Genomic DNA, 71,034 nt, shown 5'->3' on the forward strand with positions numbered 1-71,034 from the left:
CATACCGGAGCATTCATATACTTAAATAAACATTATTTTATTATAAATTACTGTCTTTTTATTTTCCTTTTATATTTTAGCTAGGACACGATATGCATTTTTGAAAATAAAATTTGTGGCTGGGCGCAGTGGCTCACGCTTGTAATCCCAGCACTCTGGGAGGCCGAGGCAGGTGGATCACTTGAGGTCAGGAGTTCCAGACCAGCGTGGCCAACATGGCAAAACCCTGTTTCTACTAAAAATACAAAAATTAGCCAGGTGTGGTGGCATGCATCTGTAATTCCAGCTACTTGGGAGGCTGAGGCAGGATAACTGCTTGAACTCAGGAGGTGGAGGTTGCAGTGAGCTGAGATAGCACCACTGCACTCCAGCCTGGGCGACAGAGCAAGACTCCGTCTCAGGAAAAGAAAATAATAAAATAAAGTAAAATTTGTATGTTGGTGGGCTATATTACCTATGAGTTTAATGTTCAAAGTCCTAAAGGGGCATTTCAAAATGTTATCTATGTTGTTGGGGGTCCTTTCTTGGCCCCATCCATTGTCCCAAATTCCCATGCCTGTAACCCCAGCACTTTGGGAGGCTGAGGCAGGAGGGTCACTTGAGCCCAGAAGGTTGAAACCAGCCTGGGCAGCTTAGTAAGACCTAGTCTCTACAAAAAGTACAAAAAAGTTAACTGGTGATGCGTGCCTGCAGTCCCAGCTACTCAGGAGGCTGAGGCAGGAGGATTGCTTGAAACTAGGAGGCTGAGAGACTTCAGTGAACTGTGTTGGTGACACTGAACTCCAGCCTGGGTGAGGGAGTGAGACCTCATCTCAAAAAAAAAAAAAAAAATCATCTATGATAATGAAGACACAATTGAGGCAATAATCATAGGCAGACTCATTACTGAGCATCTTTAGGCTGGCACCATGCTCAGGGCCTGACCTGTGTCATCTCTAAATCCTCCCAGATCCTGTCAAACAGAGTCCGTTAATAGTCCTGTTTTACAGACGAGCAAAAGGAGACTCAGAGGGGCTCAGGAACTTGTCCAAAGTCATATGGACAGTAAGTGTTAATCTGGGCTGGCTTGGTGGCTCACACCTGTAATCCCAGCATTTTGGGAGGCCCAGACAGGCAGATCACTTGTGGCCAAGAGTTAAGAGACCAGCCTGGCCAACATGGTGAAATCCGGTCTTTACTAAAAACACAAAAATTATCCAGGCACAGTGGCATGTGCCTGTAATCCAAGGTACTTGGGAGAGTGAGGCAAGAGAATCGCTTGAACCCAGGAGGTGGAGGTTGCAGTGAGCCCAGATCGCACCACTGGACTCCAACCTGGGTGACAGAGCAAGACTCTTGTCTCAAAAAAATAAATTAAAAATAAAAATAATGTTTAAAAAAGTGTTACTCTGGATCTGAAACCCAAGACTGCTTGACCTCGAGCTCAGACATCCTCCCACCCTCTGTGAAGGAGCAGGCAAGCCCGCTGTGAGCCAAGAGCCTGCCTAAGACCCCAAGGGAAAGCAGCAGACCCTGGGGGTCTTGCAGGTGTAGAGACAGATGGAGGTGGGAAGCCAGGAAGGATGGGCGTATTTGAGCCAGGTAGCTAGCTATTCAGACACAGAGCAGATGAGACCTGTCAGCCATGGACAGACGTACTGGAGAGCAGAAGAGACTGTGGTCTGCAGAATGGAAGAACAAGGCTCCCCGGGAGGCACCATGATGGGCACGGGGGTCCCTGTGCTGAGTGCTTTCCGCAAATCACAGCCTTGACCTTCCTCGCGGGAGGTGTGAGTTCCCTGTTTGTGCAGGGCCTGGACCCAGTAACCCAGTGACAGTGGTTACAGCTGTGACATCTGCAGGGTGTCTGAGAATGATGTCAGGAGAGGCCGATCCGAGGCTCCATGACTCCCCTTAACAATTGCACCTATTGTTTGGAGAATCCCAGATACTGCTGGCTTGGGAGTGTTTTTTATTTTTTATTTTTTCCCCCCTTATTATTTTCTCCCTGATTGTTTTCTTCTAGGATTCTGTTATTTGGGCCACGGATGCTTTCCACCCCCCCACTCCAATTTTATTGGCTGAGTTGATTGAAAATATCGCTTATCCTTCTTCAGACGAAGCCCTCTTACCCTGGTGTGGTTGCTGCTATGAGTTAAGGGAACGGGAGATGATACTGACTAGAAATTCATCAGCCCCGGTGTTTACTACGCCCTAACCTCCGCCCCCACCCCAAGGCCACGACCACTGTCTGCTAACCTGACGCCAAGGTGCCCTGTTTATTTGTGAGTTTCCGTCTCCGCCTGATGCCTGGCAGAAAATAGCTCTTGCTGGAGGTCCAGAGATGTGTGGGGAGGGGCAAGAGTTAAAAACCCCGATAAAGTGTGGGGAGAAACACATAAATGGGCCGCAGTGACTCCCAGAGAGACCGAGGGACCCGCTCATGCGGGGACCAAGACGGGAGATGAAGACCAGGGGGAGAGAGACCCCGAGGGCCAGCGAGGTCACCATCATCATCATTGTCCTCATGGTCTCTACTGCGTGCTTGCCTATGCCATCTCATTAAGTCCCCAGACAGCCTTGTCAAGTATCTTGTAATATTCTCATTTCACAGAACAGGAAACAGGCTTGGAGGTGACATCTCTCATGGATGTGATTCAGTTAGACTGGACTCAAATCAAGATCTGGGGCTGGGTGTGGTGGCTCACCCTTGTAATCTCAGCACTTTGGGAGAACAAAACAGGAGGGTCGCCTGAGCCCAGGAGTTTAAGGCCAGCCTGGGCAATATAGTGAGACCCCCATCTCTAAAAAAAAATAAAAAATTAGCTGGATGTGGAGGCATGCCTATAGTTTGAGCTACCCAGAAGGCTAAAGTGGGAGGATTGCTTGAGCCCAGTATGTCAAGTAGTGACTGTGCCACTACACTCCATCTGGGCAGGCAGAGCAAGATCTTGTCTCTTAAAAAAAAAAAAAAAAAAAAAAAAAGAAGGCCGGGCGCGGTGGCTCAAGCCTGTAATCCCAGCACTTTGGGAGGCCGAGGCGGGCGGATCACGAGGTCAGGAGATCGAGACCATCCTGGCTAACATGGTGAAACCCCGTCTCTACTAAAAATACAAAAAACTAGCCGGGCGTGGTGGCGGGCGCCTGTAGTCCCAGCTACTCGGAGGCTGAGGCAGGAGAATGGCCTGAACCTGGGAGGCGGAGCTTGCAGTGAGCCGAGATCGCGCCACTGCACTCCAGCCTGGGTGACACAGCGCGAGACTCCGTCTCAAAAAAAAAAAAAAAAAAAAAGTATATATATTTGTTAAAATTATATATTGTATATATTTAGTTATATATAAGTGAATACATATGCTATACTTATAGAATTAGAATCATGATTTTTATATATTCATATTTTTATATATTATACATAATATATAACACTATTAATATAGTAATTATATATATATATTTTTTGAGATGGAGTCTCGCTGTGTTGCCCCAGCTGGAGGGCAGTGGCGTGATCTCGGCTCACTGCAAGCTCCACCTCCTGGGTTCAAGCGATTTTCCTGCCTCAGCCTCCCAAGTAGCTAGGACTACAGGTGCCCGCCACCACGCCCGGCTAATTTTTTGTATTTTTAGTAGAGACGGGGTTTCACCGTGTTAGCCAGGATGGTCTCGATCTCCTGACCTTGTGATCCACCCGCCTCGGCCTCCCAAAGTGCTGGGATTACAGGCTTGAGCCACCGCGCCCGGCCCCACGTGGACACTTTAAGGATCTTCCACTTCCAGGACTAGTTACAAGGTTAGCATCCTCTGTTCTGACTCCTGTCGGAACCCAGGTTCCTAACCTGCCCCTCCCCAGCCCTCCAATCGCAGGCATGAGAATGTTAAGCCACGCCTCCCTGTCGATTTCAGGTCTGGGTCCGCCCAAATCCGTGCGCACTAACCACGCCCCCTCCTCGCCCAGGGCTAGCCACGCCCCGTCCCGTATGGAGGTCTAACCCCTTCCCCGCCCACCCGGATTTCACTCCCCGCTCTGTCACCTCAATGGCCTAGGTGTTGACCAGACTGTGGAGGGATGTCAGTCTCGGAGACTTTGTTCGCTCCTAGAAAGGTCTTGGCATGGGGGGGATTGGCGAGGTACCTCCCAAACCTGGGACACATGAATCCCAGGGGCGGTGATGGGTGGGAGTGGTGGGGGGAGGCTGAAGACTCGAGGGTCACGTGACCCAGAGACCTCTGCCCAGCCCTATCCCCTCTCAAAAGCATCTCCAGAGATCGACCCTCTGGTGGGGAGAAAAGAGCCAAGTGCCCCCACCTGGGGGCACTGTGGGGACACTCCTCACCAAAGGCCACTTGTCTGCTACCTTCATCCTCAAATTTCTACCCACGCCCTGAGATCTATGGTAAGGGAGGAAAGGGTTAGGTGTTTTTGTTTGTTTGTTTGTTTTGTTGTTGTTTTTTTTTGAGGCAGAGTTTCGCTCTGTCGCCCAGGCTGGAGTGCAGCGACGCAACCTGGCTCATTGCAGCCTCCGCCTCCCGGGTTCAAGTGATTCTTACGCCTCAGCCTCCGGGAGTAGCTGGGATTACAGGCGCCCGCCACCCCACCGGCTTAATTTTCGTATTTTTAGTAGACACGGGATTTCACCATGGTGGCCAGGCTGGTCTCGAACTTCTGACTTCAGGTGATCCACCCCACTCCGCCTCCCAAAGTGCTCGGATTACGGGTGTGAGCCACCGCGCCCGGCCTGCCCGTGTTTGTAAATGAGGGGTAGGTCAGAGTTGGATAGGCTTCCTCCCCTTGTCTTTAGGATAGAAACATAAAAAGAAAAAAAAAGGAGGAAAAGAAACAGAAAATGGCCGGGCGCGGTGGCTCAAGCCTGTAATCCCAGCACTTTGGGAGGCCGAGACGGGCGGATCACGAGGTCAGGAGATCGAGACCATCCTGGTTAATATGGTGAAACCCCGTCTCTACTAAAAAGTACAAAAAACTAGCCGGGCGAGGTGGCAGGCGCCTGTAGTCCCAGCTACTCGGGAGGCTGAGGCAGGAGAATGGCGTGAACCCGGGAGGCGGAGCTTGTAGTGAGCTGAGATCCGGCCACTGCACTCCAGCCTGGGCGACAGAGCGAAACTCCGTCTCAAAAAAAAAAAAAAAAAAAAAAAAAAAAAAAAAAAAAAAAAAAAAAAAGAAACAGAAAATGAGACAATGAGACAATGATACTTCATCTATTAAAAACAGCAAATGAACAGGTATTACTAATAATAGGGTGGTCAGGCCTCATTAAATGAAGAGAGAGGGGAAGGATGGCTCAGGGTAAGGACAAGGAGGGGGCTTCAGTCACCCCTCCCAGATTTCTCAATTTTTGGTTCATTTTCTTCTCTCTCGGGGACTCTGCCCCGAAACCCTTGGGGTATCTATTCCACCCCTTCTTGGTGTCTGTCTCTGCCTCTGGGTCTGTTTCTCTCTCCCTCTCTTTCTACTTTTTTTTTGAGATGGAGTTTCGCTCTTGTTGCCCAGGCTGGAGTGCAATGGCACGATCTCAGCTCATCGCAACCTCTGCCTCCTCGGTTGAAGCGATTCTTCTGCCTCAGCCTCCCGAGTAGCTGGGATTACAGGCATGTGCCACCATGCCCAGCTAATTTTGTATTTTTAGTAGAGACAGGGTTTCTCCATGTTGGTCAGGATGGTCTTGAACTCCTGACCTCAGGTGATCCACCCACCTCAGCCTCCCAAAGTGCTGGGATTACAGGCATGAGCCACCACTCTGTTGCCCAGGCTGGGGTGCAGTGGCGTGTTCTCAGCTCACTGCAACCTCCACCTCCTGGGTTCAAGCGATTCTCCTGCCTCAGCCTCCTGAGTAGCTGGGACTATAGGTGAGTGCCACCACTCCCAGCTAATTTTAGTAGAGCTGGGGTTTCACCATGTTGGCCAGGCTAGTCTTGAACTACTGACCTCAAGTAAGCTGCCCCCATCAGCCTCCCAAAGTGTTGAGATTACAAGCGTGAGCCACTGTGCCCGGCCTTCAAGAATCACATTTCTGAACCTTCAACTCACATCCATCTCCAGCCTACATTAGTCCTAACTAAGTCACAACCTTACTTCAGCCCACACCCTGCCAAAAGCTGGATCAATGCTTAAAGTCATCCTACCCCAGTCCCAGTCTTAATTCTACCTTTGGCCTAACCTGACTCTGACCTCAGCTATATCTCTAACCCTAACTCTGTTATAAATTCTGACTGTCCTTAACCCCAACGCTGTCCCCAACCTTAAACCTATGGCTTGTTCTTACCCATGATTCCAATCGTGGCCTAATTCTATCTCTAATGACTGTCACCCTGATGCTAAGTCTGATGATCATGGCCCTGTTATACCGCAAGCCTACACCTTAACCCTGGACCTGACTGGAGGCTCACCCTGACCTTGATCTCAGCTATAATCCCAGCCCAGTCTTAGATGTAAACATAGCCCTAATTTTTGGCTATAATCCTAGCCTTAACTTCGATTCTAGCTATAGCCAGAGTCTTAACTCTACACCCAGTTTTTACCCTGATCTCATACTTGACCCTAACCTTGACCATGGGCATAATCCAAACACCAAGGCTAGTTGTCATCTCTACCTGAATCTAATGAATCTTTTTTTTTTTTTTTTTTTTTTTTGAGACAGAGTCTTACTCTGTCACCTAGGCTGGAGTGCAGCGGCACAATCTTGGTTCCCTGCAACCTCCGCCTCCCAGGCTCAAGCAATTCTTGTGCCTCAGCCTCCTGAGTACCTGGGACTACAGGCACCTGCCACCAAACCTGGCTAATTTTTAAACATTTTTATTTATTTATTTATTTATTTTTTGAGATGAAGTCTCACTCTTGTCGCCCAGGCTGGAGTGCAATGGCATTGTCTCGGCTCACTGCAGCCTCTGCCTCTTGGGTTCAAGAGATTCTTCTGCCTCAGTCTCTTGAGTAGCTGAGATTACAGGCACCTGCCACCATGTCCGGCTAATTTTTTTTGTATTTTCTTTTTTTTTTTTTCTGAGACGGAGTCTCACTCTGTCACCCAGGCTGCAGTGCAGTGGCGCGATCTCGGCTCACTGCAAGCTCCGCCTCCCAGGTTTATACCATTCTCCTGCCTCAGCCTCCCGAGTAGCTGGGACTACAGGCGCCCGTCACCTGGCCAGGCTAATTTTTTTTGTATTTTAGTAGAGATGGGGTTTCACCGTGTTAGCCAGGATGGTCTCAATCTCCTGACCTCGTTATCTGCCCGTCTCGGCCTCCCAAAGTGCTGGGATTACAGGCGTGAGCCACCGCACCCAGCCTTTTTTTGTATTTTCAGTAGAGACAGAGTTTTCGCCATGTTGGCCAGGCTGGTCTCAAACTCCTGATCTCAGGTGATCCACCTGCCTGGGCCTCCCAAAGTGCTGGGATTACAGGTGTGAGCCACCGCGCCCAGCCCTGCTCTTCCTCTAGGTCTTTACTCACATGTCACATTTTCAATGCAGCCTTTCCTGTGTACTTTATTGGAAGCTGCAGTGTCCCCTCTTCCAGTACTTTCAATTTTCCTTCTCTACCTTATTTTTCTTCATAACATATATTAGTCATCTAGTGTACTGTATAATTTATTCATTTATTTTGGCTATTGTTTCTTTTCCCCAGTACCGTATAAACTCCCTGGGATAGGGAAATTTGTTTTCTTTTGTTTTCTGGTGAACCCTCAGTGTTTAGAATAGTCCTTGGCCCATGGTAGGTGCTTATGTTTCTTTTCCCCAGTACCGTTTTTTTTAGACGGAGTCTGGCTCTGTCGCCCAGGCTGGAGTGCAGTGGCCGGATCTCAGCTCACTGCAAGCTCCGCCTCCCGGGTTTACGCCATTCTCCTGCCTCAGCCTCCCGAGTAGCTGGGACTACAGGCGCCCGCCACCTCGCCCGGCTAGTTTTTTGTATTTTTTTAGTAGAGACGGGGTTTCACCGGGTTAGCCAGGATGGTCTCGATCTCCTGACCTCGTGATCCGCCCGTCTCGGCCTCCCAAAGTGCTGGGATTACAGGCTTGAGCCACCGCGCCCGGCCGTAACTTTTTTTTTTTTTTGAGACGGAGTCTCATTCTGTCACCCAGGTTGGAGTGCAGTGGAGGAATCTCGGCTCACTGCAACCTCCATCTCCTGGGTTCAAGTGATTCTCCTGCCTCAGCTTCCCGAGTAGCTGGGATTACCGGTGCCTGCCACCGCGTCCAGCTAATTTCTGTATTTTCAGTAGAGACAGGGTTTCGCCATCTTGGCCAGGCTGGTCTTGAACTCCTGACCTTGTGATCCACCAGCCTTGGCCTCCCAAAGTGTTGGGATTACAGGCATGGGCCACCGAGCCCGGCCAATAAATATATGCATTTTAAATGACTAGGTACTTCCTGAGAAGGATGCAGCTCCCGTTTCCATACAGTTGGAAGCTCATTGGTTAAGAGAAAGAACAGTGAAGAGGGAATGGGGTCGAGATGGCCACAGGTTTCTGGAGAGTAAAGCTGAGTGGTCAATTACTACTAGCCAACTGAGGGTCCTACTCTGCTCCTAACCGAAACCGTAATTCACCCCAGTGACCACTCCAACTCTAGCCAGTAACTCACCAGTCTCTTTTGGTTCACGTTGCCTACCTGGAGGTGCTAGATCTTTCCACCTGCAGGGAGAGCAGCTGATAAATGCCAAAGCATGGGTCCTGTGTCTGGCTTGTCTGTGGAACTAGGGGACACCCATATCTTCCCTCTCCCTCCTCCTCTTCCTTGGGGCTGTGAGTCTCTGGTTCAGCTGAAAATGAGGTGAAGGTCAAGAGGGAGATCCTCGATAGTAAGGTTGGAACTGAGGATGAGGATAATGGTGAGGCAGGGGGCTATGAGAATCGGCACTGGTCATACAGGTGGTGACCAAGAAAAAGGACAGAGAAGGCCATAGAGATGGAATAACTGAAATAAAACTGGAGCTTGGGGGCCAGGCACGGTGGCTCGCCTGTAATTCCAGGACTTTGGGAGACCGAGGCAGATGGATCACCTCAGGTCAGGAGTTGGAGACCAGCCCGGCAAACGTGGCAAAAACCCCATCTCTACTAAAAGTACAAAAATTAGCCGGGCGTGGTGGTGGGTGCCTGTAGTCCCAGCTACTCGGGAGGCTGAGGCAGGAGAATCACTTGAACTCGGGAGGCAGAGGTTGCACTGAGCCGAGATCGCACCATTGCACCCCAGCCTGGGTGACAGAGCGAGACTGTCTCAAACTAAACAAAAACAAAAACAAACCTGGAGAGTGAAAAAAAACAAACCAAGGAGACAGAACACACATAAAGTCAGCAAGTGAGATATACATGCACATAAACACAGAGATGGACAGAGAGAGAGGGGGTGCAACCACGGGGAGAAAGTGTGGCCTCTCTCAACATCTATTCCATTCTCCTAGTGCACCTTTCTGCAACTGCAGCGGCTGGAGGGCTCAAAACTACGTTTCCCAGAACGCCTTGTGGCTGCGCCTGTGGACGAAAGTTAGGTTCCACCAATCAGGTGCCTCCGCGGGAAGCTTGAATTTCTTACGGAAGTAAGCTGAGCGAGAGGCAGCCCGGAGGCCAGTGCAGATTCCTGCGAGACGCTGCGGTGGCGGAGCGGGCTACCGGCTTCCTGATCGCGCAGGAGGAACAGCAGTTCCTGGGCGGCCCTTTCTGGGCGCTGGATTTGAAAGTACCCTGGAGGCTCAGCCTGGATTCTGTTTCTTCTGAGAGGCTCTGTGTCCCTTAATAAGTCCTTTTTGTTTACACTGTCCCAAGTGAATTCTGTTCGCTGCCTCTGGGCAACGATGGGTGACACGGCCAGACATAGGGAAAGTGATTCAGGGAGACACACAGAAACCCCATCCCTCCGAAGAGACAAGGAGAAAGACAATTCTGCAGAGGTGGGATTCAGATGCAGGAAAAAAAAAAAAAATCAATAGGAGGAGGAAGACCTGGTTAGACAGACACTCGGAGAAATACAGAAGGTAACAGGCAGAGAGGAGTGAGAGGCAAGGGCAGGTGGGCCAGAAACAGGGACACAGAGACCTCACCAGAATGCTGGCATGAAGGTGTTGGTTGAGAGGCCTCATTTTACATTGTTATTTATTTACTTATTTATTTATTTATTTTGAGACGGACTCTCGCTCTGTCTCCCAGGGTGGAGTGCAGTGGTGCAATCTTCCCTCGCTGCAACTTCCACCTGCGATTCTCCTGCCTCAGCCTCCCGAGTAGCTGGGATTACAAGCGTCTGCCGCCACGCCTGGCTAATTTTTATATTATTAGTAGAGACGGGATTTCGCCATGTTGGCCAGGCTGGTCTCGAACTCCTGACCTCAAGTGATCCACCCGCCTTGGCCTCCCAAAGTGCCGGGATTACAGGTGTGAGCCACCGCTCCCGGCCCAAGAGGCCTCTTTAGAGAACAGACTTCTCTGAAGGCATGGCAGTTGAAAGCAGGAGAATAGAGGGGACTTTGGAGAGATCTCTGACTTGCCAGACTCTCCGAGTTCAGTGGCAGATGGGAGCGAGCATTTGTCTGGCAGAATGTCTCTTTGTCCCAGCGCCTATTCCCAGCCCAAAGCTTCGTCAGCTCTGACTGCGGAGGGGGTAGTGCCCCTGAAAGTGTTTCCCATTCTCCATCACTTGCCCCTCAGGCCTTGTCCCCCCAAAACCAGCCCCCACTTGACAGCTTGGTAGGAGTGAGAACAGTGACTCAACCGGTTTTAATGCGTGAGGCAGATTCCAGGAGTAGTAGTGACTGACTGAGGAACTAAGAGGAGAGGGACAGAAGGACTGCAAAACAGGGACACCAAGGGAAAAAGAGCGGGAAACGTAGGGACAGAAAGCAGGGAGAGTGTGGGGCAGAGAAAGGGGAGACTGAGGGACATAGTAGAGAAACTAGGGGCATGGAGAGGGAGGGATCCAGGGGCTGAGAGAGGGGACAGAGGGGAGACAGAGGTGGGGGACAGAGGGACAGAGAGGAGGGATAGAGGCACAGAGGAGGAGGACAGAGAGAGGGAGGATGAATAGAGACAGGGAGACAGGGATGGGGAGACAGAGGGACAGAGTGGGGGCAGAGGGACAGAAGGAGGGAGGATGGAGGAACAGAGAGGGGACAGAGGGATGGGGGGCACAGAGGGACAGAGTGGAGGGCAGAGGGACAGAGGGAGGGAGGATGGAGGAACAGAGAGAGGGGACAGAGGGATGGGGGGCACAGAGGGACAGAGAGGGGTGACAGAAGGGCAGAGAGGAAAGGGATACAGGAGTTACGGGCAGTAAGTTGGGCATGCCCCAGTTGGGATTCCAGATGGTGGACGCCCTGGCTCCTTTAACCAATTCTGGCTTTTTTTGTGTTGCCCCCGAGATTTCCTTTTGCTTTCTTCCACCTAAGGTTGCCAGGTAAAATACAGGATGCCCACTTCATTTGAATTTTAGATAAGCAACAATTCATATTGTAGCATACTTATTGCCCAAATATTGCATGGGACATTTTTACACTTTTTTTTTTTGAGATGGAGTTTCACTCTGTCACCCAGGCTGGAGTGACGTGGTGTGATCTCGGCTCACTGCAACCTCTGCTTCCTGGGTTCAAACGATTCTCCTGCCTCAGCCTCCCGAGTAGCTGGAACTACAGGCATGAGACACTACGCCTGGCTAATTTTTGTATTTTTAGTAGAGATGGAGGTTTCATCATGTTGGCTAGGCTGGTCTCAAACTCCTGACCTCAGGTGATCTGCCCACCTCGGCCTCCCAAATTGCTGGGATTATAGGTGTGAGCCACCGCGCCTGGCCTAAAAACTTCTTCTTTTAATCTGAAATTCAAATGCCACTGGACACACAGTATTTTTATTTGCTAAACCTTGGCAACCTTATCTCCATCACTTTCCAGTTTCTGTTTCTTTCTCATTTTCTGTTTGTGTGTGTCTGCCTCTCCCTCTCTTCTAGTCCATCTCCACCTTCTCTATTCTCCTTCGTCTGTTTTTTATTTTTGTGTGAGACAGGGTCTTCCTCTGTTACCCAGGCTGGAGTGCAGTGGTGTGATCTCACTGCAATCTCTGCCTCCAGGGATCAAGCGATCGTGCCACCTCAGCCTCCAAAGGAGCTGGGACTACAGGCATGTGCCATCACACCTGGCTAACTTTTGTGTTTTTTGTAGAAACAGGGTTTCGTCATGTTGCCCAGGCTGGCCTCAAACTCCTGGGCTCACGAGATTCTCCCACCTCTGCCTCCCAAAGTGCTGGGATTACAGGCATGAGCCACCGCGCCTGGCCTCCCCTTCCTCTCTTAATGACCTGGCCCCTCTGATGTGTAGAGACCTCTCTTGAGACACCCCCACCAGGTCCCTGCCTAGGCCTCTTCCTCCCTCCTTCCCCCTTCCTAGCCCTCTTTCTAGGACTGTCTCTCTGCTCCAGGCAACTTCTCTGTCTTCTTCCTTCATCTCTCTTCTCACTCAGATCCCCCACCTTTGCAAATCTCTCTATGCCCCATTCACCCCCGCCCAGAGAAGAAGGTTTGGGGGCTTTGAGGGAGCTAGGAATCTCCCATTACTCACCTTCATCCTGACTTCATCTCCTTTCCTTTCCGTTTCCTGGGCCAGAGAGATCATGAGGGTTTTCCAAAGCCACACAGCAGAACAGAAACACCCGCCCTCTCCTTCCAAATCCTTTCCAACTTCCTAGCTTCTTGGTGGCAAATTCCTTTACCCTTCCTGAAAACAGTCTGGCTTGGCAATGTTTGAGGGTCACAGGCCAGTACCAGAGGCGCCTGTGGCTCATGGGATGGTAGACTTTTGGGCACCTACGACGTGCTGAGAGTGAGGGATATGGCCCGTGGGCTATAAATACAAGAACAGTGATGTGTCCTGGGCATCACCATATCCCTAGGCCCAGAACACAGTAGGTGTTCAATAAATACCTGTTGAATGAATGAATGAATGAGTGGATGGACACACCTCCAGCAGCTGGAGCCTCATCTGCACGTCTGCCCTCGTTCTCTTCATCCCTACGGCTCTTGCTTACTTTATCCTAGCCTGAGTCCCCCTTCTCCTTCCATCCCCCTCTGTTGGGCTTGTCCTTCTCTGGAGTCCTGTTATTGTTATTTTTATCAGCTGGAGGGGGTCTCTAGTGACTACAATGTGCTGAGCATTTTCCCTATGTGAGATACTGAAGGGGTGAGTCACATGTAGAATCCTTCTGGAATATACCAGAAGGCAAGTACAGTTTTCTAGGGCGTTTTCCAGATGTGGAGATTGGGAGCCAGGGAGAGGAAGCGAAGTGCCTTGGGTCACATCAGAATCCAAGCATCTGGCCTCACCCCACCCCGCCTCCTTGGTCTTGGTCTCTTTTGTTTCTCTGTCATCTGCCAAGCTGCATCTCTGACACCTCCAAAATGTAAGGCAATTACTTATCTTTTTTTTTTTTTTTTTTTGAGGCAGAGTCTTGCTCTGTTGCCCAGCCTGGAGTGCAGTGGTGCAATCACAGCTCACTGCAGCCTCGACCTCTCAGGCTCAAGTGATCCTTCTGCCTCAGCCTCCTGAGTAGCTGGGACTATAGGCATGTACCACCACACCTGGTTCATTTTTAAGTTTTTTGAGACAGAGTCTCAAACTCCTGGGCTCAAGTGATTCTCCTGGCTCAAGCAATTCTCCTGCCATGGCTTCCCAAAGTGCTGGGATTACAGGCATGAGCCACCATGTCTGGCCAGGCTAATTTTTTTTTTTTTTTTTTTTTTTATGAGACAGAGTCTCGCTTTGTTGCCCAAGCTGGTGTGCAGTGGTGTATTCTTGGCTCACTGCAGTCTCCACTTCCCGGGTTCCGGTGATTCTCCTGTCTCAGTGTTCTGCGTAGCTGGGATTACAGCTGCCTGCCACCATGTCCAGCTAGTTTTTGTATTTTTTTTTTTTTTTTTTGAGACGGAGTCTCGCTCTGTCACCCAGGCTGGAGTGCAGTGGCCGGATCTCAGCTCACTGCAAGCTCCGCCTCCCGGGTTTACGCCATTCTCCTGCCTCAGCCTCCTGAGTAGCTGGGACTCAGCCCGCCACCTCGCCTGGCTAGTTTTTTGTATTTTTTAGTTGAGACGGGGTTTCACCGTGTTAGCCAGGATGGTCTCGATCTCCTGACCTCGTGACCCGCCCGTCTCGGCCTCCCAAAGTGCTGGGATTACAGGCTTGAGCCACCGCGCCTGGCCTAGTTTTTGTATTTTTAGTAGAGACATGGTTTCACCATGTTGGCTAGGCTAGTCTCGAACTCCTGACCTCATGATCCGCCCGCCTCAGCCTCCCATAGTGCTGGGATTACAGGTGTGAGCCACCGCACCCGGCCAGGCTAGTAATTTTTAAATATTTGCTCAGGGGCTGCAAACGTCCAGAACCTAGGCATGTGACATAAATGAGCAGTGCAGGTCAGGAAGGGGCTAAGCCTCTCTGCCCTGGGTGAGTGGCAGTGGCTGCCCCAGGCCAGCCCATTGTGGGCAGGTGGCAACTGCAATCGAAGCTATCACATGGCATTTCTCAAGAGGGTCTTGAAACCCATGTTTTCAGAAGTCTCCCAATGTTTAAATGCTGGCAACAATCCCACCAAACACTGTTCGGGTCAAATGAAATTATGGGTACCGCACCTGCCTGTTGGCCGATGGTCTGCAACCTCTGAATTCACTTTAGTCCCATGTGTCAGGTTTTGTGTTAAGAAGAATTTCCCAATTCCAGTAGACTATATGCTCCAAAAAGCCAGAGATACCTGCGTCTGTTTTGTTCATTGCTTTATCTTCAGCACCTAGAACAGTGCCTTATGCATCATAGATCTTCAGTAATCATTTTAAAAAAGTGAATAGTGTATTGATCCAAGCATAAGCCATATGATGTAGAAATAACAATTTAAAAAAATCCCCATTTTACAGATGGGGACATGAAGGCTCAGAGGAACAAAGGACTCAGGGTAACACAGCAGCACTGGGATCTAAACCCGTAGCTCACCTGACTCGAAAACCTCGACCTTGGCCTATCCTGATTCTACCTGGTGTTGTGTATTTGCAGGGCTGTGTGTGGAGATGTGTGTCCAAGAGCCTGTCTGTGGGACTGTGGCTCTGTGTATGTGTGTGGTCGTGGTGGTGGTGGTGTCGGTTCTCCTGACTGGACACTGAGGCCCTGGAAGCTAATTTTTTTTTTTTTGTTTTGAGACAGTCTTGCTTTGTTGACCAGGCTGGAGTGCAATGGTGTGATCTTGGCTCACTGCAACTTCTGCCTCCCAGGTTCAAGCAATTCTCCTGCCTTGGCCTCCCAAGTAGCTGGGACTACAGGCATGTGCCACCATGCCTAGCTAATTTTTTTGTATTTTAGTAGAGACTGGGTTTCACCATGTTGGCCAGGCTGGTCTCGAACTCCTGAGCTCTGGTGATCTGCCCACCTCGGCCTCCCAAAGTGCTGGGATTACAGGCGTGAGCCACCGCGCCTGGCCCCTGGAAGCTAAACTTGAGCACCTGCTTCTCTCAAGCACAGCTGCTCCGGATGCTCACACTGTCCAGAGACAATAGTCCTCCCTCCCCAGCTCCCCCATCTGGGACCATCCTCAGGGGTCCCCCCACCCTCTTCCCCTAAATGCCCAGAGCCCTGGGGGAAAGGGGGAAAGAATTTAGGATGAGGGTGGAGGTGCAGGGAGGAGGGAGAGGGAAGGGGATGGGTTAAGAAGGAGTGTGTGATGTCAAGCAAAAAAGACAACATTAGACACAGATGCTGAGATGGCGTTTATCGCGGCAAAAAAAGGTGAAGTCGCCGAGGGGGAAGGGGTGGGGAAAGGGGGTGTGGTGGGGTCTGGGGTGGGGGCCATGGAAGCTAATACATGGTGCACTAGGTCACACAACGGACACTGGGGGTGGGTGAGTGGGTGGGGAGGGCGTGGCCCAGGCATGGCAATGTGGGGAGTGGGAGGAGACGGCAGTGCGCCCCAGCCAGGAGCTTCTGGAGGTGGTGGGGAGGAGGCGGGCGGCGTCTCTGGTCGCAGAGGATGGAAGGAATCAGTTAGAGGGGGTTGAATGGAGGCACTGGAGGCATGGCCACATTCCAAGAAACGGAATGAAGGAGTGGGACAGCAGGCAGGGGGCAGCCTGGGGCCTGGGCCTTTTAATCTAAGGACTGGGGAGAACCAAGGGGACTTTAGAGGTCCTCCAGTCCTCCCCATCTTTCAAGAGGGAGAACAAGCCTGGAGAGGAGGCTACCTTAAGGTCCTAAGAAGGATTTAGCAATCGGTTCTCCAAAGATGGCCCTACAGCTTCCCCTGCCCCGCATTCTTCTCCTACCCTGTCTCCAACAGAGAAGGGGGAAGAGAGGTTCTAGCTCCTCTGACTCCACCGTTATCTCACGGAGGCTCCTCAGGAAAATTGGAGGATGAATCCATTTCACAGAAGGGGAAAACGGAGGCATCCTGCCAGACTACACCTTTCCACACCTCTCCCACCTCCCTGCTGGGAAATTTATGCACCCCATCCCTCTAGAGTAATACTGATAGCTTGAAATCCTTAGCGATGGGGGCAGGTGAGAGGACACACCTTAAGATTCTCCCAAATCGACCCGGGATGTGGGCCATGCCTCCAGTGGCCTGAGATGCCAACATAAAGAAAAAAAAAATGACTCCCCACGTCCCCTGGCTCAAACCCAGTACAAAAGTGACTATTTACAATGAAGGCGTGGGGAGTGTGTGGGGGGCACAGGAAGGAGGGGGTCAGAGTGAGCACTCCATTTGAGGGAGGCCACGCCCCTGGACCCGCCTTTTAAAGGGACAAAGCCAAACAGCAGAGATATTATAGAGGATCTCAATCCCCAGGGTGGGGCAGACCCTAGGGGTGAGGGATGGGGGTGGGGCATGGGATGGGGTGCGGGTGGGGAGGCATGGGTGGTGGGAGGAAATGGAGGAAAGGTAGCAACTGCCCCTAGCCTCCCCCCTCCCCGCTGCCGGACACACAGTTTTCCGTGGGATGAACACAGAAAGGGTTAATCAAAAAGAGTTCGATGAGCGAGTCTGACGGTCGAGTGGGGCGGGCTGGAGCAATGAGGCCGCAGGTCCCGGTGGCCGGTGGTGATGGAGTCACTTAGAAGATGAGAGGTTGGTGGTTTTGGGGGGAAAGGTGGGGTAGGGAAAGGGGTGGGGGAGGGGGGGTTAGGCAGTCCCCCCCAGTTATCTCTGGGAGACAAGTGTCCTGGACTGGTTGAGAAGGGATTAAAAACCAGCAGCCTTCACCACCATAAGCCCGCAGATTCTTTTCCCATTTCCCTCCCTGCCACCCAGCAATCTCCAATGCAACTTGAAGGGGACACTAAGACGGACCATACACACGAGCAGCAGCGCCCAGAGAGAAACCCTCTCCAACCACAGCGTGGAGACAGCTGACCACAGTGCAAAGGGATCACGATAGCAGGGCTGGGTGCTGTCACCCCAGCAAACCAGCGTCCCTGGCCCACCTGTGCCCCAACTTGGGTATCGCGATCCTGTTCTCCCCATCGTGACATCCAGTCCAGGCTTTCAAGACAGCCAGCCCGAGTTCCAGACGGCCGGGGCAGGTGCCTTCGAAGGCCTGGCTGGCTGTCCCGACAGGCGTGCACTCAGTCAGCAGCCTGGACGCCCCAACTGCCATCCTCATAGCCACTCTTGTTAATACTTTTGCCACTGCACAGCCTATCACAGCCTCTAATCCCGGTCCTGAAACAGCAATCATCCATTCAAGGGGACTCCTCTCATTTTCCAAACAATTGGCCACCAATCAAAACCAAGTAAGGAGGAGGATGTGGGATGGAGGAACAGGGAGGAGAAACAGAACGAGGGAATACTGAAGGATTTGGTGGTCCAGAGGAGAGAGGAAATACACCTTGGAGACAAGCTGCACCCTACTTTTCCAAGTAGAGGTCCCCAACCCTCTGTAGGTCGGCTTTTATCAAGATCCACTTGGGATACCCATAATTCCCACCTACAAGTCCAGGGTAGGTGTTAGGGCTGATAGAAATGGCAAAGCCATTGCCTTCTGATCACCACCCCTAATAATTATTGCAGTGAAGCCTCCTTGCCCATGTAGAGATGGCTGGGACAGGGCGGAAGAAGTTGGCTGGGCAGGTTGGCTCAGAGCCCCCTGAGATGGGGGATGACGGAGGTTAATTTGGCACACTGAACCCCCTCTTCTCATAGGTGCTTTGAGGTCCTTCTCTTGAATCCAGTTGGTACCGCCCCTTGGGCTAGTAGAGGGGGAGTTGAGCTTGTCTCCTTCTCCCCGGTTTCCATAGATTTGCCAGGAAGTTGGCAAGTGGGATTCTCCTTGGCTGGTGGAATTTGGGGGGATCCAAAAGGATAGGGGTAAGCTGAAAAGGAGAGCTTTTTTCTGTCTTTTTTTTTTTTCTTACAAAGATTCTAAGAAAAACTCAGGATGGGGGGGCTTTGGAAGGGGGACCCAATTTAGCCCCATGTCCACACTTTTTCAATGCCTCTTAGGGACCTCCTCAAAGAGAAATGGTCCAATTTCCTCCCCTCTATCCAAGGTCCTCTCCCCACAGAGCGGCTCAGTTCCAAGGAAGTTTGGCACTTTTTTTTTTTTTTTTTTTTTTTAAATGGGGAAACTGGGGAGAGAGAGTTGAGACATTTGAGGAGAGGAGGAAGACAGACAGAGACTAAGATAGAGACAGGACAGAAAACAATGGGAACCACACAGAAGAAAAAAAAAGAAAGTCATAGGGAGCCAGACAAAGAAAGGGGGGAAGACGCTTGGAGAAGGTATGGGAAGCTAGAGGGCAAATGAGAAGGAATCGGGAGACAATTCAATGCAGCAAACACTTATTAAGCACCTACTTGGTGCTGAAGAGAAGGGTGCAAGGAGGCCACTCAGAGACTCTGAGATCGGATTGGCTAATAGGGAGACAGGGTAAAAAAAAGAGGTGATGGGTTTTTCAATAATCCCCATCCCTGGCCCCACATCTGTGTCCCCTCTGGACAAACTGCAGCACAAAAGATTGAGGTCAGATTGCAGAAGAGACTTTCAAGAGATGGCAAAGATGGTAGAGTGAGTTTCCCAGGGTAAGATGGGGAAAGGTGTGTGGCTCTCCACTCACCAACATGGTGAGCGAACTAGCTCACTGAGCTAGCAAACTATACCTTTCAGATCGCCCTGGCTGGCTGGGTAGGGGGTCCCCAAGAAATATGAATAGGGAGGGGTTGTTACACAGACATTCCAAGCAAACACTTTGCAGGAGGCCCAGCCTCCAGAGATGTGTCTGTGTGAGAGGAGTCCTGGACCCGGCTGATTGGGACCCAGACTCCAGCGAATGGGTTTGTAGAAAGTGGCTGCCAAGCAAAGGATGCAAATGATATGCAAATGAGCCCATTCAGATCCCACCTCCCCACTCCCAGACCTTACTTCACCTCTCCCTGGCTCCTTCCCCTCCTCATAGGGGCCTGGGGGGCTGTAGAGGGATATTCCAGCTAGATACTGTAATACTCGCGTGCGGGTAGAGATACTGTGAAATACTGTAAGGTCTTTTGAGAGGTGGAGGGGAGCAATGCTGCCCCCACCTCTAACCCCAAGAGCCCCCAACGGTAGTAGAAGATATGTACAAAGTTACATCAAGAATTGTTTTGGCACTCAGATCTCCATCTGGGTTCAGTCTGGAGATTAGGGGTGGGGCAACAACAATGGGAAGTGGGGGATGGGGAGGGGGAAGTGGGGCCTGCCCCTCACCCTGGAGATGACAAGGGCATGGAAAAAGTCACCCCAGTGCCCAAGTTACAGCCTCCCATTGGGTGGAAGGGCCGGGGTGGGAAATTCAGTGCAAGGTACCTCGAAGGCTATTGCTTTCTAGGGATTTTCACATTTTGATTTGGGGGTGGCTCTCTAGCAAGGGAGAGGGATCTCCTAGGCTTTAGGGGCAAGAATTGTCTCTGTGGCTTTTCTTCCCTCCTTTTTTAGGAGAGAGACAAGGAGGCTGGATTTCCCCCAAAGTCATAGAGAGGAGAAGGGTCTGGAAGACCTAGGAGGGGGACAAATGGGGGAGAGGGTGGGCATGGGGCGCCCCTCCCCCAGAGATGCTGATGATGAAACCAGGGCACTGGGCGCCCTGCTTTGGGTTGGAGAAAGTGGAGGTGGTCTCCAAGGAGGAGGGGGAGATGGGTGGGGGTAGAGGGAGGTCTTAGCTATCCTAGTCTATAGGGTTGTCAGGCCCTGAAATCTCAGTCTGCCAACAGGTCCTTAGAGCTGACCACAGCCACAGCACTCAGGGAGCCACTCCCAAACCAACTCTCAAGGCCGCCTGGCTTGTCAGACTCCATCAGAACCTTCTAGTTCTCCAGAGCCCCTGGTGAGCACACCAAAACATTCTGATCCATCAGACATCACTAAAGCATGCCAGCTTGCTGGAAGCCACCAAACCAATCTAACCTATCAGACCACACAAAGCATTCTGGTCCAAGGGACCCTTCCATGGCTCACTGAACTCTACACCGGGCCACACTGGCCTGACAGAGCCACCACACATTTGGCTCACCCAATTCAACAAAACAAAGCCACGCAGACACAGGCATGCACACAAAAGGCAGGGGTGGGAAGGGAGGTCTTTAACAGTAGTTTGCACTAGGTCCATCTCCCACCCCTCCCTCCAGGGCGAGTTCGCAGACTTGACGTGTTTGAATGGAGATGACCCTGACAATATTGGGTTTTTTTCCCTTAGAGTTCTCCAGATTGGATCCAAGTCCCGTGCCTTATTGTCTTCCTAGGAAGACCCCCAGGCCAACACCCACCAAAGAAGGGTGTGGAGGGAGAAGGCAGGTCAGAGACTGGTCACTGTCCAATACAGGAAGTACATGCTTCAGTCTAATGACATCACAGAAAGTGACCTCTAGGCACCACCAGAAGTACATCTTCCCATGATATCACCAAAGTGACCTTCAAGGAAGAACTCATTGAGACATCACAGGAAGTACCTGCTCTCTTACGTTCACAGGAAGTAACCTCTGGGGAACTGCTTCCTGTGACATCATAAGAAGTGCCCAGAAGCACCCCAGAAAGTACTCAGTGACATCACAACAGAGGCCCTCATTGCCATTACTCTAAACCATCAGAGATACCACACCAAGTTGATCCAGCCTCTTGCGAGTCTTGCCCACAGGACTGGCCCAATCCCAGAGCTGGCATCCTTCCCAGCAGCACCGTCCCTGCCCCCCATACAACCTGACAACAAAAGAGTGAACATTCCCACCTAGAGGGACAGCTCCAGTGGGAGGAGAGTAGCTGAGAAGATCTGGGAACTCTGGGGTCCCTGCTCCAAATGCCCCATTTCAGCTCAGACGCCTCTGCTACCTCTACTCCCATGGCTTCCCTCAGATCTAGAACTGAAAGCAGAGAGGTGGGGTATTGTGTTTTGGGGAAGCCCCTCATTCTGGATGACCCAGAGGCTCCCTCCCCTCCTCCCATATGGAAACAAAAACTTATAAAGGGGGAAAAATCCTTACCAAAAAAAAAGAAAAAAAAAAAAGGAGGGAAAGAAAGAGAAAATAACGCTTTGTTTTCTATTAAAATCAACAAAATGCAATATATACAGATATCACACAGACCTGGGCCCTGGGACAGGAAGGGTCAGGCCCAGCCAAGCACAGGGAGGGAGGAAGGAGGGGTCAGTTCCGGGCTGGGGAGGGGGCTTCTGAGCCCCCTTCCCAACCGTCACTCAATCCTGCCTATGACTACCAGAAGGGGAGGGTGCAGTCGGGCCTACCCCAGCCCCATCCCAAGAGGAGCAGGACTACACCAAGCTGAGGTCAGGAGTTGGGGGGAGGAGGAGAGGGAGGAGGAGGAGATGGGAGGAGAGAGAAGGGTGGGAGCACACACCACAGGCCTCATCCCACTTTCTGGGGGTTTGAGGCCCTCACTCCCTGCTCGTAGGTGACCCGCTGACTGATGAGGTATTGAGCGGCTTGCGTGGCCGCGGGGCTGCCCGTGATGGTGACCCGCCGGTTCCGCGTGCCTGGCAGGAACTCGCCCTTCTTGGAGATCTGGATGCGAGCGCCCGTCAGCTCCTGGTACTCCACCAACGTCTTGCCCCCCTTCCCCAGGATGGCTCCCACCAGGTTCTCAGGCACCGCAATCTCCACCAGCTCCTTGGCACTCTCAGCCGCCAGCTTCTCCGCTGTCAGGAAGCCCCCGGCCGCACCGGCCGCGGCTGCAGCGGCCACCAGCGGACCGCCCCCTCCGCCCGCCCCGCCGCCCGCCCCGGCCCCGAGGTAGCCGTTGGCGGCTGCGGCCAACGCAAAGGACCCCAGGGCTCCGGGAGGCGGGGGCGGCGGCGGGGCGGCCCCTCCAGCTGGCCCGGCCCCGGCCTCGCCCGCGTAGGATGCCAGGAGGTTGGCGGCGGCAGCGGCTGCGGGGTTGGCCCCGGCGGCCACGGCAGCCAGGACGCCGGAGGCTGCGGCCGAGTTGAGGCCCAGGCCCAGGGAGTTGGTGTTGTAGCCGTAACTGGCCAGCGTGTTAAGCGCCGTGCTGATGGCCAGCAGGTCGGTGCCTGAGAAGGCGGGCAGCGCGGCGGGAAAGGCTCCCACGCCAGCCAGCCCGGCGGGGCCCAACAGGCCGGAGGCAGCGGCGGCCGACGCTGCGGCCGCGGCTGGCAGCACATCCGCGGGGCTGGCGTACGGAGAGCCGGTGGGATTGGAGTTGGCCACGGGGCCTGCCACATTGGCGTAGCTGATGTTGAGGCAGCTGCTGCTCTGGGGGTCTTCTTGTACCTTCTGCACGATGGCGCTCACAGCCTTGTGCACCTGCTCGGGCTCGCCGCTGACTGTCACCACGCGCTCCTGCAGGTTGATGCCCTCTGGCTTCTGGGACAGCTGCACCCACGCTCCTGACTGTTCCATCACGGCTTTCACCGTGGCGCCCCCCTTGCCGATGATCAGGCCCGCCGTGCTGTTGGGGACGATCAGCTTGGCCTGCGTGGGGAGCAAAAGAGAGGGTCTTTAATTTTATTTTTTAAAATTAAATTAAATTAGGCCGGGCGCGGTGGCTCACGCCTGTAATCCCAGCACTTTGGGAGGCCGAGGCGGGCAGATCACGAGGTCAGGAGATTGAGACCACGGTGAAACCCTGTCTCTACTAAAAATACAAAAAATTAACTGGGCGTGATGGCGGGCGCCTGTAGTCCCAGCTACTCGGGAGGCTAAGGCCTGAGAATGGCGTGAACCCGGGAAGCAGAGGTTGCAGTGAGCTGAGATCACACCACTGCACTCCAGCCTGGGTGACAGAGCAAGACTTCATCTTAAAAAAAAAAAAAAAAATTGGCCGGGCGCGGTGGCTCAAGCCTGTAATCCCAGCACTTTGGGAGGCCGAGACGGGCGGATCACGAGGTCAGGAGATCGAGACCATCCTGGCGAACACGGTGAAACCCCGTCTCTACTAAAAAATACAAAAAACTAGCCGGGCGAGGCGGCGGGCGCCTGTAGTCCCAGCTACTCGGGAGGCTGAGGCAGGAGAATGGCGTAAACCCGGGGGGCGGAGCTTGCAGTGAGCTGAGATCCGGCCACTGCACTCCAGCCCGGACGACAGAGCCAGACTCTGTCTCAAAAAAAAAAAAAAAAAAAAAATTAAATTAAATTAAATTAGGCTGGGCACAGTGGCTCTTGCCTGTAATCCCAACACTTTGCTGGGCTGAGGCAGGCAGGTCACTTGAGGTCAGGAGTTGCAAACTAGCCTGGCTAACACGGTGAAACTCCGTCTCTATAAAAATCCAAAAGTTAGTCAGCTGTATGTTAGCACATGCCTGTAATCCCAGCTACTCAGGAGGCTGAGGTAGGAGAATTGCTTGAACCCAGGAGGTGGAGGATGCAGTGAGCTGAGCTCGGGCCATTGCACTCCAGCCTGGGTGACAGAGGGAGACCCTGTCTCAAAACAAAATGAAATAAAATTATATATATATAAAATACATATGTAGAGACGGGGCCTTGCTATGTTGCCCAGGCTGGTCTTGAACTCCTGACTGCAAGTGATCCTCCTGCCTTAGCCTCCTAAAGTGTTGGGATTACAGATCTGAGCCACCAAGCTGGCGAAGGGAGGGTCTTTACAGTGGCTGGAGACTGCGAAGTCTCAGGTCATTCCCCACCTCTCCTCTCCAGCATCCAAAATCAGGCCCAGCATGGCCTTTTGACATGCACCAGTATGGTCCAACTGGTTGTTAAACATATTGAAATATTTCAGGTCAGGTGCAACAGCTCAGGCCTGTAATCCCAGCACTTTGACAGGCTGAGGTGGGAGGATCACTTGAGCCCAGGAGTTTGAGACCAGCCTGGGCAACATAGCAAGACCTTGCCTCTAACATTAATTTTTTTTAAAAAACTGAAATATATCCACAACAGTTGGTTAATGAATAGCCCCTCAACCACCCTGTCCCATGTACCTGGGACTCTTGGTGCCTCCTCTGTGTGCAGCATCTAAAAGCTTAATGGCTGATCCAATGGGGCTTTCCAGGAGCTCACTCCAAGCTTGCACTGTGGCCCACCCATGCCTTTTAGCGTTAAGTACTCTGACTTCCAGCCCTCGAAAAGCCTTCATTAAGCCCTTACTTTACAGATGAGCCTCTTGAGGCCCAAGAGGTGAAAGGACTTGTCCTAAGGCCCCCCAGTTAGTGATGGAGCTGAAATCTAGGCTCTTGGGTTCCTGATCTATTGCGCTCCCCTAGACATGGTCTTCTCGTTTAACTCTCTGCTGTTATGGGCTGAAATTGTGTCCCCTTCAAATTCATATGTTGAAGGCGTAACTCCCAGTACTTTAGAATTTGACTATATTTGGAGAAAGGGTCTTTAAAGAGGTAATTAAGGTAAAAGGGGGTTATTAGGGCAGGCCCTAATTTACTGACCAGTGTCCTTATAAGCAGAGATTAGGACACAGATGCACACAGAGGGAACAATGTGTGAAGACACAGGGAGAAGAAGGTCAAGGAGAGAGGCCTCAGAAGAAACCAGTCCTGCTGCCAGCTTGATCTTGGGCTTCTGGCCTCCAGAGTCATGAGATATAAATACCTGTTGTTTAGACCACCCAGTCTCTGTCACTTTGTTATGGCAGCCCTAACAGACTAATCTAGTTGTCATATCTGTAAAATGAAGATAACATGAAGGCTTTTGTCTAAGAAGGCAGACGTAAGTGGATGTCTTGGATGTCACACAATGGATCAGGAACCCAAGAACCTAGATTTCAATCTCCTTCTAACTCCTGGGAGGGGAACACTCCAGAATGAAGAAGTTGGTCATTTGAATATGGTGACCTCTCCTTTCTCAGTTGCAGAGCAGCCCATCCTTCAACCACCCATCTGTCCAAGCATCTGCAAGTCTGATCAATCTTAATTCCTGCGGAGATATTTCAAAACCAGTCATCTCCTTTTGCACCTCCGAGAGCATTTCTACACAGAAATTCCTCCCTCTCAAAAATCCTTCCCATGTCCCCTTAAGCCCTGGGGGTGTCTGAGAAATCTGTGGAGGTGGCAGTTTTGGTTGTTGCAAGGACTGGGGGGAGATGTGGACTGTCAGTGGGGAGGACCATAGGTGTCTGTACCCCACAATGGAGAGTCAGTCCCTCACAAGGAAGAGCTGTCCCAGGCCCTATATGTCTACTTTTTTTTTTTTTTGAGTCTGAGTCTCATTGTGTCATCCAGGCTGGTATATGCCGTGGCGCGATCTCGGCACACTGCAATCTCCAACTCCTGGGTTCAAGCGATTCTGCTGCCTCAGCCTACCTAGTAGCTGGGATTACAGGCACCCACCACCATGCCCAGCTAAATTTTTTGTATTTTTAGTAGAGACAGGGTTTCACCATGCTGGCCAGGCCAGTCTCGAACTCCTGGCCTCAAGTTATCCAGCCGCCTCAGCCTCCCAAAGTGCTGGGATTACAGGCATGAGCCACCACACCCAGCCACTATATGACTACTTTTGAAGGTTCTGTTGGACATTCATGCGGATGAAGAGCCTGTTTTTAAATCTCTGAGCCCATGTCTGGGCATGGTGGCTCATGCCTGTAATCCCAGCAGCTCGGGAGGCCAAGGTGGGAGGATCACTTGAGCCCAGGGGTTGTAGACCTGCCTGGGCAGCATGGCATGACCCCATCTCTACAAAAAAAAATTAAAAACATTAGCTGGCCTGGTGGCACATGCCTATAGTCCCAGCTACCCAGGAGGCTGAGGTGGGAGGATCACTTGAGCCTGGGAGGTATAGGCTGCAGTGAGCCGTAATTGTGCCACTGTACTTCAACATGGGCAATATAGTGAGACCCTGATGCCAAAAATAAATAAATAAATAAATAAATAAAGTCTCTGAGCCCAGAACCCAACTGACACAGTGAGACCCTATCTCAAAAATAAATAAATAATTAAAATAAATAACAAAACAAAACAGAAAAAAAATCTCTGACCTCAGAGCCCAACCCCATGATACACGTAAGTACAAGTATTGTTTGCATGGTTTTAAGAGCTACTGAAATTTCCAGGAATGCAACTACCAGTAAATCAAGAGTGGATTGTGCTTTGTTTTACTCTGCACAAGAGTTTTCATCATTTTTTGAAAACCTGGCATCAGTAGCAACGGCATTTGTATTATTTAAGTCTCCAGTATTACACTCTGGATCACTTTACATTTGTAGTTGTCTCACTTAGCTATGCTTAGGTGTGAGCAGCTGCCTAATTCATTATTCCTTCCATTGTGGTCCTGATTGAGTATTTATTTACATATTAAAATTCACCTTGGCTGGGTGCAGTGACTCACACCTGTAATCCCAGCACTTTGGGAGGCTGAGGCAGGGTGAATCACTTGAGCCCAGGAGTTCAAGACCAGCCTGGACATCATGATGAAACCCTGTCTCTAGTAAAAATACAAAAATTAGCCACGTGTGGTGGCATCTGCCTGTGGTCTCAGCTACTTGGGAGGCTGAGGTGGGAGAATCACTTGAGCCCAGGAGGTTGAGGCTGCAGTGAGCTGTGACTGTGCCACTGTACTCCAGCCTGGGCAACAGAGCAGACCCTGTCTCAAAAACAAAACAAGACAAAGCAAACAACAACAACAACAAAGAAACAAAAAATAAAATAAACTTCACCTTATTTTATAACAAATCACTTTCCTTTTATGCCTTCTTTATTTTAAAAAGTCTCATGGGATAAAACAAAACATGGCATATCCATACAATGGAATATTATTTGGCAATAAATTGAATGAACAAAGTACTGATACATGCTACAGCGTGGATGAATCTAGAAAAAAATATGCTAAGTGAAAGAAGCCAGTTACAAAAGACCACAGCTGAGTTCATTTACATAAATGTCCAGAATATGCAGATCCACAGAGCCACAAAGGTAGATTAGTGGTTGCCAGGGAATGGGAGGAAGGGGATTGGGGGTAACTGCCTACAGGTATAGGGTTTCTTTTGCAGTAATAGATACATTCTGGAATTAGATAGTGTTAATGGTTGACCACATACTGTATGATTCCTCTTACAGAAATGTCCAGAATAGGCAAATCTGTAGACACAGAAAATAGATTTGTGGTGGCTTGGGGATAGGGAGAGGGTGAGCTGAGGTGGGGGATCGAGGGGACATAGCTAAGATGATCAAGATTTCTTTTGGAGGCCAGGCTCGGTGGCTCATGCCTGTAATCCCAGCACTTTGGGAGGCAGAGGCCAGAGGATGGCTTGAGCCCAGGAGTTAGAGATCAGCCTGGGCAAGATGGTGAAACCCCATCTCTACAAAAAATAAAAATACATTAGCTGGATGCAGTTGTGTGCACCTGTAGTCTCAGCTACTCAGGAGGCTAAGGGATCACTTGAGGCCAGGAGTTTGAGGCTGCAGTGAGCTTTGACAGGTGCCACTACACTCCAGCCTGGGTGACAGTGCAAGACCCTGCCTCTAAAAAAAGAAAGAAAAAAATTAGGATTTATTTTGAAGGTAATGCAAATGTTCCAAAATGGATTGTGGTAATAGGTGTACAACTATGTGACTATAATAAAAGCCAATGAACTGTACACTTTATTTATCATGTATTTTATGTTTCTTTTTTTTTAAATAGACAGGGTCTTGCTCTGATACCCAGGCTGGAGTGCAGTGGTGTGATCAGAGCTCACTGCAGCCTTGTACTCCTGGGCTCAAGTGATCCTCCTGCCTCGGCCTCCTAAAGTGCTGGGATTACAGGCATGAGCCCCCATACTGGGCCTAGAGCTGTATACTTTAAATGGGTGGGTTGTATGTATGTGAATTATATCTCAATAAAGCCGTCAAAAAGTCTTACAAGTGTAGGTATGTCTATATATGCATATATGAATATGAATAGTATTTCAGAGAGTCAAGTGGACATCACAAAATATTTGTAGGAGAAAGGCAGTGTTGCTGTGACAGAGCTCCCCATGCTCTGTTTCCTGTTAGTCTCCCTGATTTTATTTTTATTTATTTATTTTTTTTTTGAGACACAGTCTCACTCTGTCGCCCAGGCTGGAGTGCAGTGGCACCATCTCAGCTCACTGCAATCTCCGCCTCCTGAGTTCAAGCAATTCTCAAGTGAGCCGAGATCATGACACTGCACTGTAGTCTGGGTGACAAAGCGAGACTCCATCTCAAAAAAAAAAAAAAAGAAGCCGGGCGCAGCGGCTCATGCCTGTAATCCCAGCACTTTGGGATGCTGAGGTGGGCAGATCACTTGAGCTCACAAGTTCTACAGCCTGGACAACAAGGCAAAACCTCATCTCTACAAAAAGTACAAAAATTAACTGAGCGTGGTGGTGTATGCCTGTAGTCCCAGCTATTTGGGAGGCTAAGGTGGGAGGATGGCTTGAGCCCAAGAGGTGGAGGTTGCAGTGAGCCAAAATGGCATCACTGCACTCCAGCCTGGGTGATAGAGCCAGACCTTGTGAACAAGAAGAAAGAATCTTCCTTTATTTTAGAGTAAAAGAGACTAATGAGGTGTAACAATCAAATGCAAAGCATGAATGTTGACTGAATCTCAGATTGAAAAATCCTCTATGTTATAAAAGATATTTTAGGGCGATTTGAATATGGACTTTCCAATGAGACAATAGTAGAGAATTAGCATTTTTGTTTGTTTGTTTTTGTTTTTAGGTGTGATGATAGTAATACAATAATGTAGGAGACTGTCCTTGGAAGATACACGTTAAAGTACTTAGGAGTAAAAAGTCATGAGGTCGGCGGGGCACGGTGGCTCACTTCTGTAATCCCAGCACTTTGGGAGGCCATGGCGGGCGGATCACAAGGTCAGGAGATCGAGACCATCCTGGCTAACATGGTGAAACCTGATTTCTATGAAAAATACAAAAATCAGCCAGGCGTGGAGGCACACGCCTAGCCGAGCGTGCTGGTGCGCACCTGTAGTCCCAGCTACTCTGGAGGCTGAGGCAAGTGAATTGCTTAAACCTGGGAGGCGGAGGTTGCAGTGAGCCGAGATCATCACACCACTGCACTCCAGCCTGGCAACTGAGCAAGACTCTTTGTCTCAAAAAAAAGAAAAAAAAAATCAAGACAAAAATTGTGTGTGTGTGCGCGGAGGTACACACATGCATGCACATGTGTTCATGCATGCACAAATGTTAACAACTGGTGAATCTAAGTGCAATGTATGGGGACTATTCCTTAAACATTTTCAAAATAAAAAGGAAAAAGATCTATGCTCTAATATCCCCTTTTCCTCTTCTCTGCCTTATTTTTCTTCATAGTATTTTTTACTCTCTAACATACTCTATATTTTACTTATCTCCTTGTTTATTTTGTGTTTTTCTGTAAAAGAATTTCAAATCCACAAGGTTAGAGATTTTTGCCTGTATTATTACTACTGGGTTCTCAGTGCCTAGAAAAGTGCCTGGGACACAGTACATACTCAGCAAAGGGTGAGCGAATAAATAGACAGATGAAGACTGAAGGACGACATGCCCACAGGCCTAAGCAGGAAGGGGAATGGGTGGAGACAGCAGGTGTATGTCACCTGGTCGGGGTGGGGAGTGGTAGAGTACTGTGCAATTGGGCAGTCAAATTCAGCCTGATGGGCATTTCTAGATGAGTTGGAAATGCTGATTTATAAAACGTGAAGCATCCTAGCTTTTTTTTTTTTTTTGATGAAGTTTCGCTCTTTCGCCCAGGCTAGAGTGCAGTGGCGCAATCTCAGCTCACTGCAACCTCCGCTTTCCAGTTTCAAGCGATTCTTCTGCCTCAACCTCCTGGGTAGCTGGTATTACAGGCACCCATCACCATGCCCGGCTAATTTTTGTATTTTTAGTAGAGATGGGGTTTTACCATGCTGGCCAGGCTGGTCTCGAACCCCTGACCTCGTGATCTGACTGTCTCAGCCTCCCAAAGTACTAGGATTACAGGCCTGAGCCACCGCTCCCCGGCCAGCATCCTAGTTTTTAAATGTTGGCAACCTCTTCAAAATGTCTAAGAACCACTGTGTAGAAGAAACAATGCAATGTACTAGCCAGGGTACCCATCTGTAGTCTGTGCATATAAATCCCTGAAAAGCTGCCTTGGACTCCAGAGTCACCTGCTCGGGTTTAAATCTTGGCTCCCTGTCTGATGCTGGGCAAGGGGCCTAACCTCTTTGAGACTCAGTTTTCTCATCTGTAAAACAGGGATATTCAGACCTCCTCCATAGGACTATTATGAGGCTTAGTTGAGCTTATGCGTGCAATGGTGAGCTTGAAATCCAAGCATGACCACAAGTAGCTGGAACTGAGTGTGAGTGCCCTTCAGGTGACTCACAACTGCTACTATTGGCAGATTACACCTCAGTCCTCATGTTTCTGCTTGGCCCTGTGGGCGAAGTCATCATCTATTCATTCAAATAAGTAACATGTGCTGAGCACCTACTATGTGCCAAGCATAGGGCATCATGTAAGTAATGTGCAATTAATATAAGTCCATAGAAGCACTCGAGAAATGATTATTGTTGGCCAGGCGCAGTGGCTCACGCCTGTAATCCCAGCACTTTGGGAGCCCGAGGCGGGTGGATCATGAGGTTAGGAGATCAAGACCATCCTGGCTAACACGGTGAAACACCGTCTCTACTAAAAATACAAAAACGGCCGGGCACGGTGGCTCAAGCCTGTAATCCCAGCACTTTGGGAGGCCGAGACGGGCGGATCATGAGGTCAGGAGATTGAGACCATCCTGGCTAACACAGTGAAACCCCGTCTCTACTAAAAAATACAAAAAACTAGCCGGGCGAGGTGGCGGGCGCCTGTAGTTCCAGCTACTCGGGAGGCTGAGGCAGGAGAATGGCGTGAACCCAGGAGGTGGAGCTTGCAGTGAGCTGAGATCCCGCCACTGCACTCCAGCCTGGGCAAGAGAGCCAGACTCCGCCTCAAAACAAAAACAAAAACAAAAACATGAGCTGGGCGTGGTGGCGGGTGCCTGTAGTCCCAGCTACTCGGGAGGCTGAGGCAGCAGAATGGCGTGAACCCGGGAGGTGGAGCTTGCAGTGAGCCGAGATCGCGCCACTGCACTCCAGTCTGGGCGACAGAGCAAGACTTCATCTCAAAAAAAAAAAAAAAAAAAAAAAAAAAGAAAGAAAGAAAGAAAGAAGGAAAGAAAGAAATGATTATTGTCATTGTTATCCCTATGGATGGAGTTGGATTTAAATCCCACATCTGTGGTACAGCTATTATGGAAAATAGTCTGGCAATTCTTCAAAAAGTTGAACATAGATTTATCATATGTCCCAACAATTCCACCCTAGGCATCTACCCAAGAGAGCTGGAAATACATATCTACAAAAAGACTTATTCATCATAGCTAAAAAGGAGAAACAACCCAAATGTCTATCAACCGATGAACAGACAAGCAAAATGTGGTCTACCCATACAATGAAACATTATTTGGCTATAAAAAGGAGTAAAGTTTTGACACATGCTACAATATAGATAAACCTCGAAAGTATTACATTAAGTGAAAAAAGTCAGACACAAAAGACCATATGTTATACGATTCTGTTTATATAAAAGATCCAGAATAGGCAAGTCCACAGACCAAAAGTAGATTAGTGGCTGGAAGAGGTTGAGACTGGGGTCTGGGGGAATGGTGAGTGACTGTTCATGGGCACAGGGTTTCTTTTTGGCATGATGAAAATGTTCTGGAATTAGATGGCAGTTGATGTACAACTCTGTGAACATACAACAAAACTACTAAACTGTACACTTCTAAACAGTGAAGTTTATAGTATGTGAATTATAGCTCAACAGAGCTGTTATTTCAAAAACAACAACAAAAAAAAATCACCAGGAAAAACAAACAGCCTGACAAATCAAGAAGATGGAATAGCATGTTCACAACCAGAACCAGGAGTGGTATTTAGTCTGTGATGCAGTATTTTAGAGCAGTGAAGGAAGGATAGATTGGCCGAGAAAAGGTTTGAGGACCAGGGGTTAATCATGTGAGAAAAATAAAGTTAGGTTTTAATTCCTACTTCTTCCACCTCCTAGCTGGTGGCCTATGAAAGTCCCTTTACTTCTCAGAGCCTCCTTTTCCACATCTGTAAAATGGGCATACTATTCCTGATCCATACGATCTGTGCAAATATTCAGTGAGACACTGGCAGTGTGCTCTCTGGTAGTCACCCAGTCAACAAGGTTGCTGTTTTTACAACATGGCAAGATCCAAATCCTAGGTTGTTTTTGTGTTTTTGAGACAAAGTCTTGCTCTGTCAGCCAGGCTGGAGTGCAGTGGTGTGATCTTGGCTCACTGCAATCTCTGCCTCTCAGGTTCAAGCGATTCTCCTGCCTCAGCCTCTGCAGTAGCCAGGATTACAGGTGCCTGCCACTGTGCCTGGCTAATTTTTGTATTTTTAGTAGAGATGGGGTTTCACTATTTTGGCCAGGCTGATCTTGAACTCCTGGCCTCAAGTAATCCGCCCACGTCAGCCTCCCAAGGTGCTGGGATTACAGGCATAAGCTACTACGTCCAGCCTCCTAGTTTATTATTTAGTAACTGTCTGAGCTTAGGCACATGCCTTCACCTCTCTGTGCCTTACCTTCCTCATCTTCAGTATTAGCATAACCACACCTACCTTATATTATTATTGGAAATCTTCTTCTTCTTCTTTTTTTTTTTCTTTGAGACAGAGTCTCGCTCTGTCGCCCAGGCTGGAGTGCAGTGGCTGGATCTCAGCTCACTGCAAGCTCCATCTCCCAAGTTTATGCCATTCTCCTGCCTCAGCCTCCCAAGTAGCTGGGACTACAGGTGCCCGCCACCACGCCAGGCTAGTTTTTTTGTATTTTTTTTTAGTAGAGATGGGGTTTCACCGTGTTAGCCAGGATGGTCTCGATCTCCTGACCGCGTGATCCGCCTGTCTCGGCCTCCCAAAGTGCTGGAATTACAGGCTTGAGCCACCGTGCCCAGCCCTTTTTTTTTTTTATTTTGACAGAGTCTTGCTCTGTCACCCAGGTTGGAGTGCAGTGGCATGATCTTGGCTCACTGCAACCTCCACCTCCTGAGTTCAAGCGATTCTCCTGCCTCAGCCTCCAGAATAGCTGAGACTACAGGCGTACACCACCATGCCTGGCTAATTTTTTGTATTTTTAGTAGAGATGGGGTTTTGCCATGTTGGCCATGCTGGTCTCGAGCTCCTGACCTCAGGTGATCCACCGTCTCGGCCTTTCAAAGTGTTGGAATTACAGGCGTGAGCCACTGCTCCCGGCCTGTTATTGGAAACATTCAATGACTAAAGTGATGCCCAGTGCCTGGCACATGGGAAGCGCTAAGACAATGGCAGCTGCCTTCATCATAGACCCTGAATTGTAGAACCACAGCATCTTAGAAAGATCTGCAGATGCAGACTCATAGAATCTTGGAATCCCAGGACATTAGAACAGTAGAATCTCAGATAATACATGCTTAGAATCTTGGAATCACAGAGCCATAGAACTGTTGAAGTTTTAGAACCAGAAGGACCAGAGACCATCTGCTCCAGTGATTTGCAAGCCCATGGAAATTTGCAAATACTACTACTGCTACTGCTACTACTATTACTACTACTACCACCACCAACAACAAGAACAACAAAAGCAGCATCAACAGCTAACAGTTTAATATCGTAACTTATCTAGGTTCCACCACAACCCTAAGATATATGTTATTATTACCCCATTTTCTAGATTGGGAAATGGAGGCACAAAGAAAGAACTTGCACAAGTTCTTTCACGGGTAATGAGCAGTAGAGTCAGGATCTGATCCAAGGCCAGAGTTTATGCTCAGATTCCTAAGCCTTACCAGAAATATTGATTCAGCGGTTCCTAGGACCCATGAATCTGCATTTTAAGCTACCCAGATGATTCAGATATCAGCTAGGGGTGAGAGCCACTGGTATAACCCAGAGGTGGCAATCTGGTGATCCTCAGGCCCCAGTCAGTCTACAGCCATATATATTTTTTTGACCTTCATAGTGTTTTAAAAACAGAGTTGGCCTGGCACAATGGCTCAGGCCTATAATCCCAGCACTTTGGGAGGCTGAGGCTGGTGGATTGCTTGAGTTCAGGAGTTTGAGACCAGCCTAGGCAACATGGTGAAACCCTGTCTCTACAAAAAATACAAAAATTAGCCAGGGGCCGGGCACGGTGGCTCATGCCTGTAATCCCAGCACTTTGAGAGGCCGAGGAAGGCAGATCACCTGAGGTCAGGAATTCGAGACCGGCCTGGCCAATATGGTGAAACCCCACCTCTACTAAAAATACAAAAAATTAGCCAGGCGCGGTAACGGGCACCTGTAATCCCAGCTACTTGGGAGGCCAAGGCAGGAGAATCACTAGAACCCAGGAGGTGGAGGTTGCAGTGAGCTGAGACCATGCCATTGCACTCCATCCTGGGCAACAAGAGCAAAACTCTGTCTCAAAAAAATTAAAAAAATTAAAAAAAAAAATTAGCCAGGCGTGCTCATGTTCACCAGTAGTCCCAGCTATTCAGTGGGCTGAGGTAGGAGGATCGCTTGAGCCTGGGAGGTCGAGGCTCCAGTGAGCCTAGATCATACCACTGCACTCCAGCCTGGGTGACAGAGTGCGACTCTGTCTCAGACAAATATATATTAAATAATAATAATAAAAAAACCAGAGTCAACATTTTTAAGTCAGTTGATCTAAAAAATTTATGGCTTCTTTTGAAAAATTTGGAAGATGTGGTAGCACTAGGTCCATGTTCCCAAAGTGCAAGAATTCGGTGGAGTTGAGTGGCAGCTTCTCCCTCCAAAGATGGCATACCCTCTCCAGAGAGCAGCAACCCTCAAGTCTTTTGTTCCCCTTTTCAATACTTTAGTTATTTAATTTATAATCCCTGGTTTGGCCCAGCTGCTGTACTGTAATAAAAGAGAAACTGAGGCCTACACAAGGAAAGGGGCTCTGAGTAACACGGCAAGTTCAAGGCAGAAAAGAAGTAGACCTGTTTCCTGACTCAAAAATCCCACAATAACAACAGAGAACATTTTGGGGGCTAATTTTCTATGCGTTATACACACAAGCTACGTGCTTTTCAAACATCAACGAACACTAACCATCACCCTTAAGGAAGCATCATAATGAATGTCATTTTACAGGTGAGAAAAATGAGGCTTGGATAAATCAAAGTCACTTGCTCAAGGTCACATAGGATATAAGTACTGTACGGAGAAGGATTCAACTCAACAACAGAGCCCAGAGCCTGAGTCTTCAGCTATGATCTCTCTCAGTCTTTGGAACACACGAGTAATACGGCAGAGAATAAATCCTGGTTCTATAACCTTTCGACTCCACTGTCTCAGAGTTCCTGTGGATTAGGGGGAGGCGGTAGAAGGCTCAGGCACAGATGGTGCTGACCCCATTTTCCTTGCAACATTCACAAACTCTTGATGAACCCTGAGTCCCTTGTGGCCACGACCAAGGCGGAGGGAAGAGGCAATGCGCTCGCCTCCCTGTAAACTGTGAATAACCTGTGCCCTGCTGGTGGGAAGGGATTCGGGAGAAACCTGGCGGGGAGCGAGGAGCGGAGTCGCTTCAGCACCAAGGACAGCGGCCGCGCTCCACACCCCAAGCCCCGCTGTCTTTTTTGGGAGCGCTTCACCCTGCAGCGCTCCTCCAGGCTTCTCCGCCCACCGTTTCCACAGGAGCTTAGGGGAACTCAGGCCTGTGCTCTGCCCCACCTGAGGGCAACGACAGGACCCAAGAATTCCAGATTTCTTTTACCGACGCCCTCTCTCCTGTCTTTGCCTTTAGGTAGACATTGACTATCCCTCGCAAGGGGCCATCCCAGCCCAGGGGTTCTCGCCCCATTGCACGGAGTACGCATGCATAGGGGAGTGGGGACGGGAGAGAAAACGGGAGCCAGCTCTGCGTTCCCGTTCCCTTACCCACTTCCGGGTCCGGGCCGCGCGGCCCGCAGCTTCGAGGGGAGCTCACCTGCCTGGTGCGCACCGTCGTCATGGCAACCGGAGAGGCCCGGGAAGCGATTGGCCACTCCCTGCCACGCCCCTATGCCACAGCTTCCCCTAACTGAGGCAACAGAGGAGCGCTGCCCGCCCCTTTCCATTCCTTCCTGGAGAGGGCTGTGTAGGAGAGGGACCCACATCTGCTCTCGCTAATGAAACACCACCCCTACCTCCATACGTTAATTATGGAGGGAAGGAGGATGAGAGACTATTTGTAAACTCTTCTGGATGTGACTGAACCGTCACTGAGGTCACTTCCGGCGATAACAGGAAGTGGGAGGCAGGTCGTTCGGAGAGACAATGGGATGAGGTGGAAGGGAGAAGAGGAACTAGAGAATCCTAGGAAGGATTGAACAGTAGGGAATCGTGCCACATTCTCCCAGACGTTCACTCCCTCTCTGGAATCAAGCCTGCTCCAAATGGTCTGGAGTCCTTTCTATACTATTAGAGCTGACTCCCTAAGAATAATACTAACCACTACCATGTGGTCTTTGCCTGATGAGATTTTTATCAGCTTTGTCCCATTGAACCTCACAGTAATGTAGTGATGTGGGAGGAATGTTTCTTCGTGAATGTCACCAGCTTTACAGCAACCCAGTCTCTTCCCCAGCTGACCTGCTTGGCTCTGTCGGGGTTCATCGTGGTTTGGGGTTGAAGGATGTTGACCACCTCAGGCTTGGTCATCGCTTGTGGGATTTCTCGGACCTTCTCGGCAATAAAGCTGTGCACAGCATTCAAGGCCTCTGCTGTGCCCTGTACTAGGCATACCCGCTCTGTGGTTCCTGTTGAGCAAGGGAGAGAGAGGGCACACTCATGAGACAGGAATAGGGACATTCCTGAGAGACAGGCCCCATTTAATGGAAGAGGAAAGCTGAGGTCCAGAGAGTGGATTTGACTGATCACACAGTGAGCCTGGGGGAGCAGGCATGGGCCCCTAGGCCATGACAGGTAGCTGGGAGAATGAGTGGAATCCTGCTTTATAATCTGCACTTCATCTCCCTCCCCTAAAACAACCTCTAGGGATGGAAGAATGATGCTTAAGTGTTTTGCGATGCCCACAGCAGCCCTGGGCAGGGGAGACAGGGCTCAGCTGCCTCTTCTCAGTTCTTGCGGTTCCCTGGTTGCTTTGGCAACCATTCACTCACTCCACCCTCCTCCCCTTCTGGAAGCAGAGAGCTCAGGCCTGCAACGGTTGCCACAGTAACTGGAACCCCCTTATCGGTCTGGCTGGCCGGGTCCTCAGCCCACCCCCAGGGGGACGAGGGACGAGGCCCTGTTGTCATGGCAACCCCTGAAAGCCTGCAGCGTCGGCCTCTGGGCTTTTTGGAGAGGATGGGGGAAGAGCTGGGGGATGGGGGAGGCAGAGGAGAGGCCTGAGGGCCTGTCTGAACCCACCAGATGGAGGGCTGAGGGGTGGGGGAGGGCAGGGGTGTGGACAGGGGAGAGCAGGGTGGGTCAAAGGCTACTTGTGGAGGAGTGGGGACCAAGGAATTGGGGAGGGAGGTGGATGGGTGTCTTTCCTAGAGATTCTCCAGATACTGGCTGTGGCTCTGTCCTGGGCATCCTTCTCATTTCTGCATGAGAGTGTTGGGGAGTGGGGGCACGGGGAAGAGAGAAACTTGGGGGGTGTTGGGATATATGTGTGAAAGAGACTCTGGGTGACACTGTGACCAGCGTGTGTGTCTGCGAGGCTGTTTGGTGAGTGGGGTGTGTGTGTGTGTGTGTGTACTTGAGCAGGACTGACTAGATGATCCTAATCTGTGTTTGTAGAAGACAAAGTGCAGAGACTGCCTTATGAACAGACTATGTGACACAGTGATTCTGGTGAAGATGTTCGTGCGTGCCCTCGTGTGTGGGCCAGACTTTGGTGTCGCTTTGATGATCAAGGTTACGTAGACTCTTTGTGAGACAGAGCTGAGTGTGTGTGAGAGTTCGAGAGAAAGAAACAAAAGAATCTCACAAACTGGGATCGAGGCTGTACAATGAATATATACCACTTTGAGACTGGATGGCAGTGTGTGTCTGCATCTGTGTGTGTATGTGTGTTTGTGAAAGTGAAAGAGACACACACTTCTGGATGTTTCTAAGACTATTTGGATGACCAGTGTGTGTATATATATATGTACTGGAGACAGGAAAGACCCTATGACTGGCATGTGTGAACCTGAGAAGGAGACAGCAAGACAGACAGACTCAGGTGTCAGTTTGTGGGACTTTTTGGATGACTGGTGTGTTTGTGTATGTGTGTGTGTCTCAGCATGTGAATTACAGTGAGACAAAGAAAACTTGACTGGTCAGTGTGAGAATCTGCGTGCCTGGGTGAGCCGGGATGTGTGTGATGTGTGGAGTGTGAGTGTGTCTCTCTCTCTCCTTGAAGGGGGTTCTGCCTCTGAGAATGTAAAAGGTCTTGAGTGTGGCTGGGCACGGTCGCTTACGCTTGTAATCCCAGCACTTTGGGAGGCTGAGGTGGGCGGATCATGAGGTCAAGAGATCGAGACCATCCTGGGAAACATGGTGAAACCCCGTCTCTACTAAAAATACAAAAATTAGATGGGCGTGGTGGCACAAGCCTGTAGTCCCAGCTACATGGGAGGATGAGGCAGGAGAATCGCTTGAAGCTGGGAGGCGGAGGTTGCAGTGAGCAGAGATCACACTGCTGCACTCCAGCCTGGCGAAAGGGCGAGACTCTGTCTCAAAAGAAAAAAAAAAAAAAAAAGAGGTCTTGAGTGTGTACCAGGCGCCGTGTGGCTGTGTACCTGTGTGTCTGGGATACCTGGGGTGTGCGTCAGTGTCCAGCAAGCACTTCAGTGCAGCACGCTGGTGCCATGACCCTGACTCCTCGATTGCTACTTCCCAGTCTGGCAGGCTAGCCTCGCCATGTGTCTGGGCGCCACTGTCTGTGGGTCACTTGTATAGCTGACATCCCCCACCCGCTTTGGGCCATGTTCCTCACTCTTACTACCCCCCCCAGCCCCAGAACAATGGCTTGGTCTGAGCCAAGGGTGAGTCAGCCTGCAGTCTGCCTCCGTCTGGTGTAAATAGGAAAGGGTGTGGGTTGGGGTGGGAACTAGGGGGCGGGGTAGGGGGAGGTGGATGCCCCAGGAAGAGCAGGCCGAGGGTTTGCATCTCTGTGAAGCTTCCTTCAAACTCAGGAAGTCCTTGACCTCCCATCCCCTTGTAGTTCTTACAAGGTGGCCCACAGGGGCTTTTTGGGGGGTTGGTTAAGCCCCCAAAGAGTGTCTAATGATAACAGCTGACCCTTATACAACCCAAGTGTCAGGCACCATTCTAAGCACTGTTTTGTTTTGTTTTGTTTTTTCTGAGACAAGAGTCTTGCTCTGTCACCCAGGCTGGAGTGCAGTGGTGCGATCTCGGATCACCGCAACCTCTGCCTCCCAGTTCAAGTGATTCTCATGACTGAGCCTCCTGAGTAGCTGGGATTACAGGCATGTGCCACCACGCCTGTCTAAGTTTTGCATTTTTTGTAGAGATGGGATTTCGTCATGTTGGCCAGGCCGGCCTCAAGTGATCCACCCGCCTCGGTCTCCCAAAGTGTTGGGATTATAGATGTGAGCCATCATGCTTGACCAAAGTACTTTATACATACATGTTCACTTAATATATGAAGTAGGCAATATCATTATTGATTGTCCCTGATTCCCTGCTAAGGACACTGAGGCATAGAGAAGGCTCAAGATTTGTTCAAGTTCTCTTAGACGGTGGTAGTGGATGTTCGGAGTGTTGAACCCAGGTGTCTGGCTTCAGAGTCTCTGCATTCTGCTAAATTTGGTGTGTATGGAGTGATCAGCTCTATGTGTGAGTCTTGGAGGAAGGCATAAAATGATGACAGTTTTGTTTTTGTATTTTTGATATTAAAAGAAGATGAATATATTAAGTAGTCGTTCAAGACTTTGCGCTTTGATGGAAGTGTGTTATAAAACCATAAACATGTTTTTTAAAGTGTGTGTGGTGAGGCACAGTGGCTCATGCCTGCAATCCCATCACTTTAGGAGGCCAAGGCGGATGGAAGGCTTGAGCTCAGGAGTTCAGCCTGGGCAATATAGCGAGACCCTGTCTCTACAAAAAAAATATACAGGCCGAGTGTGGCAGCTCATGCCTGTAATCCCAGCATTTTGGGAGGCTGAGGCGGGTGGATCACCTGAGGTCTGGAATTCGAGACCAGCCTGCTAACATGGTGAAACCCTATATCTACTAAAAATACAAAAAATTAGCTGGGCATAGTAACGGACACCTGTGATCCCAGCTACTTGGGAGGCTGAGGCAGGAGAAACACTTGAACCGGGGAGGTGGAGATTGCAGTGAGCCGAGATCGCACCATTGCACTCCAGCCTGGGCAACAAGAGTGAATCTCTGTCTCAAAAAAAGAAAAAAAAAGTAGCTGGGCCTGGTGGTGCACACCTGTAGTTCCAGTTACTCAGGAGGCTGAGGTGGGAGAATCACCTGAGCCCAAGAGGCTGAGGTTGCAGCGAGCCACGATCGTGCCACTGCACTCCAGCCTGGGCAACAGAGCAAGACCCTGTCTCAATATAAATAAATAAATAATAAAAAGTGTGTGTGTCTGTGCTTTTCTTCAGCTAGGTTAGGGTCTAAAGTTTCAAGCAGATTTTCAACATCAGACAGCATTTTAGAATCCTTAGGGTGGCCGGTGGTGGTGGCTCAAGCCTGTAATCCCAGCACTTTGGGAGGCCGAGGTGGGTGGATCACGAGGTCAGGAGATCAAGATCATCCTGGCCAACATGGTGAAACCCTGTCTCTATTAAAATAAAATTTAAAAAATGAGTTGGGCGTAGTGGCGCGTGCCTGTAGTCCCAGCTACTCGGGAGGCTGAGGCAGGGGACTCGCTTGGACCCAGGAGGCGGGGGTTGCAGCAAGCCGAGATTGTGCCACTGCACTCCAGCCTGGTGACAGAGCAAGACTCTGTCTCAAAGAAAAAAAAAAAAAAAAAAAAAAGAATCCCCAGGGTGGATCTGGGCTGACGCAAGGGAGTGTGTGTGGCCCTTGGGCAGGTACCTGCCTTTTTTTGCATTTCAGTTGCTCCATGTATGTATGACCTGGATGGATTGAATCTAGGGCTTTGAGATCCATCACAAAGGGGGGGAGGTTCTTTGTGTGTTCTGCCCTTCCCTTGGGGTTAAGTGCTGGGTAGGTTTTTATTTCGTGTAGTAGAAACGCAAGTGCAGTGTGTGTGAGTGTGTGTGGGTGTGTAAGTGAGAGCATGTGTGTGAGTGTATGTGAGTGTGTGAATGTGAATGAGTGTGTGAGCATGTGTGACTGTGTGTGTAAGCGTGTGTGTGAGTGGGGGGTGTATGTGAGCGAAGTGTGTGTGAGCAAAGTGTGTGTGAATGAGTGTGTGTAAGCATGTGTGACAGTGGGAGTGTGTAATCGTGTGTGTGTGAGTGTGAGCATTGTGACTGTGTGTGTAAGCGTGTGTGTGGGGTTGTGAGTGTGTGAGCATGACAGTGTGAGTGTAAGGATGTGTGAGTGTGAATGAGTGTGTAAGCATGTGTGTGAGAGTGGGGTGTGTGCGAGTGTGTGAGAATGTGTGTGTAAGCATGTGTGACAGTGGGAGAGTGTGTAAGCGTGTGTGTGTGAAAGAGTGTGAGTGTGAGCATTGTGACTGTGTAAGCGTGTGTGGGGGTGTGTGAGTGTGAATGAGTGTGAGGGTGTGAGCATGTCAGTGTGAGTGTAAGCATGTGTGTGAGGGTGTGAGCGTGTGAGACTGTGTGTGAGTGTGCCTGTGAGAGTGTGAGTGTGTGTGAGTGTGTGTGTGCTTGTGCATGCGAACGTACTAGGCCCAGAGTGCCCTTTCAGTTTCTCCACTGTCATTTCTCACATGTTCTCTCTGCTTTGGCTACATTGACCAAACTGCTCAGTAGCCTCTGAGTATGCCATTTTGTCTTCCTGGGCACACTTGCCTGCACTTTACCTCGCTCATTCTTCTCTACTGCTCTGGTCGTCTCTTCCAGGAAGCTCTTCCTGACCTCCCTGGGCTGGGTCCTTTGTGCCACCTGGGCTCCAACCACCAACCTTTGGACTTCCCTGTCCCAGCCCTGACCACTCTGGGTCATCACCGATGTGATGTCTGCCTCCCTGGCTGGGATATGAGAACCAAGGAAGCAAGGTTGGGACATTTCAACCACTGCTATTGTCCCCATTTCTGTCCAGCACAGGGCTGGCATAGAGGAAGTGCTCAGAGAATGTGTGTTGAATGAATGAGTGAATGAATGAATGACAGGGTGTCAAGCCAGGAGTGGAAGGAAATGTTTTTTGTCTCCTGCAGTAGCTTTTCCATTTCCTGCATTCCTGTGGGGTTCTGGGAAGTCCTGGGGACAGGACACAGGGGGCTGTGTCCTGCTTCTCTGAGTCAGCAGCCGGCTCATGCTGTATGATCTGGAAGTTGCATGCCAGGAGTGGGGATGGGGGCTGACCACATGTCCAGGGGCTGAGGAGAGACGCTGGCTCCTGTTGCTTGTCTGAATACTGTTTGACCTGGTAGGGCCAAGGTCTGTTCTGCCTTCTGGGTTTCCCAGCTGCCTGGCCTGTGGGGTGTGTCATTGGGTTGGGAGGGGACGACATGTCTCGTGGCACAGAATGTGACCCAGGAGCAAGGAACCAAGTGTCCTCGAAGGAACATTCCGAACAGAGGTCTTATCCATACCTTGTGGGCTACAGGGGAGTGGGGAAAACTGGGCCAGGGTGGAAGAGAAAAGGAGGAGGTGTGCCTGGTTCACTCGATTTTTCTCTAAACCTCTTGCCAAAGCTGCTTAGTGAGATGGGAGGCTGGGGGCAGGGTGGATGGTGGAGAGAGAGAGAAGAGGAGAGAAGAGAGAGAGAGCAGAGAGAGAAAGAGAGAGGAGGAGAGAGAGGGAGGAGAGAGGGAAAGATAGGAGAGAGGAGAGAGGAGAGGATGGAGGGGGGAGAGAGAGAGAGAGAAAGAGAGAGAGAGAGAGAAAGAGACAGAGAGAGAGAGAGAGAGAGAGAGAGAGAGAAAATGAGCGTGTACTGACCCTGGGCTCCAGCTCTGGTGTTTGACCTAAAAAATCCAAGGGGATTAAGGATGAACTAGAACCAGCACTGGACCAAAGATGCAGTTCAGGAAGCCTTCCCTGGAATCCTAGATGTCGATGCTTGTCGGGCATTAGTCTTGGGAGGGAGATAGGGAGGGGTGAGAGATTTTGGAGGGAATAGAGAGTGGAGGGGGCTTGGAAAATTTATGGCTGGGGGAGAAAGATGGAGCAGGAGGAGAGGCAGAAAAGGGACTGGGTTTGGAGGAAGGGAAGAAAAAACCAGGAGGGAGATGAGACTTAGGGGGAAAAAAAAAAAAAAGAGACACAGGAAGGGAGAGACAGACAACCAGAGGCAGAAAGAAATGGGTGACGCCAGCAGAGGAGGACCCCAGTGAGAGGGGGCTAGTAGATATTGGTTGAATGGATGATTGAACAGAGTTCAGAGAGACAAGAGGAAAGGAAAAACGTGAGGCTATGAGAGGTGGAGGGAAGGAAAGGATGGGGAGAGAGACAGGAAGACAAAAAGAGAAGAGGAGGGGAGGGACAGGGAAAGCAGAGGACAGGTGAACAGGACAAGAGATGGGGGATATCCAAACAGAACCAGAGAGATGGACAGACAGAGGCAGACAGAGGGGCAAGAGACAGAGGGAGGCGGAGGGGAGCAAGAGATGGGAAATCGGAAACAGAATGAGAAGGAGACATAAAGAATGACACCGAGACAGAGAAAACCAGTGAGACTGGGCAAGAGGGGGTGACAGAAATCCAAAGCGGGGGGGCACATTTGTGGAACACGGCTGGCTGGCCCCCAGGCCCCGAGGGACGCCCTGACACCTGCCTCTCTCCCCACCCTCGCTCCTCCAACTGACCAGAGGGGGCAGGTGTGTGGGAAAAGACACATCTGCCAGCGCATCATGCAAATGAGCTCATGAATATGCAGTAGGTCCATTGTCTTGCCCTGCCCCCACCCCCATCTGCTCGGCCAGGCCCCTCGGGCTGGGGGCAGCTCTGTCCCCTTAGGGGGAAGGGAGGCCCCCTCCTCACCACTGTCACTGTCCCTAGGGCAGACTTTCCCCCTATCTAGGGCCCAGGTGGGAGGGAGAAAAGGAGAAAGGGAGGAAGGGCAGGGAGGCCTAGGGCAGAGACCTGGGCCGGGGCTCACCAGGGTAGAAGTCTTTGGACTTGGAGAGCTTGATGGTGGCTCCCGTCTCTTTCTGCAGCTGCACGATGGTCTGCCCGCCCTTGCCAATGATGGAGCCCGCCGCGTAGCTGGGGATCAGCACCTTCAGGAAGTATTCGCCTTCCTCTGCGGGGGCACACAGGGTGGAGGGGGGTGAGCGGGGGAGGGGTCTTCACCTTTGGACGGGGTGAGCAGAGGAAACCCCAGGGGTCACAGTAGCAGTATGGAGAATAATACAAATAATGATCTTCATTCACTCATTCATTCATTCAACAAATAGTTACTGGGCACCTGCTATGTGCCTGGCACTGGTCTAGGGAAACGGCCAAGAAGAAAATAGACAAAGCTCCCCGATTTGTGGGCAAATGAGGCAAATAAGGCCGAAAGAGTTTTAGTGATTCAGCCAAGAGCTCGCACAGCTAGCTACATTCTTCTAGGTGGGGAAGACAGATAGTATATTTCATGTCAGATGGTGGGACTCCTAATGACACAAGAAAAAGCAGGAAAAGGGGGTCAGGGAGGGTGGGAGGCTGCAGTGTCAGAGAGGGAGGCCAGGGAAGCTCTTCCTAAGAATGTGGCATGCTTTATTCATCATCACACACTTCTGCAGCACCTGATAGGTGCTACACTGTTCTAGGTACTTTCCAAATACCAGTCCTTTGAATTTTCACACTTATCCTATGAAGGAACCCATCATACAGATGAGGAAACAAAGGTGAAGAAATCACCCAAGGACACTTGTAGATGGCAGAGCTGAGACTTGAAGAGTCCGTGCTCTGAACTATTATGATCAGCAGGCTATGGAGGAAGGAACAGAACCACGTGGCTAGGTGAAGGACGAGTGAGTGCAAAGGCCCTGGGGTGCGACTGTGCCTGTGCTCTTCCAGAGGGACTAAGGAGGCCCCTGTGCCTGGGGCTGAATGAGAGAGGGGAAGAGTGGGAGGAGATGAGGACAGAGAGGGGTGCTGGTGGTGAGGGGTGATGGGGCTCGCAGGCCACGGCGAGGTCCTTAACTTTTACTCCAAGTGAGATGGAGCCACGGGAGGGACGTGGCCTGACTTAGGTTTTAGGAGGATTCCTCTGATGCCCATGAGGGGAGCAGACCATGAGAAGCAACGGTGGGAGAGCTGGGGGCCCAGTGAGGTGGCGACTGTGATGGTCCAGGCAGGAGGTGACGGAGGTCTGACAGGTGGAAGCGGTGAGCGGGGAGGCGGAGGAAGGCTGGATGCTGGGGATACTCCAAACACTCACTTTTGACCAGGCGCTGTGTTGAGTGCTTTGTGGGCTTGATCTCGTCCGTTCCTCACAACCTCACGGTGAGGTGGGTGGAATGAGCTCCATTTTTACACAAGAGGAAACTGAGGCACAGAGGGGCACAGAGAAGTGAAGGCACCAGCCCACGGTCACTACCAGCCCAAGGACATGAACACAGCTACCGGGCTCAGATTCAAATCCAATTCTGATTCAGTCTCCTCCCATCATTGCTTAACACCCTCCACTCCTGGGGACCAACACAATGAAGGACAGCCTCGAAGACCTAGATGCAGTGCCAGTGGCAGCTTGTGGAGTTTTGGCCATTCTTTGTTATAGGCCAATTTTCCTTTTCTTTCTTTCTTTCTTTCCTTTTCTTTTCCTGAGACACGGTCTTGCTCTATTGCCCAGGCTGGAGTGCAGTGGTGTAGTCTCAGATCACTGCAACCTCAGCCTCCCGGGTGTAAGGGGTTCCCCTGCCTCAGACTTCCGAGTAGCTGGGACTACAGGCGCCTGCCACCACACGCGGCTAATTTTTGTATTTTTAGTAGAGATGGGGTTTCGCCATGTTGGTCAGGCTGGTCTCGAACTCCTGATTTCAAGTGATCCGCCCATCTCAGTCTCTCAGAGTGCTGGGATTACAGGCGTGAGCCACCGTGCCTGGCTGCCATGTCCAGCTAATTTTAAAAAATGTTTTTAGTAGAGACGAGGTCTCCCTATGTTGCCCAGGCTGGCCTTGAACTCCTGGGTTCAAGTGATGCTCCTGCCTCAGCCTCCCAAAGTGCTGGGATTGCAGGTGTGAGCCACTGCACCTTGATTATTATAAACCAGTTTTCTTGACCGTGTGAAAAGCATTTTGTTAATGCAGTCTCAAGGCAAGTATCTAGCCTCTCCTGCCCCTGTTGCCCCTAAGTCCTTTCAGGGTGGAAATTCTGGACCCTTCTCAGTGTAAGAAGATCCTTTGTGGCCGGGCGCGGTAGCTCACGCCTGTAATCCCAGCATTTTGGGAGGTGGAGGCGGGCAGATCACGAGGTCAAGGGACCGACACCATCCTGACCAACATAGTGAAATCCTGTCTCTACTAAAAATACAAAAATTAGCCAGGTGTGGTGGCGTGTGCCTGTAGTCCCAGCTACTCGGGAGGCTGAGGCAGGAGAATCGCTCGAACCCAGGAAGCGGAAGTTGCAGTGAGCCGAGATCGCGCCACTGCACTCCACTCCGGCCTGGCGACCCTTTGTGATTTGGCCCCACCCACCTTTCCAGCTTCACTTCATCTTCCTCCGTGGGCCTCAGGTTCAGTGGACTTTTTCTTCCTTAAATGTGCCCTGCTCCTTCCTACCTTTGGGCCTTTGCGCATGCTCTGTGCCTGGCAGCTTCTCTTCCCCTCAATTTTTTTTTTTTTCTTTTGAGACGGAGTCTCGCTCTGTCGCCCAGGTTGGAGTGCAGTGGCGCAATCTCGGCTCACTGCAAGCTCCGCCTCTCCGGTTCACGCCATTCTCCTGCTTCAGTCTCACGGATAGCTGGGATTACAGGTGCCCGCCACCATGCCCAGCTAATTTTTGTATTTTTAGTAGAGACAGGGTTTCACTATGTTGGCCAGGATGGTCTTGGTCTCCCGGCCTCGTGATCTGCCCGCCTCGGCCTTCCAAAGTGCTGGGATTACAGGCGTGAGCCACCGCGCCCGGCCCTCCTCAGTCAATATCTTTTGTCCTTTAGGTCCTCACTCAAATGTTGCTTCTTCTTGGAAGCTTTCCTTGAACCCCAAAGATGGGATGAATCCCCCCGTTTCATGCCTTCAGAGTAACTGATCACAGAGGTCCACTGTGGACCACATCCATAGAGGTCACCCGTGTCCCAGGGACTTGAACAGTGTCCCCAAAACTTGAACAGCACATAGTAGGTTTGCAATAAGCACTGGGAAAAGAAAGGGAGGAGTCAGGCCATCCTGCTTCCACATTTTAAGGTCTTAAACCATTCCCCAATGGTTTTTCAACTTTATCTTTTAAGCTAAGGAAGCCTATTTTCCTTCCTTCCTTCCTTCCTTCCTTCCTTCCTTCCTTCCTTCCTTCCTTCCTTTCTTCTTTCCTTCCTTCCTTCCTTTTCCTTCCTTCCTTTTCCTTCCTTCCTTCCTTCCTTCCTTTTCCTTCCTTCCTTTTCCTTCCTTCCTTCCTTCTTTCCTTCCTTCCTTCCTTTTCCTTCCTTCCTTCCTTCTTTCCTTCCTTCCTTCCTTCCTTCCTTCTTTCATTCATTCTTTCTTTTTTTTTGAGACAGTCTCGCTCTTGTCACTCAGGCTGCAGTGCAATGGCGCTATCTCAGCTCACTGCAACCTCTGCCTCCTGGGTTCAAGAGATTCTCCTGCCTCAGCCTCCCGGGTAGCTGGGATTACAGGTGCTCACAACCACGCCCAGCTATTTTTTTTTTTTTTTTTTAGTAGAGATGGGGTTTCACCATGTTAGCCAGGCTAGTCTCAAACCTTGGCCTCTCTAAGTGCTGAGATTACAGGGGTGAGCCACAGATCCCAGCCAGGAAGCCTATTTTCAATGTCTCACGTAAAACCTCAACATATAGAACAGATAAAAGAGAAACTGCTCTAACTCTCCCTGATTTCTCTCTGTCGCCCAGGCTGGAGTGCAGTGGTGTCATCACAGCTCACTGCTGCCTCGACCTCCTGGGCTCACACGATCCTCCTGCCTCAGCCTCCCAAGTAGCTGGGACTACAGGCGTATGCCACCACTCCTAGGTAATTTTAAATTTTTTTGTAGAGACAGGGTTTTGCCACATTGCTCAGACTGGTCTCGAACTCCTGAGCTCAAGGGATCCGCCTGCCTCAGCCTCCCAAAGTGTTGGGATTACAGGCGTGAACCACCACACCCAGCCTCTGCCTGGTCTCTTAAGATGAAAGTTCTGTGTTTCTTTATGTGTTTAAGATGGAGGTGTAGGAAGAGGGGCTAGATGTGGCTTTGCAGGCATGGGGAAGGGTCCAGAATTAAGGAGTTTCCCTGAAACCAAGGCAATCCTCTTAAACTTGCTTAATCAGACCATTAAGCCTATTAGGTAATTAACCCCTCTCTGGTGCCTTCCTACCAATCATCCTGAACCCTACTGAATTCATTCTCTTCCATGGACTCACGGAGATGTCCTCTTCCCCACCCTCACCCTAAACTTGTCACAGATACAGGGTACTTTATCTCTGGAAGGCTCAGAAAGATGGGGAGGGAATTCTCACTAATCCCTATGACTCCATCCTCTCTCTGCGTCTTCAATTTCACTCGCCATCTTCTCTCCAGCCAGAGCATATTCTCCGCTTCCCTCTGAGGGTGGAAAGTATTCATCTTCTCTGAAGAAAACTGGGGTCACCCTCTTCCCCATTTTCTGCCCCCTCTCTCGTACTTCTTCAAACTGTGCCTGAGAATTTTTGTATGAAACAGCAGAAGCAACTCTAGACTAAGAGTGACATTTGTGGTCGGGCACGGTGGCTCATGCCTGTAATCCCAGCGCTTTGGGAGGCCAAGGCGGGCGGATCACTTGGGCTCAGGAGTTTGAGACCAGCCTGGCCAACATGGTGAAACTCCCGTCTCTACTAAAACTACAAAAATTAGTCGGGCCTGGTGGCACACGCCTGTACTCCCAGCTACTCGGGAGGCTGCGGCAAGAGAGTCATTTGAATCTGAGAGGCAGAGGTTGCAGTGAGCCGAGAGCGGGCCACTGCGCTCCAACCTGGGTGACAGAGTGAGACTCTGTCTCAAAAAAAAAAAAAAAGAAGTGAATTTTGCCACTAATGGGCTCTATGCCCTTGGGCAAGTTGCCTCACCTCTTTGGGCCTCAGTTTTCCTCATCTATAAAATGGGAATCGTCATAGTGCTACCTCATGGGGTTACTGTAATTAATGAAAGAGAAAATGTAAGGAAAGGTACTTGGGATGGTCCCAGGCACATGGAGGATTTGAGAAATGTTAGATATCATCATTATCAGTATTGCCTACACCATGAACACAACTTCAGTGCTTATCACAGCATCAGACACAGAGCAAGCACCCTACACGTGGGGTTTGTGGGTTGGGTTGAGAGGTAGGAGAAGGAGGGGCAATCCCACTTTGTTAATCAACCATTTCCCTAGGGGGCTGTCCCAAACTTTTCCCTTCGTCTTGGAGGAGGAATGTCCTCTCACTGATATAAGCGAGACCTTGTCTCCATTCTCTGCACTCAGCCTCTCTCTAATTCGTCTTTCTCATGCCAACTTATAGAATTTTGCCCCTTTTATGTCCTTCTGTACTGGAATTATTCTTTCTTCTCTTCTTCTCTCCTTCCTTTCCTTCCTCCAACAAATCCTTCCTGAGCACCCATGACCTTCCAGTCCTTGGTTCAGGTGCTGGGGATGCAGCAGGGAACAGACAAGGTCCCTTTCCTTTAAATTCCTTTTAAAATGCATTTATTTACTTATTTATTTATTTATTTATTGTATTTTTAGTAGAGACGGGGTTTCACCCTGTTGCCCAGGCTGGTCTTGAACTCCTGGGCTCAAGGAATCTGCCCACCTTGGCCTTCCAAAGTTTTGGGATTACAGGCGTGAGCCACCGTGCCCGGCCTAAATGTATCTATTTAAAGAAGAAATTAGGCCAGGTGCGGTGGCTCACACCTGTAATTCTAGCACTTTGGGAGGCCGAAGCAGATGGATCGCCTGAGGTCAGAAGTTCGAGACCAGCCTGACCAACATGGTGAAAGCCCATCTGTACTAAATACAAAAAATTAGCTGGATATGGTGGCACATGACTGTAATCCCAGCTACTTGGGAGGCTGAAGCAAGAGAATTGCTTGAACCCGGGAGGCAGAGGTTGCAGTGAGCTGAGATGGTGCCACTGCACTCCAGCCTGGGCAACAAGTGCGAAACTCCGTCTCAAATAAAAAAAATAAATAAAGAAGAAATTTAAAAATCATTGCTAATAATTGGAGCTTGAAGGGCTGGTTATGTTTTGTTCTCCCTAACGTACATTAATATAAACATACGATGTTCAAAAATTTAAAAAAAAAGTTTGTCCATGGACCACCTTAAATAATCTTGTTGTATTAAACTAGTGCAAATCTGACTCCTGGAGACCCCTCTTCAAGTGAGTCTCCTATGGACAGTGATTGGCTAAGACCTCCCCTGCAGAGACTCAGAACTTGAATTCCCAGGAGTCCCCCATTGTGAGCATCAGTTCGTGCCGGTCCTTCCCAGAATTTTCTGCACATCTTTTCTGTTTGGGGGAGTTTCCTACCATGTGAGTCCTACCTCCCCAGAAAGAAACCAGGTCTCTATTGATCAGCCTTCCTTGCAGCAAGGGCAGACACGTGACCTCAGCTGAACTCAGAGCCCTCAGCCATCACGCACGCCCACCCTGTTTGAACAACCAAGGCACTGCTTGTGAGAAAGTTCTCCCTTCTAATGAGGCAGAATCTACATACCAGAACTCCGCACCCACCCATTCCCATCCCACTCTTCACTCTTCGCTTGGGTCCAGGCAGCTCCCTCTACCCAATGGCAGAGTCTGAAGAACCGAAGATAGCAAGTTCAGGTCTCCTGATTAATTTCCTGCTGCAATTTCAAACATTTCCACCTTGGAAAGGTGCCATCTTTCCCCTTCTAGTCACTGAGTCTCTGCTCTTGCCCCTCTGTACCCACCCCCTCAGGGATGCTTCTGACGGCTTTCAAAAATCCCAGTGCTTTGGCAGGCTGAGGTGGGCAGATCACCTGAGGTCAGGAGTCTGAGACCAGCCTGGCCGACAAGGTGAAACCCTGTCTACTAAAAATACAAAAGTTAGCCAGGCATGGTGGTGGCATATCTGTAATCCCAGCTACTTGGGAGGCTGAGGCAGGAGAATCGCTTGAACCTGGGAGGCGGAGGTTGCAACGAGTCGAGATTGTGCCACTGCACTCCAGCCTGGGTCACACAGCAAGACTCCATCTCAAAAAAGAAAAAAAAAAAATCAGCCAATACTCCCTTCCCCCTTCCATAAATAACCATTGCCTACCCAAGAGATTTATGGTGTTGTAGTAAGAGTGGCCTATTTTAGTGTCAGAGAGTTCACCCTCTAAAGTGGCTTTGATCTTGGGGGTCATGAATGACAAAAGTAAAGCTGAAGGGCTGTGGGTTGTCGAGGTGTTGTTTTTGGTGTTAGTCTGGATGCAACATCAATGTTAGGTGTTGCCCTCATAGCACTTCATGGTTTTGTTTGGAGGCTGGGGATGGGAGAGCTGGCATGTTCTATGAGGGAGGCTGGGGTTTGACATCGGTATCATCATCAGGAGCCTGTGGGGATGCTGCTGGCAGAGGATGGTGAGGGTGTGGGGTGGGAGCAGTATGCCAAGGAGGCGCGGGACTTCAGACATGTGATGTGTTTTTGTGAATGGCGGTGTTGCCTATTTGGTGTGAAATGCAATACAACTACAGTGTGCTTATGTAGGGATGAGATGCTGAAAGGTGTGATGCTGCCTTGAGTTGTGACTGTCTCTGAGTGAGAGAAAGGCAGATGGGCCACAGTTTTCTTGGAGTGAATCACCATTGGATGGTGAAAAGGGAAAATGACATTCTCAGTGGCACTTATATAATAATAATAATGATGATGATGATAGCGACTGTTTACTGAGCACTTACCATCTACCAGCCTTACGCTACGTACTTCACATACGTAATCTCATCTAACGCACACAACCCGGAGAGGTAGATCTTCCTGCCTCCATGTTTCAGACAAGCAGGCTGAGGCCCAGAGCAGTGAAATAACTCGCCCGAGGATTCCACACCAAGCACATGACAGTGGCAAGACATGAATCCTGAAAGATCTCATTCTAGGAGGGGCTCTTAACCCTGGTGATGTTGACTTCATGATAAAGAATGTGGCCAGGCATGCTGGCTCATGCTTGTAATCCCAGCACTTTGGGAGGCCGAGGTGGGTGGATCACCTGAGGTCAGGGGTTCGAGATCAGCCTGGTCAACATGATGAAACCCCATCTCTACTAAAAATACAAAAATTAGCCAGGCATGGTGGCGCATGCCTGTAATCCCAACCACTCGGGAGGCTGAGGTACGAGAATTGCTTGAACTCGGGAGGTGAAGGTTGCAGTAAGCCGAGATGGCGCCACTGCACTGCAGCCTGGGCAAAAACAGAACAAAACAAAACAAAATAAACAACAACAACAAAAACAAAGAATGAGGGATATGGCTGGGAATAGTGGCTCACACCTGTAATCCCAGCACCTTGAGAGGATGAAGCGGGTGGATCGCCTGAGATCAAGAATTTGAGACCAGCTTGGGCAACATAGCAAGACCTGTCTCTACAAAAAAATTCAAAGAATTAGTCAGGTGTGGTGGTGCACACCTGTAGTTCCAGCTACTGGGGAAGCTGAGATGGGATCATCACCTGATCCTAAGAGGTCAAGGTTGCATTGAGCCATGATTGCACCACTACACTCCAAGCCTGGGTGACAGAGTGAGACCGTCTCAGAAAAAAAAAGAAAAAGAAAAGAAAAGAAAAAAAGAGGGACGTTAGGAGCAAGATCTGGCTGGTGTAAGCTATGTTGAGGGTGTGAGATATGTATATGTGTCTGTATATGGGTTTTTATTTTTGGGGGGTTGACAGAGGTGGGAATATAGTCAGGAGTACGGGGGTCCATTATTATTGCAGCTTAAGAATTACGATCTGTATCAAGGGGGGCCACCGTTGCCAGACTGGGGTCATTTATTTCTGCAAAGAGTCCCTGACTAGAGTTTCCGTCCAACCTCTTCACCCAAGTCTTCCTGCCCTTAGTGTCTTGTTTTCCTCCCAGCAGCACCTGCCAGCCACTCGCAGTGCCCAGAAGCGAGTGTGAACCGCCACCATCTCCTCCATTTCTCCCATCTGCTCCCAGAGGCGGGCAGGAGGGGCAAGAATCTCATCTGTCCAGTAGGGTACTGCTTTCTGGGACATCCAGGAAAAGCCCTCACTCCTCTGAGCCTCAGTTTCCCCATCCAAAAATAAGGTCCATTCTAGTGTCTCCCCACACAATGGAGCCAGCCGCCTGAGTTCACATCATGGTTCTGCTGCTTATCAGCTGAGTGACGTTGGGCAAGTGACTTAACCTCTCTGTGCCTCAGTTGTTCATCCGTAACATGGGTTAACATCATAGAATTGTTGTAGGGATTAAGGAATTGATCCATGTCAAGCACTTCCCATGACAGTTCCTGGCATACTGTAGTATCATAAGTCTAGCCATTATTATAACTGATTATTATTATTCCATCATAGCATGTTGGGAGAATGACAAGAAATTGCACGTAAGGCATTAAACAATAATATAGGTAGCTATTGTTAGTATTATCCTTGCGGTCACTTTTTTTTTTTTGAGATGGAGTTTCGCTCTGTTGCCCACACTGGAGTGTGGTGGCATGATCTCGGCTCACTGAAACCTCTACCTCCCGGGTCCCAGCAATTCTCCTGCCTCAGCCTCCTTAGTAGCTGGGACTACAGGTGCCCACCACCATGCCCCGATAATTTTTGTATTTTTAGCAGAGACAGGGTCTCACCATGTTGGCCAAGCTGTTCTCGAACTCCTGACCTCAAATGATCCACCTGCCTTAGCCTATCAAAGTGCTGGGATTACAGGCGTGACCTACTGTGCCCAGCTCCTTATGATAATTTTTATGTGCCTATATGGCAGATGAGGACACTGAGGCTCAGAAAAGGGGATGGGTTGAGACAGCATCCCCCAACTATGAATGTATATTATTGAAAGAAGCCCTCAATTTTGGGGTCAAAGTCCTGGACCCTTGCCCAGCCCTGCCCCTGAGTGTGTTTCTGTCAATGGAGGCCTGTCCCTCTGCATCTCCCGGCCTCAGTTTCCCCATGGGTAAACAGAAGTGGGGTGGGAGACGGTCTGGAGGAGATGGTCCCTAAAGGCTCATCCTAATTTCCCCGCTGTGGAGGGAGGCAGGATAGCACAGTGGTTTTGTCCAGGAGCTCCAGAACTAGGCAGCCCAGGGTTGGGTAAATTCTAGCTCCATCACTTAGACACCATGTGACCTTGGGCAAGCGGTTTCACTTTGCCGAGCCTCAGTTTTCCTCATCTGTAAAAAGATGCTCAAATAATCTCTCCCAGGGGTTGTATTGAGATATTAACCCATATCTCAGAGTAGTAGGTGCCACGTAGGCAGATGTGACTGTTACTAGCAGCAGTGGCATCAGTGTTAAATTGTGCTGCGAAGTGATCAGATTCTAAGCATCTCAGTCCCTTTAAGAGAAAGGTGGGAACCCCCTAACCTCTAGAGGTTAGTGGGTGGAGGGCTAGACAGTCTGACTGGGCTCAGGGACCTCCTGGGTCCCTGATCTCTCCAGGACTGGGAACAGCAGTGGGGCAGGAAGGAGGGAAGGAAGTCAGGGACATATTCATGTGTGTGCTGGGGGTGGGGGAGCAGGAAGAAGGACAGGAAACTCCCTCCCATCCCCTCCCCCAACTTCCCTTTCCTCCAATTTCTGCTGGACACCCTCATGGGCATCCAGGGGGTCCCTGATTCCTGTCCCACCTGGGTGGAGGTCGGGGAGGGCTAGGATGGGAGGAAGAAAGTTGGCTTGTATTCATCTGCAGGGAGGAGGTGGGAGGCCCCCACCCCACCCACTGCCAGGCCTGACGGAGAGGAAAGGGTGCACTCTGCCTGAAGCCATCCCTCTCCCATCCGGAGGAAAAGACCAGAGGAAGTGGAGATTTTGGCAAGGTGACCGCGGGGAGGGGCTTGTCCTCTCTGGGGTCTCCCTCCTACCAGGGAGCTAGGGGACTGGGCTCTGAGGACCCCAAGAAATCCCACCTCTTCCCTGAGCCCTCCACAGCAGGGCATGCACCTAGAGCTCCCAGCTGGGCTTTTCTTTCTCGGGTACGCACACCTCCTTGGGTCACACACCCAGGGAGAGCCCCTCTCTTCCCTCACACCGCCTTCCATGGTGTCAAACATTCAGCAATCTCCAATACACAAGGACACACACACACACTCTCCCTTGTCAAACACACGCAGAATCATCCCCATATCTCTGGTGTCACACAGTCAGCCATTTCACACACACACCTCTCCTTGTTACACCCATACACACAGCTGGGTGTCATACGCACACGTGCCCTGTCACATGGGGACCCATCCTTCCTTCTCCTTTTTACACACCCTCGTGCGTTTCACCCACAAGCCCCAGTCTTTCCCTCGTCATACACCCACCTTCCCTGTTGCACACACCCCCTCTGATGTCACTGTTGCACACCTCCATGTGTCACACCCAGCCACAGCCTCTCTGGAGTCACACCCACACCCTTTCCTTGTCACATCCCCTCACCAGCTTCTCTGAGTCCCACCCCACCCCAGCCACGCCTGTGTCACACACACTGGACCCCTTTCCTCTGATCTACACGGCCTCTTCTGGCTCACGCCCAGGACCAGCCCATTCAGCGTCCCCCACACACCCCCTTGCTTGTCACACACACCCTCTCATGTGTCACACTCTGCCACAGCCCTCTCGGGGGTGACAAGCACACACCTTTCCTTGTCACACGTACCCGCTGGAGGGTCTCAAATATGGAGCCCGACCCCTGTCCCCTTTCTCATACACCCCCTCTATGCTGTCATATTCCTGATCCCTAATGTCACACATCCAGGCCGTAGAGGGCACACATACACACACGCACACACATACATACCTGTCCTAGTCTCACATTCTCCCACCTAGCTTTACACACCACCCTTTCCTCCATTTCACCCCACACACCCACCCAGCCTGTTCCCACGCACGATCCCGCCAGGGCCACACAAGCCTTCCTCTGGGACAACCCTTGTTCAGGACATCCCCAGGGAGGGAGGCTGGGAAGCTCCCGGTCCACAGGCCTCTACTCCTTCCCCTCCCCCAGCCAGGACACGCGAGCCCGGGGAACACCCCTGCCCCGAAAGGGTCACATCACACACCCCTCAAGGACACACAAGACATCTGCCCTGAGGCTCTCACGCCCCCCATCCTCTGCGCCCCCCAAGGACACTTATCACGCCCTCCCCCCCAATCCCTCTTCTCGCAGACAAAGCTCCCAGCCCCGGGCCTCGGCGAGAGGAGGAGGGGGTCCAGCCCCCTCCTCAACTCTCCGCTCTGTCCCCCACCTCGGGGAGGGGTGTCTCTCCCCTCCCCAGAGCCCTTGCACCTGCCACGGGAGGGGGGGGGAAGGATGGAGAAAGGCGAGGCCCCCTGCCCGCTCCCCCGCCCGGAGCCGCAGCCCTTTCTCACCTCCCGTGTTGCTGCGCTTGGTGCAGACCACCTCGGGGGGCGTTTCGAGGGGCCTCTTGCGGGAATCCGGGGCCTCGGGCTCCATGGGGGGGGCCTGGGGCGGCGGCTGCTGCTGCTGCGGCGGCTGCGGCGGCGGCGGCGGCGGCTGCTGTGGCGGCGGCGACGGCTGCTGGGGAGGCTGGGGTTGCGGCGGCGGCGGCGGCGGGGGCGGCGGCGGCTGCGGGGCCGCGGAGGCCGTGAAGAGGCCGTGCACCGCGCCGGCGGCCATCATCCTCATGGTGGGGGGGGCAGGGGGCGGGGGGCGGGGGAGGGGGAGGGGAGGGGACGTGGGAGGGGGAGGGGGGGGGGGGGGGGGAGGGGGGAGGGCGGCTGTGAGTAGAATAGCAGGGCCGAGGGGGGGTCTCCGATAGAGCCGGGAAAGAACTGAGGAGTGGGGTCTCTCCTGGGACCACAGAGGCTGGGGACTGGACGCGCCACTGGGGGGACAAGACCCCCCCTCTCCTCTTGGCTCCCTGGGGCAAGAGGGCCGAGCCCCCCAGACCCTGCTCGGGGCGGGGGGCCGGAGGAGCGTGGCCGGAGGTGGGAGGCGGAGGCGGCCGCTAGTGGGGACCCAGGGGGCGGCGGGCGCGGGCGGCGGCGGCGACGGGGCTGGCGGTGGCTGCTGGCCCGAGCATCTTCTTCCCGGAGGCTCCCACAGCGCCTGGCCCCTCCCACCCCACGAGGTCACGCCCATGCCGGGTAGGGCCACGCCCTTCGGCGCCCCCATTGGTCCAGCCTGAAGCCTGGACCACGTCCCTCTGGGTTGGCCACGCCCCTCCCGGCGGCAGAGAGCTGGACCCGAGTCCCCCAGGCTGCTGGGAGGACCCCGGGCTCCTCCAAGCCTCCCCACTCCTCACCTTGAATGAACGTTTATTGAGCACTTACTGTGTGCCAGGTCCGGTTCCAAGCAAGCACGTCACAGACGTTATCGCATTTAATCCCCAGAGCGACCAGCTCTGTGAGTTACACTTATTATCCCTATTTTACAGATGAGGAAACAGCCTTAGGAGCATACTTTGACTTCACTTGGTCAAGACAAGAAATTTCGGCTGGGCGCGGTGGTTCATGCCTGTCATCCCAGTACTTTGGGAGGCCGGGGCGGAAGAATCACTTGAGCCCAGGAGTTTGAGACCAGCTGGGCAACAATATAGTGAGGCCCCATCTTTACAAAAAAAAATTTTTTTTTTTTTTTTTTTTTTTTTTTATTATTAGCCAGGCCTGGTAGCACATGCTTGTAGTCCCAGGTATCCTGGAGTCTGAGGTGGGAGGATCGCTTGAGCACAGGAGTTTGAGGCTGCAGTCAGCCATGATCAAGCCTGGGAGACAGAGCAAGACGTCTCAAAATAATAATAATGATGATGATGATAATAATAATAATAATAGAAAAAAGAAAGAGAAAGAAATTTCACTTCACTCTTTTTCAATCCTTTCAGCTGGGAAATTCTCCTTCAACTCTTTCATCCATCCTTTGAAGAATCAGCACCGTGATGCTGAAAGGCCTCAAGGGATTGAATTCACTGAGCAGGAGTTGCAGCCTGAGCACCCGCCCTGGGGCACAACTCCATTCAAACAACAGTACTTAGAGCCTACCTACTAAGTGCCAGGCACTGTCTTTGATGCTGCAGATACAACAGGGAACAAAACAGCCTTGGCCCTTGTACAGTATTACTACTCATGTCATTAAGAAAAATTGGTTTTCAGATGACAAAGTGGAGGCCTGGGAACATCGAGGGTGGCTTGTCCAAGGGCACACAGCTTGAGAGAGAGAAACTGGGATGTGAACGCAGGACAAGTCCAATTTCAGAGCCCAAAATCATTGGAACTAGGGGGCCTTTCTTTGGAATGGATCATTGCTGTTATTCTGTGTTCCTTGATACCAGAATTTCCTTCTCCCTGGATTCTTAATCTCCAAGGAATCTTTCCTTCCTGCGTTGGTCAGGGGCAAGATTAGGCTTAGAGGGGGTCTGGATGTGGGTAATTGTGGCTACTGTGGAATCTGCGGCATGGGGATCGGCTCCAACATGCCCCCTGCTCCTCCCTTGCCATACTCTCAGGTCCCCAGGATGGGGGGGTAGCAGATGGCCTGGGGTGGATGGGGTGGCTACCCATCTGTCCCCTCACCCCCATTGTCCTCAGAGCCAAGGGGGATGGAAGGGGGCTGTGGTCCAGTGCAGTCTGGATCCTCCCCCTCCATCTTCCTGGAGGGAGCTGAGGAGCTGGTTGCCATGGAGACAGGAAAGAGGCAAGAGGGATGCAGAGAGATACGGGGGTCAGGCTGAGTTCCACACCTTAGACCCTTTGAGTAAAATAGCCTCACACCACACAGGTACGTATCCCAACATCCATGAAGTTAGCTGTGAAGTTTCCCCCTCTGTGTGACACACACAGAGTCACACTGGCCCTGTTGCAGGTGCAAAGGTGCACAGTTTCAACACAGTCTCACACAGAAACACTCACAGGGGATAGGCACACACACACACACATACACACTCATCTGTAATGCACATTCAATCATGCAGACGCAAAGCCACAACACAGGCTCTCATACACAAATAGACACACACATATCTAATATGGAGGTATGTCCCAGGTGCACATATTCAGAGCCACGACAGTTCCACACTTGGCCCCGCACACTCGGAAAAGTTACAAATCCATGATCAAAGCCACAGGACATCCATGGCCTATGTTACATAAGACATATGAGCGACATGTGATGTATAGACTGACGAACAGACTCAGTCATTCCTTGCACACACATCGGGTAAACACACACATTTAGATACACAGCCCACACAGGCTAACACACACAATAACTGGACTTCACGGGTCACTCAGTGACACGCACAACACACATGGAAAGCTGTGTGCCACTCAGCCCCCATCCCCGAGTCATGCCTGCAGCCCCAACCCTGCGCTCCCCGCATCGAGCCCTCCCATTTGGACACACACAACAGCACGGTCGGTCACGCACTCACACTCACACACAAACACAAACCTCCTGCTAGATATTTTTAAACCCAGGCTAGTTCTGCTTCCATGGCAACCGCCCCAAACCCATCACCATAGCAACCCAACGTCAGCTTTCCAGGCACCAAATCCTGGGGGACTGCAGGGCCCCAATCAGAGGCTGGCAGAGGGAGCTGCTGCACCCTTTACCATCATCCATGCCTCCCCTGTGCCCCCACCCCAGAGCTTTCAGGGGAGCAGTCACCCTAGTCTGGGCAGGGGCCAGAGTCAGGGATACCAGAGAGCCAGACTAAGCTGGGACAGGGGCATCCCCAAACCTGCCTGTTCCTTCCATCCTGGCAGAGCTATATGGAGAGGCTCGCTGGAGTGAAGGTTGGCCTGCACAAGCCTGGGTGTGCATTCTGGCTCTGCCACTTACATGCCGTGTGACTTGGCCATGCCCTTACCCTCTCTGAGTCTCGCATTCTTTAATTTGGAAAATGTTGCTGCTGCTGTTAATACCCCCTTTATTTTTATTTTTTATTTATTTTTATTTTTTGGTACTTTTAGTAGAGACGAGTTTTCACCACGTTGGCCAGGCGGGTCTTGAACTCTTGATCTCGGGTGATCTGCCCGCCTCGGCCTCCCAAAGTGTCAGGATTACAGGCGTGAGCAACCGTGTCTGGTCAATATCCCCTTTAAATAACTGTTATGATTTGGTGGTTAAAAGTCCAGGCAGATCTACATCCAGATTCTGGCTTTCCCACTTCTTAGCCATGTGAACTCAGGCAAGGGCCTTCTCCTCTCTATGACAAGTCTCGGGGGTAAATAGTCCAACTACACAGGGCTGCTGGGAAGATTCCCCAGCCAAGCGGTATGGCAACTGTCCTAAGAACTTTGCATGTATTCTAACGTATTTCAGTCTTAAACACGGTCTTATAGGTAGACTACTATTCTTATACCCATCTTGCAGAAAAGGAAACTGAGACCCAGAGAGCTGGCCTGGTGTCACATAGCTACACAGTTTAGAAGGATGGGATTTGGGCCGGGTGCAGTGGCTCACACCTGTAATCCCAGCACTTTGGGAGGGTGAGATGGGAAGATCACTTGAGTCCAGGAGTTCAGGACCAGCCTGGACAACATGGTGAAACCCCATATCTACTAAAAAATTCAAAAATTAGCCAGGAGTGGCTGTGCACACCTGTAATTCCAGCTACTTGGGAGGTTGAGGCACAGGAATCACTTGAACCCAGGAGGCAGAGGTTGCAGTGAGCTGAGATCGTGTCACCGCACTCCAGCCTAGGTGACAGAGAGACACTCTGCCTCAAAAAAAAAACAAAAAAAACAAAAAAAAAACAACAATGAAGGAGAAGAATGAATAGGATGGGATTTGAGCCTGGGCAGTCAAAGACACATCTTTAGCCATTTCTCTCTCCTGCCTCTCAAAGAGGGCAGTTTGGAGAAGGGTGATAGAATGGTACATCCTTGGAAAGGCTTTCTAGCTTTTGTTTTCTGGGATGAGATGAAAGGCCTCAGTCTTCCAGCCTGCAGAATGGAGGTTGAAATGATACTGCTGGCTGGAGTGTCAGGAGGATCAATGCACCTGTTGGGCTCTGAGGACAGGCTGGTGCGCCTGAGTGCTCTTGTAGGTGCAGAGTAGATCAGGAGAGGTTGGGCGAGTGGGCAAATGGGCAAGCATTACCTGTGCAGGCTCAGGAGGGAAGCTCACTGGGGCTCAAACCTCAGCTTTCCCAGCCTGGTGATCTCAGACACGGGCTGTCTCCAGCCTAAGCCTCAGTCTCACCATCTGTCAAATGGGAATCATGACCATACTCGGGGTATGACAAGGAGTCCATGAGCCAAAGCAGGCAAAACCACTTGGCATGGATCTCAGCAAAGAGATAAATCTGAGCTGCTATTAATATCCTCCATCCACTCAGTGCACAGGATTTAGGAGAGGCAGGACTGCAAACTTTTTTGCAGGGTTTTTGCAAACTTTGTTGACTCACAGTGAGAAACACACTTCATGATGCAATGCATATATTAGGTTGGTACAAAATTCATTGCGATTTTTGTCATCAAAAGCAACGGCAAAAACCGCAGTTATGTTTGCACCAATCTAATACAACTGAAATGAAAGTTTCATGAAACCACGCTTCATCTCCACCTTAGTCTACATTTTTTTTTTTTTTTTTTTTTTTTTTTTTTTTTTTTTTTTTTTTTTTTGAGACGGAGTCTCGCTCTGTCGCCCAGGCTGGAGTGCAGTGGCCGGATCTCAGCTCACGGCAAGCTCCGCCTCCCGGGTTCACGCCATTCTCCCGCCTCAGCCTCCCGAGTAGCTGGGACCACAGGCGCCCACCACCTCGCCCGGCTAATTTTTTGTATTTTTTTAGTAGAGACGGGGTTTCACCGTGTTAGCCAGCATGGTCTCGATCTCCTGACCTCGTGATCCGCCCGTCTCGGCCTCCCAAAGTGCTGGGATTACAGGCTTGAGCCACCGCGCCCGGCCTTCACCTTAGTCTACATTATGTCGACACTATGTGCACAGACTCTGATTTTTTTTTTTTTTTTTTTTTTTTGAGACAGAGTCTTGCTCGGTTACCCAGGCTGGAGTGCAATGGTGTGATCTCGGCTCACTGCAACCTCCACCTCGTGGGTTCAAGCAATCCTCCCGCATCAGCCTCCCAAGTAGCTGGGATTACAGGCACCTGCCATCATACCCGGCTAATTTTTGTAGAGATGGGGTTTCACCGTGTTGTTCAGGCTGGTCTGGAACTCCTGACCTGAGGTGATCCATCCGCCTTAGCCTCCCAAAGTGCTGGGATTACAGGTGTGAGCCACTATGCCTGGCTGACTCTGATTTATTATATGCTATTGAAAAAACTACTGGTTGATTCCACAGCCTGCTAAGCAGTTGTGACCGACAGTACAGAAAACCCTGGTGTGGAGATTAGAATGTGGAATCCTTGAGTCCCTGGAGGATTTTAAGCAGGGAAGTGACACGGCCATCATAGGGGCAATGAAGGAAAGGGGGCTAGATGGGGGCTGGGATGAAGCCACAATGGACTCTATGGAGGAGGGCTTCTTTGCCTTTACCCCCTGGCAGAAGCAGGGGACATGGAGATTGTTTGAGCCTGGGAATTCAAGGCTGCAGTGAGCTGTGAGATGGAGAGGTGTGGTCATATACCAACAGCAGAAGGCAGCTATCTCAGCGCTTTGCACAAAAAGGTATAGTGGGGAGGAGCGTGAACCCCAGACACTCATCTGCTCGGCAAATATTTACTGAGCACCTACTATGTGTTGGGCACTGTTCTAGGCGCTGGGGATACAGCAGTGAACAAAGCAGATACAGATTCTTGACCTCATGAGCTCACGTACCGGGGAGACAGATAATCAAGTAAAAAAGGAATACATAGAGTGTGATAGATGAGGGTAAATGCTGTGGGGAAAATGCAGCAGGGGAGGAGGAGGCATAGGATATGGGGGCAGGGGAGATGGCTGCAATTTTATTTATTTATTTATTTATTTATTTATTTTTGAGATGGTGTCTCGCTCTGTTGCCCAGTCTGGAGTACAGTGGCGCAATCTCAGCTCACTGCAAGCTCCGCCTCCCGGGTTGACGTCATTCTGCTGCCTCAGCCTCCCGAGTAGCTGGGACTACAGGTGTCCGCCACAATGCTCAGCTAATTTTTTGTATTTTTTAGTAGAGACGGGGTTTCACTGTTCTAGCCAGGATGGTCTCAATCTCCTGACCGTGATCCGCCCGCCTCGGCCTCCCAGAGTGCTGGGATTACAGGCGTGAGCCACCGCGCCCGGCCTTTTTTGTAATTTTTTAGTAGAGACAGGTTTCACCGTGTTAGCCAGGATGGTCTCGATCTCCTGACCTCGTGATCCGACCGCTTTGGCCTCCCAAAGTGCTGGGATTACAGGCGTGAGCCACCGCGCCTGGCCTATTTATTTATTTATTTATTTATTTTTAGATGGAGTCTCACTCTGTCGCCCAGGCTGGAGTGTGGTGGTGCAATCTCAGCTCACTGCAACATCTGCCTCCTGGGTTCAAGCGATTCTCCTGCCTCAGCCTCCCAAGTAGCTGGGATTACAGGCCCGCGTCATCATGCCCAGTTAATTTTTGTATTTTTAGTAGAGATTGGGTTTCACCATGTTGGCCAGGCTGGTCACGAACTCCTGACCTTAAGTAATCTGCCCACCTCAGCCTCCCAAAGTGCTGAAATCATAGGCATGAGCCACCACACCTGGCCTGCAATTTTAAATAGGGTTGACATTGAGAGAGAAGGCCTCGCTGAGGAGTGACATTTGAGCAGAGACCTGAAGGAGGTGGAGGCAGTGGGCTGCATGGGTCTGTAGGGGGAGCAGCAGGTGCAAAGGCCCTGAGGCAGGAATATGCCTGGTGTGTTGGAGGAAGAGCAAAGAGCCTAGGGAAGGTGGAGGAGAGCAGGGGAGGGAAATAGTGGGAGGAATAAGGCTAGAGTGTTAGTCAGGGAGCCAACTGTGCAGGGGGCCTTGAGAACCACAGTAAAGACTTTAATTTGCACGCCTGTAATCCCAACACTTTGGGACGCCAAGGCAGGAGGATCCTTTGAGACCAGGAGTTCGAGATCAGCCTGGACAACATAGTGAGACTGTGTCTCTACAAGAAATTAAAATAAATTAGCCAGATGTGGAGGCATATACCTGTAGTTCCAGCTACTCTGGAAGCTGAGGATCGCTTGAGCCCAGGAGGCCAGGGCTGTAGTGAGCCAAGATCACGCCATTGCGACAGCCTCGGTGACACAGTAAGACCATGACTCTAAATAAATTTTTTTTTTTTTTTAAAGACTTAGATTTGACTCTGATTTAAGTGGGAGCCATGGGAGGGTTTTGAACAGAGGAAGAACTTGAGCAGACTTAAACTCAGGCTATTCACGCTCAGTGAAATGAAGACCACACAGGATCCTTCTGGGTTGGACACAGTGGTTCATGCCTGTAATCCCAACACTTCGGGAGGTCAGGGTGGGACGGTTGCCTTGAAGCCAGGAGGTTGAGGCTGCAGTGAGCTGAGATCACACCACTGCACTCCAGTCTGGGTGACAGAGTGAGACCCTGTCTCAAAAAAAAAAAAAAAAAAGTGGGGGAGGCCGGGCACCGGTGGGTCATGCTTGTAATCCCAGCATTTTGGGAGGCTGAGGCGGGCAGATCATCTGAGGTCAGGAATTTGAGACCAGTCTGGCCAACATGGCGAAACCCTGTCTCTACCAAAAATACAAATATTAGCCAAGTGTGGGGGCGGGCGCCTGTAATCCCAGCTACTCGGGAAGCTGAGGCAGGAGAATCACTTGAACCTGGAAGGCGGAGTAAGACTCTGTCTCAAAAAAAAAAAAAAAAAAAAGATTGGGGGAATCCTTCTGGCTGTGTATGAAGAACATGGTATCAGGGATAGGGGCAGAAGTAAGGAGCCCAATAGGAGGTGACTTGGAGGATCCAGGTGAGAGGTGCTGGTGGTTGGACCAGGATGTGAGGCAGCAGTGCTGGTGGTGAGATGTCTTGGAATCCCAGTTCTCCCCTGTGACTTTGGGCAAGTCATTTCAGAACCTGTTTCTCTATTTACAGATGAGGATGATAATAAAGCTGCCACCTCACAGGGTTCCTGTGTGGTCTTCATTTCACTGAGCGTGAATAGCCCCTGGCACAAGTGCCGCCTGCCATTGTCACTAATTTTATCCTCGAGGTTCCTGGATCAGGGCACCTCTGTACCCTACCCAGTGTGGTGCACAGGTGGGCTTTGGGGAGGAGGATAAGGAGAAGAGATTTAATCTTGTGTGTTGATTGTGTGGTTATCTGATCCTGAGGATATCTGAGTGAAGGCTTTCTCTTCCTAACAGCCTCACTGTAGTAGGCAGTATTGAAGTCCAGTGAGGAGCGTTAGCTTGCCCAGAAGCCCACAGTGAGTTGGGGGCTGAGCCAGGGCTAGAGATCTATCCCTGCCTCCTGTTTCTCAGGCCTGTGTTCCCAGTCCTGGCTGCCACCTTGGTGATTTTGGCAACTGACTGAGCCCCCTCCCCCGCCCCAGCCTCAACATCTTCCTAGGAGTCCCTGCTGCCTCTGGGAGAAATTCCAAACTCTCCCGGTTGCTCAGGCCAAAACCTTGCAGTTGCCCTTGACACCCCTTTCTTCCTCACACCCACATCCACTCCATCAGCAAACCCTTTCTGCTCTACCTCGAGTTCCAAATCTCACCCCATCTCCCTGCCTCCAGCAGCACCACCGAGTGGGGGTCCATTAGCTCCCACCTGGATTCTCCCAGGGGCCTCTTCTCTCAGCCACCCACTTCCACACCGGCCCACCCTTCACGAGAAACCAGTTATCTTTTTTTTGAGACCGAGTCTCGCTCTCTCGCCAAGGCCAGAGCGCAGTGGCTCAATCTCAGCTCACCGCAGCCTCAGCCTCCTGGGTTCAAACGATTCTTCTGCCTCAGCCTCCCGAGTAGCTGGGATTACAGGCATGTGCCACCACACCTGGCTAATTTTCGTATGTTTAGTAGAGACGGGGTTTCACCATGTTGACCAGGCTGGTCTCAAACTCCTGACCTCAAATGATCTACCCGCCTTGGCCTCCCAAAGTGCTGGGATTACATGCATGAGCCACCGTGCCCGGTCCAGAGTCATCCTTTTCAAAGGTGAGTCAGATCACACACTGTGCTGTATCTAAAAGAAATAAAATGGGGGTTTCTGGCCAGGCACAGTGGTTCATGCCTGTAATCCAAGTACGTTGGGAGGCCGAGGCAGGAAGATTTTGTGAGGTCAGGAGTTCAAGACCAGCCTGGGCAACACAGTGAAAGCCCATCTCTTAAAAAAAAAAAAAAAAAAAAATTCAGCCTCGCACAGTATCTTGCACCTGTAGTCCCAGCTACTTGGGAGGCTGAGGTGGGAGGATCATTTCAACCCAGGAACTCAAGGCTGCAGTGAGCCTTAATGGTACCACTCACACTCCAGCCTGGGTGACAAAACAAGAGCCTGTCTCAAAAAAAAGTGTGTGTGGGGGGGTGATTTCCATAAGAACCTTGAGGAGCAATTTACATTGCTCTATTTCTTGGCTTAGGTTGTAGAAGAAGAAGGCACTTTCTGTGTGTCTCTTATGACTACAAATAGTATGAACGGGTCGGCCGTGGTGGCTCACGCCTGTAATCCCAGCAGTTTGGGAGGCTATGGCGGGTGGATCACAAGGTCAGGAGTTCGAGACCAGCCTGGCCAACATGATGAAACCCCATTTCTACCAAAAAGTACAAAAATTAACTGGGCGAGGTGGCACGTGCCTGTATTCCCAGCTACCTGGGAGGCTGAGGCAGGAGAATCGCTTGAAGCCAGGAAGTGGAGGTTGCAGTGAGCCAAGATCATGCCACTGCACTCCAGCCTAGGTGACAGAGCGAGACTCCGTCTTAAAAAAACAAAACAAAACAAAACAAACAAGCAAACAAACAAAAACCCCAAGTTGAACTGTAACAGAGCTGGGCTTTGAACCCTGGCAGCCTGGCTACAGGGGCTGTCTTTTTAAGTGCTTCGCCAGCTGCCTCCCTTTCTCACGTGTCCCCCTCCCTCAGCTGTAACGCCTCCCCACCCCATGGTCCTCTCCCTCCCTGGCGATCTCGGTGCTTCCCTGGTTTAGAACCGCAAGTGCGTAGACTTATGCTGATTCCTATGCAATCATTTTCGGTTACATTTAATTTTAGTAATTTCTCCCCTTCATCTGTCCCCTTACAGGCGCCCACTCTTGTGTACTTAATTTTTGGCCTTCCCATCCTTCTATTCTTTTATCAAGATCCCTGTGTATCCTTACAGTTAGTTTTGTGTATGTGTGTTTTAAATTTGTAGAGTCGTCGTTAAGCTACAAACCTCATTCTCTTTCTTTCTTTGTTCTTTTTGAGAGCCCTCTGTGTGGATATGCTTATTTCTAGCTGGAGATGAGTGAGTCTTGCAGACTCTGGAGAGGCTGCCCCGGTTCAAGTTCCATCCTCACTGCTTATGGGATGAACGACCTCGGGCAAGTTACTTAACCTCTCTGGGTCTCAGTTTCTCCATTTGTAAGACGAAAGTTGTTAAATAATGGTCACTTTCTCATAGGATTGTTGCAAGATGGTTTTTGGGTTGTTTTTTAGAGATGGAATCTTGCTCTGTTACCCAGGTTGGAATGCAGTGGTGCCATCATAGCTCACTGCAGCTTCAAACTCTGGTACTTACTTGGTCTTGAAACCCACTGGGAAACAGTAGAACAGTGAGTTTTGCAAAGGCGGGAACAAGGAACTGAGTAGAGGGTACCTCCTTATGCTGGAAGGTCCTGGGCTCCAGCGATCCTCCTGACTTGACTTGCTAAAGTGCAAGCTGATATCTTTTTTTTTTTTTTCTGAGATGGAGTCTTGCTCTGTTGCCCAGGCTGGAGTGCAGTGGCATGATCTTGGCTCACTGCAACCTCTGCTTCCCGGGTTCAAGCAATTCTCCTGCCTCAGCATCCCAAGTAGCTAGGATTACAGGCACGCGCCACCATGCCCAGCTAATTTTTGTAATTTTTAGTAGAAATGGGGTTTCACCATACTGACCAGGCTGGCCTCGAACTCCTGACCTTGTGATCTGCCCACCTTGGCCTCCCAAAGTGCTGGGATTACAGGTGTGAGCCACTGTGCCCGGCCCAACTGGTATCTTAAAGCACTCAGCATCTGGCATTTACTGAGCAATACATTGATGTTAGCTTCTCCCTCTTTTACATTGCTGTGTAGTATTCCACTGTGTATTCCATATTCTACTTCTCCAGCCCTAATGATGGACATCTAGTTCCCTCCAACTCCTTGCTGCCTAAATTGCATTTCAATGGACATCCTCATACAAACCTCATTTACAGTCCTGTTGGACAGCGTGATAATTGGGTCATCAGGCATCCTCACATTTAATTTCTTAAAGTATTGCTGGATTGTTCACCAGAAGGGATGCACCTATTTGGCCTCCTACCATCCGTGGTGAATGATCCATTCTTGCATATATTCCTTCAGAACTTGGTGTTCTTAGATTGTCTAATTTTTGCCAATCTGTTGGATGTCAGAGAATGAATGTATTGCTTTGATACTTTTTTTTTTTCCTTTTTTTGAGATAGAGTCTCGCTCTGTCACTCTGGCTGGAGTGCAGTGGTGCGATCTCAGCTCACTGCAACCTTTGCCTCCTGGGTTCAAGTGATTCCCCTACCTCAGCCTCCCAAGTAGCTGGGATAACAATACTCAGCTAATGTTTTTGTATTTTTAGTAGACGGGGTTTCACCAGGTTGGCCAGGCTGATCTCGATCTCCTGACCTCAAGTGATCCACACGCCTCGGCCTCCCAAAGTGCTGGCCTGAGCCTGAGCCACCATACGCAGCCTTAATACTTTCTTATGTAGATCAGCTTAGCTTCTCTGGGTTTCCTCAGTCTTCATCTCTACCCAGAGTTATCACAAACTGACGTGTGTGTGTGTGTGTGTATAAGGCTATCAACATGAACCCTTCAATATTATATATGTATGTGTGTGTGTGTGTGTATGTGTGTGTGTGTATATATGTGTGTGTGTGTATGTATATATATATATTAGTATTTTGGAGACAGGGTCTTGCTCTGTTGCCCAGGCTGGAGTGCAGTGGTGCAATATCAGCTCACAGCAGCTTCAACCTCCTTGTCTCAAGCAATCCTCCCATCTCAGCCTCCTGAGTAGGTGGGACCACAGGCATGCACCACCACACCCGGCTAATTTTTGTATTTTTTGTAGAGTCGGGGTTTTGTCATGTTGCCCAGGCTGGTCTCAAACTCCTGAGCTCATGCAATGCACCTGCCTTAGCCACCCAAAGAGCTGGGATTACAGGCCTGAGTCACCATGCCTGGGCCAAACACTTTCATATTTTAATTGCTGACACAGTAGAAAAGGAATCATAATAGTACATCCCTTCTAAACTATTAAGAAGATTCAATGAATGATAATAGCCACCGTTTATTATGTGTTTACTACACGGTGTGTGCTGTGCTAAGCTGTGTATGTATTTACTCACTTATTTCCTCTAAAAGCTCTGGGAGGTCCCTGCTGCTGCCATCACCCCCATTTTATAGATGAGAAAACTGACACAGGAAGAAGTTGACTGCAAGAAGCAGAGCTAGGATTGAAATCCAGGCAGAGAGGCTAATTAACCATCTCACTGCCTCTCCATGAACCTATGCAGGAAAAACACACAGGGCTTCACGAATGTTCTGTATCATCTCACCTGTGATACTCAGGCAGGGCAATCCAGAAGGGCTTGGGGAATGTTTTCTTATTGCCTCTGCAAATTTCTTTTTTCGAGATGAGGTCTCGCTCTGTTGCCCAGGCTGGAGTGCAGCAGCACGCATAATCATAGCTCACTGCAGCCTCAGTTTCTCCCATTCAAGACATCCTCTTGCCGCAGCCTCCTGAGTAGCTGGGACTACAGGCACACACCACCGCACCCAGCTAATTTTTTTAATTTTTTATTTTTAGTAGAGATAGGGTCTCACTATGTTGCCCAGGCTGGTCTTGAACTCCTGGGCTCAAACGATCTGCCTGCCTCAGCCTCTCAAAGTGCTGAAATTATAGACATGAACCACTGCATCTCCTCCATACATTTCATAATGGGTTGAGCTATTGGGACATTTTCCAAGCATAATAATAATTGCATGTTACATTTGGGAGAAAAACATCATTTTAGAGTGTATAAAACCTGAAAGGGACCTCATTGGGGTTATTTCCGCATCTGTAAAAGGTTAGGGTAAGACCCATGGTCCCTCTCCTTTCCAGAGTCCCTGTGTTTACCACATCAAAGCATTTATAACCATAACCATCACAAATTTTAAAACCATCACAGGTTTTAAAATTTATTTATTTATTTATTTATTTTGAGACAGTGTTTTGCTCTGGCCCCCAGGCTATAGTGCA

The 71,034-nt window shown here is 50.5% G+C and overlaps 1 protein-coding gene across 1 annotated transcript; it reads right to left on the bottom strand.

Moving 5' to 3' along the window:
- Positions 1-15,689: 15,689 nt before the first annotated feature.
- Positions 15,690-57,224, bottom strand: NOVA2 (NOVA alternative splicing regulator 2). Its single transcript, XM_025367506.1, has 4 exons — positions 57,098-57,224; positions 44,571-44,714; positions 36,999-37,165; positions 15,690-22,901 (listed from the first exon to the last, which is right to left on the bottom strand). Exons 1-4 carry the CDS (start codon positions 57,180-57,182, stop codon positions 21,819-21,821), a joined length of 1,479 nt encoding a protein of 492 aa, XP_025223291.1. The 5' UTR covers positions 57,183-57,224; the 3' UTR covers positions 15,690-21,818.
- Between the last annotated feature and the right edge of the window lie 13,810 nt (positions 57,225-71,034).

Source organism: Theropithecus gelada, chromosome 19 (assembly GCF_003255815.1).
Source record: "Theropithecus gelada isolate Dixy chromosome 19, Tgel_1.0, whole genome shotgun sequence".
NCBI classification, from domain to species: Eukaryota; Metazoa; Chordata; class Mammalia; order Primates; family Cercopithecidae; genus Theropithecus; species Theropithecus gelada.

Coding starts and splice junctions, on each gene's coding strand:
- NOVA2 (XM_025367506.1), bottom strand. CDS start 57,182: ATGGAGCCCGAGGCCCCGGATTCCCGCAAGAGGCCCCTCGAAACGCCC. Junction 37,166..44,570: donor GTCCAAAGACTTCTACCCTG/GTGAGCCCCGGC, acceptor CTTGCTCAACAG/GAACCACAGAGCGGGTATGC. Junction 22,902..36,998: donor ACCCCGACAGAGCCAAGCAG/GTCAGCTGGGGA, acceptor CTCCCCACGCAG/GCCAAGCTGATCGTCCCCAA.